This window comes from Hypomesus transpacificus, unplaced genomic scaffold, assembly GCF_021917145.1.
Source record: "Hypomesus transpacificus isolate Combined female unplaced genomic scaffold, fHypTra1 scaffold_105, whole genome shotgun sequence".
Lineage (NCBI taxonomy): Eukaryota > Metazoa > Chordata > Actinopteri > Osmeriformes > Osmeridae > Hypomesus > Hypomesus transpacificus.
The window spans coordinates 1-72,089 of record NW_025813697.1 but is presented as its reverse complement, the minus strand read 5'-3'; the positions used below and the strand labels follow the sequence as shown (position 1 = coordinate 72,089).

The 72,089-nt window shown below is 39.2% G+C and overlaps 2 protein-coding genes across 2 annotated transcripts; one reads left to right on the top strand and one right to left on the bottom strand.

Annotated features, from left to right (window-relative positions):
- The first annotated feature begins 49,751 nt into the window (after positions 1-49,751).
- LOC124487874 lies at positions 49,752-63,071 on the top strand. The gene is made up of 12 exons (XM_047050242.1): positions 49,752-49,892; positions 50,819-50,896; positions 51,630-60,321; positions 60,414-60,507; positions 60,614-60,737; positions 60,899-60,992; positions 61,095-61,218; positions 61,380-61,473; positions 61,576-61,696; positions 61,790-61,884; positions 61,999-62,129; positions 62,449-63,071. The coding sequence occupies exons 2-3, from the start codon at positions 50,819-50,821 to the stop codon at positions 59,691-59,693; spliced, it is 8,142 nt and encodes a 2,713-aa protein (XP_046906198.1). The 5' UTR covers positions 49,752-49,892; the 3' UTR covers positions 59,694-60,321; positions 60,414-60,507; positions 60,614-60,737; positions 60,899-60,992; positions 61,095-61,218; positions 61,380-61,473; positions 61,576-61,696; positions 61,790-61,884; positions 61,999-62,129; positions 62,449-63,071.
- A 4,350-nt stretch (positions 63,072-67,421) lies between these two features.
- Positions 67,422-70,346, bottom strand: LOC124487872. The gene is made up of 4 exons (XM_047050240.1): positions 70,268-70,346; positions 69,191-69,380; positions 68,854-69,049; positions 67,422-68,593 (listed from the first exon to the last, which is right to left on the bottom strand). Exons 2-4 carry the CDS (start codon positions 69,370-69,372, stop codon positions 67,829-67,831), a joined length of 1,143 nt encoding a protein of 380 aa, XP_046906196.1. The 5' UTR covers positions 69,373-69,380; positions 70,268-70,346; the 3' UTR covers positions 67,422-67,828.
- Between the last annotated feature and the right edge of the window lie 1,743 nt (positions 70,347-72,089).

The following is a 72,089-nucleotide window of genomic DNA, read 5'->3' as shown; positions in this document are numbered from 1 at the left end:
TTTTGAACCGTATGACCCATTTTCAAAAATGAGGTACTATTGGATTCCCTGGTTCAAGCCGAGTTCAACGCACCCCATGGCGTCAATTTCCGGTTATATAGATTTTCCGCTACTTCCGGTTTTATCAAAAACCTTTGAAAGCCTACTCCTCCTACAATTTTTGTCATATCTTCTTCAAAGTTACCAGAGATGATCTTCAGACCAAGCGTCACAAAAGTTATCGAAAAGAATTTTGATCCTCACAACCCTTTGTCCGGTACAGCCAATCAAATTCATCAGAAAAGCCGCCAAACAGGATGTGAAGTCATGTCTCAGCAAATCTTTGAGATATCAACACGAAACTTGGTATATCGATGGAAGACACTACAACATGTTACCGTGTGCAAAGGCAACTTCATATCTCCAAAAATGATTGATATAAAGCAAATTGAACTTATCGCTAACGCTAAAATAATGCTTTACACATCAGCCAGTCAAAAACTGATACTCTGATTCAATCACAAGTTCATATGAAGACTCTTGAGAATGTTTATAACACAAATCTGTGAAAAAGTTGACTGTAAGATCAAAGGTCGATTTTTGGTGAATATTTGAAACATGCTTGCTTGGCTAATTTCTAGCCAAATTTCCAATGAATGTCTCCCCTCCTCCTGCCCGCGCGTGCTCCACATCCTCACACACTCAGCCTTAACTTACACACGCGCGGGCTTGGCAAGACGCACACGCAACATTTCAGGAGAGTGTGGGCTGACCAAGCCCCCACTCATTCCTTGGTTTCTAGCCAAGGCCTTGTGGATCTTGTAATCTTGGATCTCTTAACAAAAGCTGATCTTTTTAGTATTGCATTTCCGATTTTGTATGCAATGGTAAAAAGTTATACAAATCCTGAAACATTGATATATATATATGTATTTATATATATATAAATCTTTATTTCAGACGCCAAGTTCCACATAAAATAACAGACATAGAGCTATAAAAAAGAGAGTAAAACGAAAACATAAAACATAGATAATACAGTGCATAAAAAGTATGAAGACTTTTGTGCCAATGTAGTCTTAAGTTCCAAGTAATCGATAGCAGCTCTTTAGAGGGTTGACCAGGGCCTCTACTATTCAGTTCTCAGACTTGTCCAGTCGACACATGAAACCATACATCAGTTGTCTCAGGAGTGCCTTACAGGTTGGTACGTGCTTAGACAGAAACAACTGACCAGCACTATGCCACCTAGGCACATTAAGTAGCAATCTAAAAGCATCATTGAAACCATACATCAGTTGTCTCAGGATTGCCTTACAGGTTGGTACGTGCTTAGACACAAACAACTGACTAGCACTATGCCACCTTGGCACATTAAGTAGCAATCTAAAAGCATCATTGTAGGCTACTTTCAGTATCTGTATACTCCTTTACCTGTACATAGACCACAAATGAGCAGTGTACAATGGTGTTATGTAGGTTCTAAACAGGGAACATTTAACTGAATCTGAGCACATAGAAAACGTCCTTAATAACATACTGGCCTGAGAATATATTTGACAGCGCTGTTGATACATATCGTTGTCATCTGTCCAATCATCAGAAATGACATGGCAGATATTTTATTTCCTCACAAACACCAAGGGGACTGCCAGATAAATAAAAGGTAGGGAAGGTTAATTTCCTGTCCTGATTACTTCTGACTATCATTATGTGGCTTTTCTTTGCATTATATTTTATATCATGATCTAAGCCATACTGAGAGCACACCCATAGCATCTGTTGCAACAGGCTGAGTGGAACCAGATAATCTGCGTACATCAGATGATTGACAATAGATTCACCAACAAGACAGCCTGTATTTGTCTTATTCAGCTGGCTTGATAAGTCGTCCATATCCATATTAAACAAAAAGGGAAATCAAATTCCTCCTTGTCGAACTCCGTTACCAACATGGAAAGCAGCTGATACAACATTGTCCCATTTAACATGAAAAGTTTGATTGGCATACCAGAACACCAAAATCCTCACAAGAGGTTTAGGGAAACCTCTCGCTATTAGCTTCATAAACAGTTTTTCATGACAAATTCGATCGAAAGCTTTGTAAGCATCAATAAAGCATAAAAATACAGATGAATTAAGACTTGTGTACCTGAGACAATCTCCTTCAGAGCATAGATACAGAGATCAGTACCATGTTTTCTTTTAAAACCAAACTGATTTTCTGCAGTCAGAATATACATTTCCAATTTCAATCAAATAATTCTCTCAAACACTTTAGACAAGATACTGGCCAATGCAATGGGTCGATAGTTGTGTAGCCCGGGTGGTAAACATTTCTGTTGAAACAATCCTATTACATAAATATAAAAGTTTGAATACATAATACTTAAGTTCATAGTTTAATAAATAGACTTTAAGGTTTGAGAGTATGATTTTGATTTGATGAGAAATGCATATTGTTCATGTTTTACTGAATACAGCATTTGGAAATGTATATCTGTTGTTTAAAAAACGCATGTTAAAATGTACCGGTTACAAATATGAAGAGAGTAAGATGAATGTTTTGTGAATCTATGTTGTTGCTTTAATTTTGATTATGATGTTAAGCCAATCCGGTTTGAGGTCAAAGGGCAGGGTAACACGGGAAGTTGGGGTAGATGAGGTTGGAGTAGAAAAAGACAGAGCGAGCGGAGGAGTTGGAGGGAGAAGAAAATTGTAGCGTACGGTAAAATACCAAGAGTGAAGATTTTATATTATCATTAGTGGTGTTATGTTTATATTGTTGGGTGAATATCTCAACCAACAACAATAACCCAGAAAGAGGAGTTTGGCTGTTGGCGGTTTTGGATTAAGCACGGGCTTTGCCGCCAGACTAGCGACAGCGAGTGCCAGGTTGGAGCCGGTGGAGGTCGGGATTGTCGTCGTCCTCAGTCTTCTTCCTGAGTTGGTTCGTCTCGTAAATCCACGAGAGTATTTGGTCGGTCTCTCCTTCACCTGCTGCCGCCCTTCTGCCGCAGTGCGTGTGCTACCGCACTGCTGATCCGAGGTACCAGCTCCTTGTTATTTTGTGCCATCCTGGCGAAACAGCCATTTTGTTTACGGCTACAACGCACACGAGCTACACTCAGGCCTGCACCGTAGAACTGTACTGAATTAAGGTATTCGTGTAGTTAGCATTGCCGGCTAGTTTGTATTGTGTGTCCATGTGCATTACGATGTCATGTAAATGTTGAACCAATAACTGAAGAACTGATTTTTTGTCTGAAGTAAATCTTTCCTGTTTTTGTTTAACAGTTGGTTGTATTGTTTTTTTCATATGTTAAATTGGTTTAAGTTAGTAACAATTACTAACGAACTCAGGTTAGCCACCTCTCATTACAAATCCACCAAACTAGAGAGGCGCTACAGTTGTCTATGCTGTTCAGTTTACCAGCCTTATCTTTAACAACAGGCACTAACAGTACTGACATAATAGAGTTCGGTAGAACACCATGAACCATAATTCCAGTGAGACACATGGCTAGAAATGGACTGAGTCTATAACTGGCATTTTTTAGATGCTCTGCAGAAATGGAATCCATACCACAAGCTTTGTTGTTGTCTAGCATGTGGATGGCATCATAAATATCTACTGATCTAACTATCAAGTCTGCAGAGATACCTTTATATTGATTATCAATTCTCACTGTGTTACTTTGAACACAATTAAATAGTTTACTGTAGTGCTCATGCCATAGATCAGCAATCTTCTCTGGACAACTAACCCCTTTGATATCAGAAGGGAGGGGAGTTCTGTTATTATTTATGATCTTGACCTCCTTCCAGAAGTCAGTAAGATTGTTATTCTGCATCTTTCTGGCCAGCGAGTCTGCTCTCATTGTGTTTTCATTTCTCTTAATGAAACGAGTGCATATTTAAATCTAGCATTTGTGAGGTTTTTGTTATCAAGCAGCACTCTCTGTCTGGGTCTGCCTGCCTCTGACCAGACTCTAAAGGCTTCTCTAGCAGCAGCATGTTGCTCAGACACAAACTCATTCCAGACAGGCCGTGCGTTAGGGACCTTACTCTTGTGATTAATAAAAGGTTCACTGGAAGCATAAAGACATTTGACAATATCATCATACATGGCACAGAGCTTTTCAGCATTATGTTTATCCTTGCAGTTCATATCCGAGAATTAGTTAATAGAGAATATCTGTGCCGAACCTCTTTGGTCAATTTTGACCAGTCCAGTTTTCTTGGGGGGCCAGCAACAAGGGTACACTCTCAACATTTAGCAGCATAGCAACTGGTATGTGATCAGTGGTGGCCAGCCCATAACACATCTCTATACTTTCCAGTGAGTCATGAGAATCGGCTGTGGTTACAATATGGTCTAGCCAGGAAGTTGTGTGCCACGTTTCACTTATATAGGTAAAACTTGTATCAGGCAATAACGCTTGATATAATTAATTTAGTTTCATTACAGAACTGCTGCAGATGTTGTGCGAATAAACACTTATCTGACATGTCAGCATTAAAATCACCCATGACATAGACACAACATGAACTATTGTCCTCTATGAAGGACTGAATAAAAGCTAACCTGTTCTGAAATTCATCCTCATGGTCATAGGATTCATATGGTGTGTACACATTTACAATAGTACATTTATTTTCATTGTGATTAAACTCCAACCCAATAGCCCAGTCAACGTTAAGCCACACCACCTTTACCGTTGGGTCATATTTTATGTTCCACAGTATAGCTACACCACCAGCTATCCTCCCACAAACCATTCTCATGCTGAGATCGGTAGTGGACTCTCCAGCACCATGAAAGTTCTTGTGTAGGGAGTTCAATTTGTCCAGATCTTGCTTGGTCATCCAGGTTTCTTGAAGGCAGACAATGTCACTCTCGTCCAGCAATGTGTCCACCACCAAACGTCTTGATCTATCAGCAGCAGTATGTCCTACTCGGAGGCCACGAGCGTTGTAGGATACAACCCGCATTAATGATCTACCACGGACCCATCAGGGCAGCTGGCCGGTGTGTCTGTCTCCCTGGTCTCTACATATAGGCCTACATTCATCCCAGCATCATGACTGAGCTGAAGCTCGGTACCCTGAGAGCGGGGGGTATTCTCTGGTCGAGCTTTTTTGAAAGTATAGACCAAGGGTAATTACCAAACCACAACTGTCCCACCATTACCCATATGTGGCGCTACATTCCACGCCCTAAAGCACAAAGGCTTTCTGGAATGGATAGGCTAACCAAGCCCCCTCCCTTCACTCCTTGAGTTGAAATAAAGGCCCTTGTGGATCCTGGTGGTATTATATTTCAGATTTGGTATCCCATTGGTAATTCTGCAGCATAGATTTTTCTATACAGTTCCAATTTGTCAAGAATATACATTTTTCAATGGTTCGCAATGTTTGGAGGAATCCGCCATTACTGCTTGCAGTTATATTTATTATTATTCTTGTTCCATGGAAGTCAATGGCAGCCCCTAGAACACTTCGACAACTTTTTGTGAAATTTGGCACACTCATTAAGGACAGTTGATTCTATACCTACACCAAGTTTCATGTCTCCCATTAGACCACTCCAGCGCCACCAACGGGTCAAAGTTGGACTTGTGTTTACACACGCAACTTTTGAACCGTATGACCCATTTTCAAAAATGAGGTACCATTGGATTCCCTGGTTCAAGCCGAGTTCAACGCACCCCATGGCGTCAATTTCCGGTTATATAGATTTTCCGCTACTTCCGGTTTTATCAAAAACCTTTGAAAGCCTACTCCTCCTACAATTTTTGTCATATCTTCTTCAAAGTTACCAGAGATGATCTTCAGACCAAGCGTCACAAAAGTTATCGAAAAGAATTTTGATCCTCACAACCGTTTGTCCGGTACAGCCAATCAAATTCATCAGAAAAGCCGCCAAACAGGATGTGAAGTCATGTCTCAGCAAATCTTTGAGATATCAACACGAAACTTGGTGTATCGATGGAAGACACTACAACATGTTACCGTGTGCAAAGGCAACTTCATATCTCCAAAAATGATTGATATAAAGCAAATTGAACTTATCGCTAACGCTAAAATAATGCTTTACACATCAGCCAGTCAAAAACTGATACTCTGATTCAATCACAAGTTCATATGAAGACTCTTGAGAATGTTTATAACACAAATCTGTGAAAAAGTTGACTGTAAGATCAAAGGTCGATTTTTGGTGAATATTTGAAACATGCTTGCTTGGCTAATTTCTAGCCAAATTTCCAATGAATGTCTCCCCTCCTCCTGCCCGCGCATGCTCCACATCCTCACACACTCAGCCTTAACTTACACATGCGCGGGCTTGGCAAGACGCACACGCAACATTTCAGGAGAGTGTGGGCTGACCAAGCCCCCACTCATTCCTTGGTTTCTAGCCAAGGCCTTGTGGATCTTGTAATCTTGGATCTCTTAACAAAAGCTGATCTTTTTAGTATTGCATTTCCGATTTTGTATGCAATGGTAAAAAGTTATACAAATCCTGAAACATTGATATATATATATATGTATTTATATATATATAAATCTTTATTTCAGACGCCAAGTTCCACATAAAATAACAGACATAGAGCTATAAAAAAGAGAGTAAAACGAAAACATAAAACATAGATAATACAGTGCATAAAAAGTATGAAGACTTTTGTGCCAATGTAGTCTTAAGTTCCAAGTAATCGATAGCAGCTCTTTAGAGGGTTGACCAGGGCCTCTACTATTCAGTTCTCAGACTTGTCCAGTCGACACATGAAACCATACATCAGTTGTCTCAGGAGTGCCTTACAGGTTGGTACGTGCTTAGACAGAAACAACTGACCAGCACTATGCCACCTAGGCACATTAAGTAGCAATCTAAAAGCATCATTGAAACCATACATCAGTTGTCTCAGGATTGCCTTACAGGTTGGTACGTGCTTAGACACAAACAACTGACTAGCACTATGCCACCTTGGCACATTAAGTAGCAATCTAAAAGCATCATTGTAGGCTACTTTCAGTATCTGTATACTCCTTTACCTGTACATAGACCACAAATGAGCAGTGTACAATGGTGTTATGTAGGTTCTAAACAGGGAACATTTAACTGAATCTGAGCACATAGAAAACGTCCTTAATAACATACTGGCCTGAGAATATATTTGACAGCGCTGTTGATACATATCGTTGTCATCTGTCCAATCATCAGAAATGACATGGCAGATATTTTATTTCCTCACAAACACCAAGGGGACTGCCAGATAAATAAAAGGTAGGGAAGGTTAATTTCCTGTCCTGATTACTTCTGACTATCATTATGTGGCTTTTCTTTGCATTATATTTTATATCATGATCTAAGCCATACTGAGAGCACACCCATAGCATCTGTTGCAACAGGCTGAGTGGAACCAGATAATCTGCGTACATCAGATGATTGACAATAGATTCACCAACAAGACAGCCTGTATTTGTCTTATTCAGCTGGCTTGATAAGTCGTCCATATCCATATTAAACAAAAAGGGAAATCAAATTCCTCCTTGTCGAACTCCGTTACCAACATGGAAAGCAGCTGATACAACATTGTCCCATTTAACATGAAAAGTTTGATTGGCATACCAGAACACCAAAATCCTCACAAGAGGTTTAGGGAAACCTCTCGCTATTAGCTTCATAAACAGTTTTTCATGACAAATTCGATCGAAAGCTTTGTAAGCATCAATAAAGCATAAAAATACAGATGAATTAAGACTTGTGTACCTGAGACAATCTCCTTCAGAGCATAGATACAGAGATCAGTACCATGTTTTCTTTTAAAACCAAACTGATTTTCTGCAGTCAGAATATACATTTCCAATTTCAATCAAATAATTCTCTCAAACACTTTAGACAAGATACTGGCCAATGCAATGGGTCGATAGTTGTGTAGCCCGGGTGGTAAACATTTCTGTTGAAACAATCCTATTACATAAATATAAAAGTTTGAATACATAATACTTAAGTTCATAGTTTAATAAATAGACTTTAAGGTTTGAGAGTATGATTTTGATTTGATGAGAAATGCATATTGTTCATGTTTTACTGAATACAGCATTTGGAAATGTATATCTGTTGTTTAAGAAAACGCATGTTAAAATGTACCGGTTACAAATATGAAGAGAGTAAGATGAATGTTTTGTGAATCTATGTTGTTGCTTTAATTTTGATTATGATGTTAAGCCAATCCGGTTTGAGGTCAAAGGGCAGGGTAACACGGGAAGTTGGGGTAGATGAGGTTGGAGTAGAAAAAGACAGAGCGAGCGGAGGAGTTGGAGGGAGAAGAAAATTGTAGCGTACGGTAAAATACCAAGAGTGAAGATTTTATATTATCATTAGTGGTGTTATGTTTATATTGTTGGGTGAATATCTCAACCAACAACAATAACCCAGAAAGAGGAGTTTGGCTGTTGGCGGTTTTGGATTAAGCACGGGCTTTGCCGCCAGACTAGCGACAGCGAGTGCCAGGTTGGAGCCGGTGGAGGTCGGGATTGTCGTCGTCCTCAGTCTTCTTCCTGAGTTGGTTCGTCTCGTAAATCCACGAGAGTATTTGGTCGGTCTCTCCTTCACCTGCTGCCGCCCTTCTGCCGCAGTGCGTGTGCTACCGCACTGCTGATCCGAGGTACCAGCTCCTTGTTATTTTGTGCCATCCTGGCGAAACAGCCATTTTGTTTACGGCTACAACGCACACGAGCTACACTCAGGCCTGCACCGTAGAACTGTACTGAATTAAGGTATTCGTGTAGTTAGCATTGCCGGCTAGTTTGTATTGTGTGTCCATGTGCATTACGATGTCATGTAAATGTTGAACCAATAACTGAAGAACTGATTTTTTGTCTGAAGTAAATCTTTCCTGTTTTTGTTTAACAGTTGGTTGTATTGTTTTTTTCATATGTTAAATTGGTTTAAGTTAGTAACAATTACTAACGAACTCAGGTTAGCCACCTCTCATTACAAATCCACCAAACTAGAGAGGCGCTACAGTTGTCTATGCTGTTCAGTTTACCAGCCTTATCTTTAACAACAGGCACTAACAGTACTGACATAATAGAGTTCGGTAGAACACCATGAACCATAATTCCAGTGAGACACATGGCTAGAAATGGACTGAGTCTATAACTGGCATTTTTTAGATGCTCTGCAGAAATGGAATCCATACCACAAGCTTTGTTGTTGTCTAGCATGTGGATGGCATCATAAATATCTACTGATCTAACTATCAAGTCTGCAGAGATACCTTTATATTGATTATCAATTCTCACTGTGTTACTTTGAACACAATTAAATAGTTTACTGTAGTGCTCATGCCATAGATCAGCAATCTTCTCTGGACAACTAACCCCTTTGATATCAGAAGGGAGGGGAGTTCTGTTATTATTTATGATCTTGACCTCCTTCCAGAAGTCAGTAAGATTGTTATTCTGCATCTTTCTGGCCAGCGAGTCTGCTCTCATTGTGTTTTCATTTCTCTTAATGAAACGAGTGCATATTTAAATCTAGCATTTGTGAGGTTTTTGTTATCAAGCAGCACTCTCTGTCTGGGTCTGCCTGCCTCTGACCAGACTCTAAAGGCTTCTCTAGCAGCAGCATGTTGCTCAGACACAAACTCATTCCAGACAGGCCGTGCGTTAGGGACCTTACTCTTGTGATTAATAAAAGGTTCACTGGAAGCATAAAGACATTTGACAATATCATCATACATGGCACAGAGCTTTTCAGCATTATGTTTATCCTTGCAGTTCATATCCGAGAATTAGTTAATAGAGAATATCTGTGCCGAACCTCTTTGGTCAATTTTGACCAGTCCAGTTTTCTTGGGGGGCCAGCAACAAGGGTACACTCTCAACATTTAGCAGCATAGCAACTGGTATGTGATCAGTGGTGGCCAGCCCATAACACATCTCTATACTTTCCAGTGAGTCATGAGAATCGGCTGTGGTTACAATATGGTCTAGCCAGGAAGTTGTGTGCCACGTTTCACTTATATAGGTAAAACTTGTATCAGGCAATAACGCTTGATATAATTAATTTAGTTTCATTACAGAACTGCTGCAGATGTTGTGCGAATAAACACTTATCTGACATGTCAGCATTAAAATCACCCATGACATAGACACAACATGAACTATTGTCCTCTATGAAGGACTGAATAAAAGCTAACCTGTTCTGAAATTCATCCTCATGGTCATAGGATTCATATGGTGTGTACACATTTACAATAGTACATTTATTTTCATTGTGATTAAACTCCAACCCAATAGCCCAGTCAACGTTAAGCCACACCACCTTTACCGTTGGGTCATATTTTATGTTCCACAGTATAGCTACACCACCAGCTATCCTCCCACAAACCATTCTCATGCTGAGATCGGTAGTGGACTCTCCAGCACCATGAAAGTTCTTGTGTAGGGAGTTCAATTTGTCCAGATCTTGCTTGGTCATCCAGGTTTCTTGAAGGCAGACAATGTCACTCTCGTCCAGCAATGTGTCCACCACCAAACGTCTTGATCTATCAGCAGCAGTATGTCCTACTCGGAGGCCACGAGCGTTGTAGGATACAACCCGCATTAATGATCTACCACGGACCCATCAGGGCAGCTGGCCGGTGTGTCTGTCTCCCTGGTCTCTACATATAGGCCTACATTCATCCCAGCATCATGACTGAGCTGAAGCTCGGTACCCTGAGAGCGGGGGGTATTCTCTGGTCGAGCTTTTTTGAAAGTATAGACCAAGGGTAATTACCAAACCACAACTGTCCCACCATTACCCATATGTGGCGCTACATTCCACGCCCTAAAGCACAAAGGCTTTCTGGAATGGATAGGCTAACCAAGCCCCCTCCCTTCACTCCTTGAGTTGAAAAAAAGGCCCTTGTGGATCCTGGTGGTATTATATTTCAGATTTGGTATCCCATTGGTAATTCTGCAGCATAGATTTTTCTATACAGTTCCAATTTGTCAAGAATATACATTTTTCAATGGTTCGCAATGTTTGGAGGAATCCGCCATTACTGCTTGCAGTTATATTTATTATTATTATTCTTGTTCCATGGAAGTCAATGGCAGCCCCTAGAACCCTTCGACAACTTTTTGTGAAATTTGGCACACTCATTAAGGACAGTTGATTCTATACCTACACCAAGTTTCATGTCTCCCATTAGACCACTCCAGCGCCACCAACGGGTCAAAGTTGGACTTGTGTTTACACACGCAACTTTTGAACCGTATGACCCATTTTCAAAAATGAGGTACCATTGGATTCCCTGGTTCAAGCCGAGTTCAACGCACCCCATGGCGTCAATTTCCGGTTATATGGATTTTCCGCTACTTCCGGTTTTATCAAAAACCTTTGAAAGCCTACTCCTCCTACAATTTTTGTCATATCTTCTTCAAAGTTACCAGAGATGATCTTCAGACCAAGCCTCACAAAAGTTATCGAAAAGAATTTTGATCCTCACAACCGTTTGTCCGGTACAGCCAATCAAATTCATCAGAAAAGCCGCCAAACAGGATGTGAAGTCATGTCTCAGCAAATCTTTGAGATATCAACACGAAACTTGGTATATCGATGGAAGACACTACAACATGTTACCGTGTGCAAAGGCAACTTCATATCTCCAAAAATGATTGATATAAAGCAAATTGAACTTATCGCTAACGCTAAAATAATGCTTTACACATCAGCCAGTCAAAAACTGATACTCTGATTCAATCACAAGTTCATATGAAGACTCTTGAGAATGTTTATAACACAAATCTGTGAAAAAGTTGACTGTAAGATCAAAGGTCGATTTTTGGTGAATATTTGAAACATGCTTGCTTGGCTAATTTCTAGCCAAATTTCCAATGAATGTCTCCCCTCCTCCTGCCCGCGCGTGCTCCACATCCTCACACACTCAGCCTTAACTTACACACGCGCGGGCTTGGCAAGACGCACACGCAACATTTCAGGAGAGTGTGGGCTGACCAAGCCCCCACTCATTCCTTGGTTTCTAGCCAAGGCCTTGTGGATCTTGTAATCTTGGATCTCTTAACAAAAGCTGATCTTTTTAGTATTGCATTTCCGATTTTGTATGCAATGGTAAAAAGTTATACAAATCCTGAAACATTGATATATATATATGTATTTATATATATATAAATCTTTATTTCAGACGCCAAGTTCCACATAAAATAACAGACATAGAGCTATAAAAAAGAGAGTAAAACGAAAACATAAAACATAGATAATACAGTGCATAAAAAGTATGAAGACTTTTGTGCCAATGTAGTCTTAAGTTCCAAGTAATCGATAGCAGCTCTTTAGAGGGTTGACCAGGGCCTCTACTATTCAGTTCTCAGACTTGTCCAGTCGACACATGAAACCATACATCAGTTGTCTCAGGAGTGCCTTACAGGTTGGTACGTGCTTAGACAGAAACAACTGACCAGCATTATGCCACCTAGGCACATTAAGTAGCAATCTAAAAGCATCATTGAAACCATACATCAGTTGTCTCAGGATTGCCTTACAGGTTGGTACGTGCTTAGACACAAACAACTGACTAGCACTATGCCACCTTGGCACATTAAGTAGCAATCTAAAAGCATCATTGTAGGCTACTTTCAGTATCTGTATACTCCTTTACCTGTACATAGACCACAAATGAGCAGTGTACAATGGTGTTATGTAGGTTCTAAACAGGGAACATTTAACTGAATCTGAGCACATAGAAAACGTCCTTAATAACATACTGGCCTGAGAATATATTTGACAGCGCTGTTGATACATATCGTTGTCATCTGTCCAATCATCAGAAATGACATGGCAGATATTTTATTTCCTCACAAACACCAAGGGGACTGCCAGATAAATAAAAGGTAGGGAAGGTTAATTTCCTGTCCTGATTACTTCTGACTATCATTATGTGGCTTTTCTTTGCATTATATTTTATATCATGATCTAAGCCATACTGAGAGCACACCCATAGCATCTGTTGCAACAGGCTGAGTGGAACCAGATAATCTGCGTACATCAGATGATTGACAATAGATTCACCAACAAGACAGCCTGTATTTGTCTTATTCAGCTGGCTTGATAAGGCGTCCATATCCATATTAAACAAAAAGGGAAATCAAATTCCTCCTTGTCGAACTCCGTTACCAACATGGAAAGCAGCTGATACAACATTGTCCCATTTAACATGAAAAGTTTGATTGGCATACCAGAACACCAAAATCCTCACAAGAGGTTTAGGGACACCTCTCGCTATTAGCTTCATAAACAGTTTTTCATGACAAATTCGATCGAAAGCTTTGTAAGCATCAATAAAGCATAAAAATACAGATGAATTAAGACTTGTGTACCTGAGACAATCTCCTTCAGAGCATAGATACAGAGATCAGTACCATGTTTTCTTTTAAAACCAAACTGATTTTCTGCAGTCAGAATATACATTTCCAATTTCAATCAAATAATTCTCTCAAACACTTTAGACAAGATACTGGCCAATGCAATGGGTCGATAGTTGTCTATGCTGTTCAGTTTACCAGCATTATCTTTAACAACAGGCACTAACAGTACTGACATAATAGAGTTCGGTAGAACACCATGAACCATAATTCCAGTGAGACACATGGCTAGAAATGGACTGAGTCTATAACTGGCATTTTTTAGATGCTCTGCAGAAATGGAATCCATACCACAAGCTTTGTTGTTGTCTAGCATGTGGATGGCATCATAAATATCTACTGATCTAACTATCAAGTCTGCAGAGATACCTTTACATTGATTATCAATTCTCACTGTGTTACTTTGAACACAATTAAATAGTTTACTGTAGTGCTCATGCCATAGATCAGCAATCTTCTCTGGACAACTAACCCCTTTGATATCAGAAGGGAGGGGAGTTCTGTTATTATTTATGATCTTGACCTCCTTCCAGAAGTCAGTAAGATTGTTATTCTGCATCTTTCTGGCCAGCGAGTCTGCTCTCATTGTGTTTTCATTTCTCTTAATGAAACGAGTGCATATTTAAATCTAGCATTTGTGAGGTTTTTGTTATCAAGCAGCACTCTCTGTCTGGGTCTGCCTGCCTCTGACCAGACTCTAAAGGCTTCTCTAGCAGCAGCATGTTGCTCAGACACAAACTCATTCCAGACAGGCCGTGCGTTAGGGACCTTACTCTTGTGATTAATAAAACCTTCACTGAAAGCATAAAGACATTTGACAATATCATCATACATGGCACAGAGCTTTTCAGCATGATGTTTATCCTTGCAGTTCATATCCGTGCACATTAGGGCATCCCTAGAAAATGCAACATCACTATGTAAGCTGTCAGTTAATAGAGAATATCTGTGCATAACCTCTTTGGTCAATTTTGACCAGTCCAGTTTTCTTGGGGGGCCAGCAACAAGGGTACACTCTCAACATTTAGCAGCATAGCAACTGGTATGTGATCAGTGGTGGCCAGCCCATAACACATCTCTATACTTTCCAGTGAGTCATGAGCATCGGCTGTGGTTACAATATGGTCTAGCCAGGAAGTTGTGTGCCACGTTTCACTTATATAGGTAAAACTTGTATCAGGCAATAACGCTTGATATAATTAATTTAGTTTCATTACAGAACTGCTGCAGATGTTGTGCGAATAAACACTTATCTGACATGTCAGCATTAAAATCACCCATGACATAGACACAACATGAACTATTGTCCTCTATGAAGGACTGAATAAAAGCTAACCTGTTCTGAAATTCATCCTCATGGTCATAGGATTCATATGGTGTGTACACATTTACAATAGTACATTTATTTTCATTGTGATTAAACTCCAACCCAATAGCCCAGTCAACGTTAAGCCACACCACCTTTACCGTTGGGTCATATTTTATGTTCCACAGTATAGCTACACCACCAGCTATCCTCCCACAAACCATTCTCATGCTGAGATCGGTAGTGGACTCTCCAGCACCATGAAAGTTCTTGTGTAGGGAGTTCAATTTGTCCAGATCTTGCTTGGTCATCCAGGTTTCTTGAAGGCAGACAATGTCACTCTCGTCCAGCAATGTGTCCACCACCAAACGTCTTGATCTATCAGCAGCAGTATGTCCTACTCGGAGGCCACGAGCGTTGTAGGATACAACCCGCATTAATGATCTACCACGGACCCATCAGGGCAGCTGGCCAGTGTGTCTGTCTCCCTGGTCTCTACATATAGGCCTACATTCATCCCAGCATCATGACTGAGCTGAAGCTCGGTACCCTGAGAGCGGGGGGTATTCTCTGGTCGAGCTTTTTTGAAAGTATAGACCAAGGGTAATTACCAAACCACAACTGTCCCACCATTACACATATGTGGCGCTACATTCCACGCCCTAAAGCACAAAGGCTTTCTGGAATGGATAGGCTAACCAAGCCCCCTCCCTTCACTCCTTGAGTTGAAATAAAGGCCCTTGTGGATCCTGGTGGTATTATATTTCAGATTTGGTATCCCATTGGTAATTCTGCAGCATAGATTTTTCTATACAGTTCCAATTTGTCAAGAATATACATTTTTCAATGGTTCGCAATGTTTGGAGGAATCCGCCATTACTGCTTGCAGTTATATTTAGGATTCCTCCGTCAGGAGGAAACCTATTGTTATTGTTAGTTTTATTATTATTAGGATTCCTCCGTCAGGAGGAAACCTATTGTTATTGTTAGTTTTATTAGGATTCCTCCGTCAGGAGGAAACCTATTGTTATTGTTAGTTTTATTATTATTATTATTCTTGTTCCATGGAAGTCAATGGCAGCCCCTAGAACCCTTCGACAACTTTTTGTGAAATTTGGCACACTCATTAAGGACAGTTTATTCTATACCTACACCAAGTTTCATGTCTCCCATTAGACCACTCCAGCGCCACCAACGGGTCAAAGTTGGACTTGTGTTTACACACGCAACTTTTGAACCGTATGACCGATTTTCAAAAATGAGGTACCTTTGGATTCCCTGGATCAAGCCGAGTTCAATGCACACCATGGCGTCAATTTCCGGTTATATAGATTTTCCGCTATTTCCGGTTTTATCAAAAACCTTTGAAAGCCTACTCCTCCTACAATTTTTGTCATATCTTTTTCAAAGTTACCAGAGATGATCTTCAGACCAAGCCTCACAAAAGTTATCGAAAAGAATTTTGATCCTCACAACCGTTTGTCCGTTACAGCCAATCAAATTCATCAGAAAAGCCGCCAAACAGGATGTGAAGTAATGTCTCAGCAAATCTTTGAGATATCAACACGAAACTTGGTATATCGATGGAAGACACTACAACATGTTACCGTGTGCAAAGGCAACTTCATATCTCCAAAAATGATTGATATAAAGCAAATTGAACTTATCGCTAACGCTAAAATAATGCTTTACACATCAGCCAGTCAAAAACTGATACTCTGATTCAATCACAAGTTCATATGAAGACTCTTGAGAATGTTTATAACACAAATCTGTGAAAAAGTTGACTGTAAGATCAAAGGTCGATTTTTGGTGAACATTTGAAACATGCTTGCTTGGCTAATTTCTAGCCAAATTTCCAATGAATGTCTCCCCTCCTCCTGCCCGCGCGTGCTCCACATCCTCACACACTCAGCCTTAACTTACACACGCACGGGCTTGGCAAGACGCACACGCAACATTTCAGGAGAGTGTGGGCTGACCAAGCCCCCACTCATTCCTTAGTCTCTAGCAAAGGCCTTGTGGATCTTGTAATCTTGGATTTCTTAACAAAAGCTGATCTTTTTGGTATTGCATTTCCGATTTTGTATGCAATGGTAAAAAGTTATACAAATCCTTAAACATTGATATATATATATATATATATATTTGTATTTATATATATATATAAATCTTTATTTCAGACGCCAAGTTCCACATAAAATAACAGACATAGAGCTATAAAAAAGAGAGTAAAACAAAAACATAAAACATAGATAATACAGTGCATAAAAAGTATGAAGACTTTTGTGCCAATGTAGTCTTAAGTTCCAAGTAATCGATAGCAGCTCTTTAGAGGGTTGACCAGGGCCTCTACTATTCAGTTCTCAGACTTGTCCAGTCGACACATGAAACCATACATCAGTTGTCTCAGGAGTGCCTTACAGGTTGGTACGTGCTTAGACAGAAACAACTGACCAGCACTATGCCACCTAGGCACATTAAGTAGCAATCTAAAAGCATCATTGAAACCATACATCAGTTGTCTCAGGATTGCCTTACAGGTTAGTACGTGCTTAGACACAAACAACTGACTAGCACTATGCCACCTTGGCACATTAAGTAGCAATCTAAAAGCATCATTGTAGGCTACTTTCAGTATCTGTATACTCCTTTACCTGTACATAGACCACAAATGAGCAGTGTACAATGGTGTTATGTAGGTTCTAAACAGGGAACATTTAACTGAATCTGAGCACATAGAAAACGTCCTTAATAACATACTGGCCTGAGAATATATTTGACAGCGCTGTTGATACATATCGTTGTCATCTGTCCAATCATCAGAAATGACATGGCAGATATTTTATTTCCTCACAAACACCAAGGGGACTGCCAGATAAATAAAAGGTAGGGAAGGTTAATTTCCTGTCCTGATTACTTCTGACTATCATTATGTGGCTTTTCTTTGCATTATATTTTATATCATGATCTAAGCCATACTGAGAGCACACCCATAGCATCTGTTGCAACAGGCTGAGTGGAACCAGATAATCTGCGTACATCAGATGATTGACAATAGATTCACCAACAAGACAGCCTGTATTTGTCTTATTCAGCTGGCTTGATAAGTCGTCCATATCCATATTAAACAAAAAGGGAAATCAAATTCCTCCTTGTCGAACTCCGTTACCAACATGGAAAGCAGCTGATACAACATTGTCCCATTTAACATGAAAAGTTTGATTGGCATACCAGAACACCAAAATCCTCACAAGAGGTTTAGGGACACCTCTCGCTATTAGCTTCATAAACAGTTTTTCATGACAAATTCGATCGAAAGCTTTGTAAGCATCAATAAAGCATAAAAATACAGATGAATTAAGACTTGTGTACCTGAGACAATCTCCTTCAGAGCATAGATACAGAGATCAGTACCATGTTTTCTTTTAAAACCAAACTGATTTTCTGCAGTCAGAATATACATTTCCAATTTCAATCAAATAATTCTCTCAAACACTTTAGACAAGATACTGGCCAATGCAAGGGGTCGATAGTTGTCTATGCTGTTCAGTTTACCAGCCTTATCTTTAACAACAGGCACTAACAGTACTGACATAATAGAGTTCGGTAGAACACCATGAACCATAAGTCCAGTGAGACACATGGCTAGAAATGGACTGAGTCTATAACTGGCATTTTTTAGATGCTCTGCAGAAATGCAATCCATACCACAAGCTTTGTTGTTGTCTAGCATGTGGATGGCATTATAAATATCTACTGATCTAACTATCAAGTCTGCAGAGATACCTTTATATTCATTATCAATTCTCACTGTGTTACTTTGAACACAATTAAATAGTTTACTGTAGTGCTCATTCCATAGATCAGCAATCTTCTCTGGACAACTAACCCCTTTGATATCAGAAGGGAGGGGAGTTCTGTTATTATTGATGATCTTGACCTCCTTCCAGAAGTCAGTAAGATTGTTATTCTGCATCTTTCTGGCCAGCGAGTCTGCTCTCATTGTGTTTTCATTTCTCTTAATGAAACGAGTGCATATTTAAATCTAGCATTTGTGAGGTTTTTGTTATCAAGCAGCACTCCCTGTCTGGGTCTGCCTGCCTCTGACCAGACTCTAAAGGCTTCTCTAGCAGCAGCATGTTGCTCAGACACAAACTCATTCCAGACAGGCCGTGCGTTAGGGACCTTACTCTTGTGATTAATAAAAGGTTCACTGGAAGCATAAAGACATTTGACAATATCATCATACATGGCACAGAGCTTTTCAGCATGATGTTTATCCTTGCAGTTCATATCCGTGCACATTAGGGCATCCCTAGAAAATGCAACATCACTATGTAAGCTGTCAGTTAATAGAGAATATCTGTGCCGAACCTCTTTGGTCAATTTTGACCAGTCCAGTTTTCTTGGGGGGCCAGCAACAAGGGTACACTCTCAACATTTAGCAGCATAGCAACTGGTATGTGATCAGTGGTGGCCAGCCCATAACACATCTCTATACTTTCCAGTGAGTCATGAGCATCGGCTGTGGTTACAATATGGTCTAGCCAGGAAGTTGTGTGCCACGTTTCACTTATATAGGTAAAACTTGTATCAGGCAATAACGCTTGATATAATTAATTTAGTTTCATTACAGAACTGCTGCAGATGTTGTGCGAATAAACGCTTATCTGACATGTCAGCATTAAAATCACCCATGACATAGACACAACATGAACTATTGTCCTCTATGAAGGACTGAATAAAAGCTAACCTGTTCTGAAATTCATCCTCATGGTCATAGGATTCATATGGTGTGTACACATTTACAATAGTAAATTTATTTTCATTGTGATTAAACTCCAACCCAATAGCCCAGTCAACGTTAAGCCACACCACCTTTACCGTTGGGTCATATTTTATGTTCCACAGTATAGCTACACCACCAGCTATCCTCCCACAAACCATTCCCATGCTGAGATCGGTAGTGGACTCTCCAGCACCATGAAAGTTCTTGTGTAGGGAGTTCAATTTGTCCAGATCTTGCTTGGCCATCCAGGTTTCTTGAAGGCAGACAATGTCACTCTCGTCCAGCAATGTGTCCACCACCAAACGTCTTGATCTATCAGCAGCAGTATGTCCTACTCGGAGGCCACGAGCGTTGTAGGATACAACCCGCATTAATGATCTACCACGGACCCATCAGGGCAGCTGGCCGGTGTGTCTGTCTCCCTGGTCTCTACATATAGGCCTACATTCATCCTAGCATCATGACTGAGCTGAAGCTCGGTACCCTGAGAGCGGGGGGGTATGCTCTGGTCGAGCTTTTTTGAAAGTATAGACCAAGGGTAATTACCACACCACAACTGTCCCACCACTACCCATAGGTGGCGCTACATTCCACGCCCTAAAGCACAAAGGCTTTCTGGAATGGATAGGCTAACCAAGCCCCCTCCCTTCACTCCTTGGGTTGAAATAAAGGCCCTTGTGGATCTTGATGGTATTATTTCAGATTTGGTATCCCATTGGTAATTCTGCAGCTTAGATTTTTCTATACAGTTCCAATTTGTCAAGAATATACATTTTTCAATGGTTCGCAATGTTTGGAGGAATCCGCCATTACTGCTTGCAGTTATATTTATTATTATTATTATTATTCTTGTTCCATGGAAGTCAATGGCAGCCCCTAGAACACTTCGACAACTTTTTGTGAAATTTGGCACACTCATTAAGGACAGTTGATTCTATACCTACACCAAGTTTCATGTCTCCCATTAGACCACTCCAGCGCCACCAATGGGTCAAAGTTGGACTTGTGTTTACACACGCAACTTTTGAACCGTATGACCCATTTTCAAAAATGAGGTACCATTGGATTCCCTGGTTCAAGCCGAGTTCAACGCACCCCATGGCGTCAATTTCCGGTTATATAGATTTTCCGCTACTTCCGGTTTTATCAAAAACCTTTGAAAGCCTACTCCTCCTACAATTTTTGTCATATCTTCTTCAAAGTTACCAGAGATGATCTTCAGACCAAGCGTCACAAAAGTTATCGAAAAGAATTTTGATCCTCACAACCGTTTGTCCGGTACAGCCAATCAAATTCATCAGAAAAGCCGCCAAACAGGATGTGAAGTCCTGTCTCAGCAAATCTTTGAGATATCAACACGAAACTTGGTATATCGATGGAAGACACTACAACATGTTACCGTGTGCAAAGGCAACTTCATATCTCCAAAAATGATTGATATAAAGCAAATTGAACTTATCGCTAACGCTAAAATAATGCTTTACACATCAGCCAGTCAAAAACTGATACTCTGATTCAATCACAAGTTCATATGAAGACTCTTGAGAATGTTTATAACACAAATCTGTGAAAAAGTTGACTGTAAGATCAAAGGTCGATTTTTGGTGAATATTTGAAACATGCTTGCTTGGCTAATTTCTAGCCAAATTTCCAATGAATGTCTCCCCTCCTCCTGCCCGCGCGTGCTCCACATCCTCACACACTCAGCCTTAACTTACACACGCGCGGGCTTGGCAAGACGCACACGCAACATTTCAGGAGAGTGTGGGCTGACCAAGCCCCCACTCATTCCTTGGTTTCTAGCCAAGGCCTTGTGGATCTTGTAATCTTGGATCTCTTAACAAAAGCTGATCTTTTTAGTATTGCATTTCCGATTTTGTATGCAATGGTAAAAAGTTATACAAATCCTGAAACATTGATATATATATATATGTATTTATATATATATAAATCTTTATTTCAGACGCCAAGTTCCACATAAAATAACAGACATAGAGCTATAAAAAAGAGAGTAAAACGAAAACATAAAACATAGATAATACAGTGCATAAAAAGTATGAAGACTTTTGTGCCAATGTAGTCTTAAGTTCCAAGTAATCGATAGCAGCTCTTTAGAGGGTTGACCAGGGCCTCTACTATTCAGTTCTCAGACTCGTCCAGTCGACACATGAAACCATACATCAGTTGTCTCAGGAGTGCCTTACAGGTTGGTACGTGCTTAGACAGAAACAACTGACCAGCACTATGCCACCTAGGCACATTAAGTAGCAATCTAAAAGCATCATTGAAACCATACATCAGTTGTCTCAGGATTGCCTTACAGGTTGGTACGTGCTTAGACACAAACAACTGACTAGCACTATGCCACCTTGGCACATTAAGTAGCAATCTAAAAGCATCATTGTAGGCTACTTTCAGTAAAACCAAACTGATTTTCTGCAGTCAGAATATACATTTCCAATTTCAATCAAATAATTCTCTCAAACACTTTAGACAAGATACTGGCCAATGCAATGGGTCGATAGCTGTCTATGCTGTTTAGTTTACCAGCCTTATCTTTAACAACAGGCACTAACAGTATTGACATAATAGAGTTCGGTAGAACACCATGAACCATAATTCCAGTGAGACACATGGCTAGAAATGGACTGAGTCTATAACTGGCATTTTTTAGATGCTCTGCAGAAATGCAATCCATACCACAAGCTTTGTTGTTGTCTAGCATGTGGATGGCATCATAAATATCTACTGATCTAACTATCAAGTCTGCAGAGATACCTTTATATTCATTATCAATTCTCACTGTGTTACTTTGAACACATTTAAATAGTTTACTGTAGTGCTCATGCCATAGATCAGCAATCTTCTCTGGACAACTAACCCCTTTGATATCAGAAGGGAGGGGAGTTCTGTTATTATTTATGATCTTGACCTCCTTCCAGAAGTCAGTAAGATTGTTATTCTGCATCTTTCTGGCCAGCGAGTCTGCTCTCATTGTGTTTTCATTTCTCTTAAAGGGGCAATTGACTGCAAAACCGATTTTACCTTGTCATTGTTGAAAAACGACAGTTCGGAGGGTAAACTGAACATACCGTGAATATCAAAGTCCATTGACACCTCTTTCCTATTCAAATCTCAAAAAGAAAAAAATTGGCTGTAAAACGCTAGCTTTTCAAAAAAGCCACCGGTCCTACGTAGGACCGGTGATCGCCCTCTTATTGGCTCTGGTCTGTATCTTTGTCACGCCCCAGAATTTACATACAGACCAGTCTGAGGTAGCGTCTATCTCTGATACTAGTTTAGCTGCGCGCTGCTCTGTGTGGGCTACTTATAAGGAATTACAAAGAAGAACGTTTTGAATTATAACAAGGATATTGAAAATGGACCACGGTCGTAAATGCTGTGTTCCAGGCTGTACAGGGAAGGCTAACACTCAGTCTTCCCAAGGAGCCAAACATTCAACAGGCATGGCTGCTGTTGTCTATGAGAAGATCCCGGCGAAGTCGACACTCAATCATTCATTTGCTCTGAACATTTCACCCAAGACAGTTTTGACAACCTTGGACAATTTCAAGCAGGATATGCTAGGAAGCTGAACCTGGAAAGAGGTGCTGTTCCAACCGTATGCTCATTGCAACCGCAAGCTATAAGGACAGTATGATGTTGTGCTAACAGTTATTAGCAATGCTAACGTTTCCTGTATATAGCATACCAGGTAGAATGCTAAATACGTTTCTACACACATCAAATGACTCTAGCTAGACTAGCTGTAGTCGGTATTAGAAGGGAAGCTTCCGAAAAATAGCCAGAAAACGAACTGCAGTCTGGCTTATTGCTAACGCCTGTCCAGATAATCTATTTGAAAGAACTGGAGAAAGGCAGGTTATAGATACAGGATACGTTAGCATTGCTAGTAACTGTTACTAGTAACACCTAGACTGTAGGCATGTAAAAAAGTTTAGCTTGCTAGTTAATGCAAGAGCATAGGTAGAATGTGTGATCATTTAGCCTAGTTTATTGGCAATGGGGCTAACGTTGATTCATGTTCCTGACTGTGTTTCATTCAAATAAATAACCTGTGTAATGAAAATCTACAATTCACGATGCATGTTTGTCCAGATCTTTGTCATGTTATTTTACAGCAAGATATCTAGAGCTAGCCTAGCTAGCTAACTGAAGCCGAGTAGAATCACGATATGGTTTGGTTGCTAAGCTGTAGCCTAACGTTCTACCCACCTAAGTCAATCCAGTTTGCTTTAACAACAGCAGTGGAAACAAGTAATGTTATCATTTCAAATGATATATAGTCAATCTGTTGAAAACAGTGTTGTGTAGACACAATAGATTTATTTGCGCGTTTTTATTTCAAGTCTCCAACTTTGGTGTTTCAGCGAGTGCTGCTGTTGGCCGTGTTGCGTTTTTGCTCCCAGCTTCACTCGTTGATAACCAACCAATCAGCGCGCAGCTTATCTAAATATTAATGAGCATACCATAAAAGGAGAAAAGCTAGTGTTTTTTCCCGGGAACATTTCAGAGGATCTGTCAGAGGGCATAGAACAGCACCCGGGCCATTTTCAACCCAACCTATGTTACATACCCTATTCGGAGACCTTAAGGAACAGTGTGAAATACCCAAAAAACCCAGTCAATTGCCCCTTTAATGAAACGAGTGCATATTTAAATCTAGCATTTGTGAGGTTTTTGTTATCAAGCAGCAATCCCTGTCTGGGTCTGCCTGCCTCTGACCAGACTCTAAAGGCTTCTCTAGCAGCATCATGTTGCTCAGACACAAACTCATTCCAGACAGGCCGTGCGTTAGGGACCTTACTCTTGTGATTAATAAAAGGTTCACGGGAAGCATAAAGACATTTGACAATATCATCATACATGGCACAGAGCTTTTCAGCATGATGTTTATCCTTGCAGTTCATATCCGTGCACATTAGGGCATCCCTAGAAAATGCAACATCACTATGTAAGCTGTCAGTTAATAGAGAATATCTGTGCATAACCTCTTTGGTCAATTTTGACCAGTCCAGTTTTCTTGGGGGGCCAGCAACAAGGGTACACTCTCAACATTTAGCAGCATAGCAACTGGTATGTGATCAGTGGTGGCCAGCCCATAACACATCTCTATACTTTCCAGTGAGTCATGAGCATCGGCTGTGGTTACAATATGGTCTAGCCAGGAAGTTGTGTGCCACGTTTCACTTATATAGGTAAAATTTGTATCAGGCAATAACGCTTGATATAATTAATTTAGTTTCATTACAGAACTGCTGCAGATGTTGTAAGAATAAACGCTTATCTGACATGTCAGCATTAAAATCACCCATGACATAGACACTACATGAACTATTGTCCTCTATGAAGGACTGAATAAAAGCTAACCTGTTCTGAAATTCATCCTCATGGTCATAGGATTCATATTGTGTGTACACATTTACAATAGTACATTTATTTTCATTGTGATTAAACTCCAACCCAATAGCCCAGTCAACGTTAAGCCAAACCACCTTTACCGTTGGGTCATATTTTATGTTCCACAGTATAGCTACACCACCAGCTATCCTCCCACAAACCATTCTCATGCTGAGATCGGTAGTGGACTCTCCAGCACCATGAAACATCTTGTGTAGGGAGTTCAATTTGTCCAGATCTTGCTTGGCCATCCAGGTTTCTTGAAAGCAGACAATGTCACTCTCGTCCAGCAATGTGTCCACCACCAAACGTCTTGATCTATCAGCAGCAGTATGTCCTACTCGGAGGCCACGAGCGTTGTAGGATACAACCCGCATTAATGATCTACCACGGACCCATCAGGGCAGCTGGCCAGTGTGTCTGTCTCCCTGGTCTCTACATATAGGCCTACATTCATCCCAGCATCATGACTGAGCTGAAGCTCGGTACCCTGAGAGCGGGGGGTGTGCTCTAGTCGAGCTTTTTTGAAAGTATAGACCAAGGGTAATTACCACACCACAACTGTCCCACCATTATCCATAGGTGGCGCTACATTCCACGCCCTAAAGCACAAAGGCTTTCTGGAATGGATAGGCTAACCAAGCCCCCTCCCTTCACTCCTTGGGTTGAAATAAAGGCCCTTGTGGATCTTGATGGTATTATATTTCAGATTTGGTATCCCATTGGTAATTCTGCAGCATAGATTTTTCTATACAATTCCAATTTGTCAAGAATATACATTTTTCAATGGTTCGCAATGTTTGGAGGAATCCGCCATTACTGCTTGCAGTTATATTTAGGATTCCTCCGTCAGGAGGAAACCTATTGTTATTGTTAGTTTTATTAGGATTCCTCCGTCAGGAGGAAACCTATTGTTATTGTTAGTTTTATTAGGATTCCTCCGTCAGGAGGAAACCTATTGTTATTGTTAGTTTTATTATTATTATTATTCTTGTTCCATGGAAGTCAATGGCAGCCCCTAGAACCCTTCGACAACTTTTTGTGAAATTTGGCACACTCATTAAAGACAGTTGATTCTATACCTACACCAAGTTTCATGTCTCCCATTAGACCACTCCAGCGCCACCAACGGGTCAAAGTTGGACTTGTGTTTACACACGCAACTTTTGAACCGTATGACCCATTTTCAAAAATGAGGTACCATTGGATTCCCTGGATCAAGCCGAGTTCAACGCACCCCATGGCGTCAATTTCCGGTTATATAGATTTTCCGCTATTTCCGGTTTTATCAAAAACCTTTGAAAGCCTACTCCTCCTACAATTTTTGTCATATCTTCTTCAAAGTTACCAGAGATGATCTTCAGACCAAGCGTCACAAAAGTTATCGAAAAGAATTTTGATCCTCACAACCGTTTGTCCGGTACAGCCAATCAAATTCATCAGGAAAGCCGCCAAACAGGATGTGAAGTCATGTCTCAGCAAATCTTTGAGATATCAACACGAAACTTGGTATATCGATGGAAGACACTACAACATGTTACCGTGTGCAAAGGCAACTTCATATCTCCAAAAATGATTGATATAAAGCAAATTGAACTTATCGCTAACGCTAAAATAATGCTTTACACATCAGCCAGTCAAAAACTGATACTCTGATTCAATCACAAGTTCATATGAAGACTCTTGAGAATGTTTATAACACAAATCTGTGAAAAAGTTGACTGTAAGATCAAAGGTCGATTTTTGGTGAATATTTGAAACATGCTTGCTTGGCTAATTTCTAGCCAAATTTCCAATGAATGTCTCCCCTCCTCCTGCCCGCGCGTGCTCCACATCCTCACACACTCAGCCTTAACTTACACACGCGCGGGCTTGGCAAGACGCACACGCAACATTTCAGGAGAGTGTGGGCTGACCAAGCCCCCACTCATTCCTTGGTTTCTAGCCAAGGCCTTGTGGATCTTGTAATCTTGGATCTCTTAACAAAAGCTGATCTTTTTAGTATTGCATTTCCGATTTTGTATGCAATGGTAAAAAGTTATACAAATCCTGAAACATTGATATATATATATATGTATTTATATATATATAAATCTTTATTTCAGACGCCAAGTTCCACATAAAATGACAGACATAGAGCTATAAAAAAGAGAGTAAAACGAAAACATAAAACATAGATAATACAGTGCATAAAAAGTATGAAGACTTTTGTGGCAATGTAGTCTTAAGTTCCAAGTAATCGATAGCAGCTCTTTAGAGGGTTGACCAGGGCCTCTACTATTCAGTTCTCAGACTTGTCCAGTCGACACATGAAACCATACATCAGTTGTCTCAGGAGTGCCTTACAGGTTGGTACGTGCTTAGACAGAAACAACTGACCAGCACTATGCCACCTAGGCACATTAAGTAGCAATCTAAAAGCATCATTGAAACCATACATCAGTTGTCTCAGGATTGCCTTACAGGTTGGTACGTGCTTAGACACAAACAACTGACTAGCACTATGCCACCTTGGCACATTAAGTAGCAATCTAAAAGCATCATTGTAGGCTACTTTCAGTATCTGTATACTCCTTTTCCTGTACATAGACCACAAATGAGCAGTGTGCAATGGTGTTATGTAGGTTCTAAACAGGGAACATTTAACTGAATCTGAGCACATAGAAAATGTCCTTAATAACATACTGGCCTGAGAATATATTTGACAGCGCTGTTGATACATATCGTTGTCATCTGTCCAATCATCAGAAATGACATGGCCCAGATATTTTATTTCCTCACAAACACCAAGGGGACTGCCAGATAAATAAAAGGTAGGGAAGGTTAATTTCCTGTCCTGATTACTTCTGACTATCATTATGTGGCTTTTCTTTGCATTATATTTTATATCATGATCTAAGCCATACTGAGAGCACACCCATAGCATCTGTTGCAACAGGCTGAGTGGAACCAGATCATTTGCGTACATCAGATGATTGACAATAGATTCACCAACAAGACAGCCTGTATTTGTCTTATTCAGCTGGCTTGATAAGTCGTCCATATCCATATTAAACAAAAAGGGAAGTCAAATTCCTCCTTGTCGAACTCCGTTACCAACATGGAAAGGAGCTGATACAACATTGTCCCATTTAACATGAAAAGTTTGATTGGCATACCAGAACACCAAAATACTCACAAGACGTTTAGGGACACCTCTCACTATTAGCTTCATAAACAGTTTTTCATGACAAATTCGATCGAAAGCTTTGTAAGCATCAATAAAGCATAAAAATACAGATGAATTAAGACTTGTGTACCTGAGACAATCTCCTTCAGAGCATAGATACAGAGATCAGTACCATGTTTTCTTTTAAAACCAAACTGATTTTCTGCAGTCAGAATATACATTTCCAATTTCAATCAAATAATTCTCTCAAACACTTTAGACAAGATACTGGCCAATGCAATGGGTCGATAGTTGTCTATGCTGTTCAGTTTACCAGCCTTATCTTTAACAACAGGCACTAACAGTACTGACATAATAGAGTTCGGTAGAACACCATGAACCATAATTCCAGTGAGACACATGGCTAGAAATGGACTGAGTCTATAACTGGCATTTTTTAGATGCTCTGCAGAAATGCAATCCATACCACAAGCTTTCTTGTTGTCTAGCATGTGGATGGCATCATAAATATCTACTGATCTAACTATCAAGTCTGCAGAGATACCTTTATATTCATTATCAATTCTCACTGTGTTACCTTTAACACAATTAAATAGTTTACTGTAGTGCTCATGCCATAGATCAGCAATCTTCTCTGGACAACTAACCCCTTTGATATCAGAAGGGAGGGGAGTTCTGTTATTATTGATGATCTTGACCTCCTTCCAGAAGTCAGTAAGATTGTTATTCTGCATCTTTCTGGCCAGCGAGTCTGCTCTCATTGTGTTTTCATTTCTCTTAATGAAACGAGTGCATATTTAAATCTAGCATTTGTGAGGTTTTTGTTATCAAGCAGCACTCTCTGTCTGGGTCTGCCTGCCTCTGACCAGACTCTAAAGGCTTCTCTAGCAGCAGCATGTTGCTCAGACACAAACTCATTCCAGACAGGCCGTGCGTTAGGGACCTTACTCTTGTGATTAATAAAACCTTCACTGAAAGCATAAAGACATTTGACAATATCATCATACATGGCACAGAGCTTTTCAGCATGATGTTTATCCTTGCAGTTCATATCCGTGCACATTAGGGCATCCCTAGAAAATGCAACATCACTATGTAAGCTGTCAGTTAATAGAGAATATCTGTGCATAACCTCTTTGGTCAATTTTGACCAGTCCAGTTTTCTTGGGGGGCCAGCAACAAGGGTACACTCTCAACATTTAGCAGCATAGCAACTGGTATGTGATCAGTGGTGGCCAGCCCATAACACATCTCTATACTTTCCAGTGAGTCATGAGCATCGGCTGTGGTTACAATATGGTCTAGCCAGGAAGTTGTGTGCCACGTTTCACTTATATAGGTAAAACTTGTATCAGGCAATAACGCTCGATATAATTAATTTAGTTTCATTACAGAACTGCTGCAGATGTTGTGCGAATAAACGCTTATCTGACATGTCAGCATTAAAATCACCCATGACATAGACACAACATGAACTATTGTCCTCTATGAAGGACTGAATAAAAGCTAACCTGTTCTGAAATTCATCCTCATGGTCATAGGATTCATATGGTGTGTACACATTTACAATAGTACATTTATTTTCATTGTGATTAAACTCCAACCCAATAGCCCAGTCAACGTTAAGCCACACCACCTTTACCGTTGGGTCATATTTTATGTTCCACAGTATAGCTACACCACCAGCTATCCTCCCACAAACCATTCTCATGCTGAGATCGGTAGTGGACTCTCCAGCACCATGAAAGTTCTTGTGTAGGGAGTTCAATTTGTCCAGATCTTGCTTGGTCATCCAGGTTTCTTGAAGGCAGACAATGTCACTCTCGTCCAGCAATGTGTCCACCACCAAACGTCTTGATCTATCAGCAGCAGTATGTCCTACTCGGAGGCCACGAGCGTTGTAGGATACAACCCGCATTAATGATCTACCACGGACCCATCAGGGCAGCTGGCCGGTGTGTCTGTCTCCCTGGTCTCTACATATAGGCCTACATTCATCCCAGCATCATGACTGAGCTGAAGCTCGGTACCCTGAGAGCGGGGGGTATTCTCTGGTCGAGCTTTTTTGAAAGTATAGACCAAGGGTAATTACCAAACCACAACTGTCCCACCATTACCCATATGTGGCGCTACATTCCACGCCCTAAAGCACAAAGCCTTTCTGGAATGGATAGGCTAACCAAGCCCCCTCCCTTCACTCCTTGAGTTGAAATAAAGGCCCTTGTGGATCCTGGTGGTATTATATTTCAGATTTGGTATCCCATTGGTAATTCTGCAGCATAGATTTTTCTATACAGTTCCAATTTGTCAAGAATATACATTTTTCAATGGTTCGCAATGTTTGGAGGAATCCGCCATTACTGCTTGCAGTTATATTTATTAGGATTCCTCCGTCAGGAGGAAACCTATTGTTATTGTTAGTTTTATTATTATTATTATTCTTGTTCCATGGAAGTCAATGGCAGCCCCTAGAACACTTCGACAACTTTTTGTGAAATTTGGCACACTCATTAAGGACAGTTGATTCTATACCTACACCAAGTTTCATGTCTCCCATTAGACCACTCCAGCGCCACCAATGGGTCAAAGTTGGACTTGTGTTTACACACGCAACTTTTGAACCGTATGACCCATTTTCAAAAATGAGGTACCATTGGATTCCCTGGTTCAAGCCGAGTTCAACGCACCCCATGGCGTCAATTTCCGGTTATATAGATTTTCCGCTACTTCCGGTTTTATCAAAAACCTTTGAAAGCCTACTCCTCCTACAATTTTTGTCATATCTTCTTCAAAGTTACCAGAGATGATCTTCAGACCAAGCGTCACAAAAGTTATCGAAAAGAATTTTGATCCTCACAACCGTTTGTCCGGTACAGCCAATCAAATTCATCAGAAAAGCCGCCAAACAGGATGTGAAGTCCTGTCTCAGCAAATCTTTGAGATATCAACACGAAACTTGGTATATCGATGGAAGACACTACAACATGTTACCGTGTGCAAAGGCAACTTCATATCTCCAAAAATGATTGATATAAAGCAAATTGAACTTATCGCTAACGCTAAAATAATGCTTTACACATCAGCCAGTCAAAAACTGATACTCTGATTCAATCACAAGTTCATATGAAGACTCTTGAGAATGTTTATAACACAAATCTGTGAAAAAGTTGACTGTAAGATCAAAGGTCGATTTTTGGTGAATATTTGAAACATGCTTGCTTGGCTAATTTCTAGCCAAATTTCCAATGAATGTCTCCCCTCCTCCTGCCCGCGCGTGCTCCACATCCTCACACACTCAGCCTTAACTTACACACGCGCGGGCTTGGCAAGACGCACACGCAACATTTCAGGAGAGTGTGGGCTGACCAAGCCCCCACTCATTCCTTGGTTTCTAGCCAAGGCCTTGTGGATCTTGTAATCTTGGATCTCTTAACAAAAGCTGATCTTTTTAGTATTGCATTTCCGATTTTGTATGCAATGGTAAAAAGTTATACAAATCCTGAAACATTGATATATATATATATATTTATATATATATAAATCTTTATTTCAGACGCCAAGTTCCACATAAAATAACAGACATAGAGCTATAAAAAAGAGAGTAAAACGAAAACATAAAACATAGATAATACAGTGCATAAAAAGTATGAAGACTTTTGTGCCAATGTAGTCTTAAGTTCCAAGTAATCGATAGCAGCTCTTTAGAGGGTTGACCAGGGCCTCTACTATTCAGTTCTCAGACTTGTCCAGTCGACACATGAAACCATACATCAGTTGTCTCAGGAGTGCCTTACAGGTTGGTACGTGCTTAGACAGAAACAACTGACCAGCACTATGCCACCTAGGCACATTAAGTAGCAATCTAAAAGCATCATTGAAACCATACATCAGTTGTCTCAGGATTGCCTTACAGGTTGGTACGTGCTTAGACACAAACAACTGACTAGCACTATGCCACCTTGGCACATTAAGTAGCAATCTAAAAGCATCATTGTAGGCTACTTTCAGTATCTGTATACTCCTTTACCTGTACATAGACCACAAATGAGCAGTGTACAATGGTGTTATGTAGGTTCTAAACAGGGAACATTTAACTGAATCTGAGCACATAGAAAACGTCCTTAATAACATACTGGCCTGAGAATATATTTGACAGCGCTGTTGATACATATCGTTGTCATCTGTCCAATCATCAGAAATGACATGGCAGATATTTTATTTCCTCACAAACACCAAGGGGACTGCCAGATAAATAAAAGGTAGGGAAGGTTAATTTCCTGTCCTGATTACTTCTGACTATCATTATGTGGCTTTTCTTTGCATTATATTTTATATCATGATCTAAGCCATACTGAGAGCACACCCATAGCATCTGTTGCAACAGGCTGAGTGGAACCAGATAATCTGCGTACATCAGATGATTGACAATAGATTCACCAACAAGACAGCCTGTATTTGTCTTATTCAGCTGGCTTGATAAGTCGTCCATATCCATATTAAACAAAAAGGGAAATCAAATTCCTCCTTGTCGAACTCCGTTACCAACATGGAAAGCAGCTGATACAACATTGTCCCATTTAACATGAAAAGTTTGATTTGCATACCAGAACACCAAAATCCTCACAAGAGGTTTAGGGAAACCTCTCGCTATTAGCTTCATAAACAGTTTTTCATGACAAATTCGATCGAAAGCTTTGTAAGCATCAATAAAGCATAAAAATACAGATGAATTAAGACTTGTGTACCTGAGACAATCTCCTTCAGAGCATAGATACAGAGATCAGTACCATGTTTTCTTTTAAAAAACCAAACTGATTTTCTGCAGTCAGAATATACATTTCCAATTTCAATCAAATAATTCTCTCAAACACTTTAGACAAGATACTGGCCAATGCAATGGGTCGATAGTTGTCTATGCTGTTCAGTTTACCAGCCTTATCTTTAACAACAGGCACTAACAGTACTGACATGATTGAGTTCGGTAGAACACCATGAACCATAATTCCAGTGAGACACATGGCTAGTAATGGACTGAGTCTATAACTGGCATTTTTTAGATGCTCTGCAGAAATGCAATCCATACCACAAGCTTTGTTGTTGTCTAGCATGTGGATGGCATCATAAATATCTACTGATCTAACTATTAAGTCTGCAGAGATACCTTTATATTCATTATCAATTCTCACTGTGTTACTTTGAACACAATTAAATAGTTTACTGTAGTGCTCATGCCATAGATCAGCAATCTTCTCTGGACAACTAACCCCTTTGATATCAGAAGGGAGGGGAGTTCTGTTATTATTTATTATCTTGACCTCCTTTCAGAAGTCAGTAAGATTGTTATTCTGCATCTTTCTGGCCAGCGAGTCTGCTCTCATTGTGTTTTCATTTCTCTTAATGAAACGAGTGCATATTTAAATCTAGCATTTGTGAGGTTTTTGTTATCAAGCAGCACTCCCTGTCTGGGTCTGCCTGCCTCTGACCAGACTCTAAAGGCTTCTCTAGCAGCAGCATGTTGCTCAGACACAAACTCATTCCAGACAGGCCGTGCGTTAGGGACCTTACTCTTGTGATTAATAAAAGGTTCACTGGAAGCATAAAGACATTTGACAATATCATCATACATGGCACAGAGCTTTTCAGCATGATGTTTATCCTTGCAGTTCATATCCGTGCACATTAGGGCATCCCTAGAAAATGCAACATCACTATGTAAGCTGTCAGTTAATAGAGAATATCTGTGCATAACCTCTTTGGTCAATTTTGACCAGTCCAGTTTTCTTGGGGGGCCAGCAACAAGGGTACACTCAACATTTAGCAGCATAGCAACTGGTATGTGATCAGTGGTGGCCAGCCCATAACACATCTCTATACTTTCCAGTGAGTCATGAGCATCGGCTGTGGTTACAATATGGTCTAGCCAGGAAGTTGAGTGCCACGTTTCACTTACATAGGTAAAACTTGTATCAGGCAATAACGCTTGATATCATTAATTTAGTTTCATTACAGAACTGCTGCAGATGTTGTGCGAAAAAAAACACTTATCTGACATGTCAGCATTAAAATCACCCATGACATAGACACAACATGAACTATTGTCCTCTATGAAGGACTGAATAAAAGCTAACCTGTTCTGAAATTCATCCTCATGGTCATAGGATTCATATGGTGTGTACACATTTACAATAGTAAATGTATTTTCATTGTGATTAAACTCCAACCCAATAGCCCAGTCAACATTAAGCCACACCACCTTTACCGTTGGGTCATATTTTATGTTCCACAGTATAGCTACACCACCAGCTATCCTCCCACAAACCATTCTCATGCTGAGATCGGTAGTGGACTCTCCAGCACCATGAAAGTTCTTGTGTAGGGAGTTCAATTTGTCCAGATCTTGCTTGGCCATCCAGGTTTCTTGAAGGCAAACAATGTCACTCTCGTCCAGCAATGTGTCCACCACCAAACGTCTTGATCTATCAGCAGCAGTATGTCCTACTCGGAGGCCACGAGCGTTGTAGGATACAACCCGCATTAATGATCTACCACGGACCCATCAGGGCAGCTGGCCGGTGTGTTTGTCTCCCTGGTCTCTACATATAGGCCTACATTCATCCCAGCATCATGACTGAGCTGAAGCTCGGTACCCTGAGAGCGGGGGGTATGCTCTGGTCAAGCTTTTTTGAAAGTATAGACCAAGGGTACTTACCACACCACAACTGTCCCACCATTACCCATAGGTGGCGCTACATTCCATGCCCTAAAGCACAAAGGCTTTCTGGAATGGATAGGCTAATCAAGCCCCCTCCCTTCACTCCTTGGGTTGAAATAAAGGCCCTTGTGGATCTTGATGGTATTATATTTCAGATTTGGTATCCCATTGGTAATTCTGCAGCATAGATTTTTCTATACAGTTCCAATTTGTCAAGAATATACATTTTTCAATGGTTCGCAATGTTTGGAGGAATCCGCCATTACTGCTTGCAGTTATATTTATTATTATTCTTGTTCCATGGAAGTCAATGGCAGCCCCTAGAACACTTCGACAACTTTTTGTGAAATTTGGCACACTCATTAAGGACAGTTGATTCTATACCTACACCAAGTTTCATGTCTCCCATTAGACCACTCCAGCGCCACCAATGGGTCAAAGTTGGACTTGTGTTTACACACGCAACTTTTGAACCGTATGACCCATTTTCAAAAATGAGGTACCATTGGATTCCCTGGTTCAAGCCGAGTTCAACGCACCCCATGGCGTCAATTTCCGGTTATGTAGATTTTCCGCTATTTCCGGTTTTATCAAAAACCTTTGAAAGCCTACTCCTCCTACAATTTTTGTCATATCTTCTTCAAAGTTACCAGAGATGATCTTCAGACCAAGCCTCACAAAAGTTATCGAAAAGAATTTTGATCCTCGCAACCGTTTGTCCGGTACAGCCAATCAAATTCATCAGAAAAGCCGCCAAACAGGATGTGAAGTCATGTCTCAGCAAATCTTTGAGATATCAACACGAAACTTGGTATATCGATGGAAGACACTACAACATGTTACCGTGTGCAAAGGCAACTTCATATCTCCAAAAATGATTGATATAAAGCAAATTGAACTTATCGCTAACGCTAAAATAATGCTTTACACATCAGCCAGTCAAAAACTGATACTCTGATTCAATCACAAGTTCATATGAAGACTCTTGAGAATGTTTATAACACAAATCTGTGAAAAAGTTGACTGTAAGATCAAAGGTCGATTTTTGGTGAATATTTGAAACATGCTTGCTTGGCTAATTTCTAGCCAAATTTCCAATGAATGTCTCCCCTCCTCCTGCCCGCGCGTGCTCCACATCCTCACACACTCAGCCTTAACTTACACACGCGCGGGCTTGGCAAGACGCACACGCAACATTTCAGGAGAGTGTGGGCTGACCAAGCCCCCACTCATTCCTTGGTTTCTAGCCAAGGCCTTGTGGATCTTGTAATCTTGGATCTCTTAACAAAAGCTGATCTTTTTAGTATTGCATTTCCGATTTTGTATGCAATGGTAAAAAGTTATACAAATCCTGAAACATTGATATATATATATATGTATTTATATATATATAAATCTTTATTTCAGACGCCAAGTTCCACGTAAAATAACAGACATAGAGCTATAAAAAAGAGAGTAAAACGAAAACATAAAACATAGATAATACAGTGCATAAAAAGTATGAAGACTTTTGTGCCAATGTAGTCTTAAGTTCCAAGTAATCGATAGCAGCTCTTTAGAGGGTTGACCAGGGCCTCTACTATTCAGTTCTCAGACTTGTCCAGTCGACACATGAAACCATACATCAGTTGTCTCAGGAGTGCCTTACAGGTTGGTACGTGCTTAGACAGAAACAACTGACCAGCACTATGCCACCTAGGCACATTAAGTAGCAATCTAAAAGCATCATTGAAACCATACATCAGTTGTCTCAGGATTGCCTTACAGGTTGGTACGTGCTTAGACACAAACAACTGACTAGCACTATGCCACCTTGGCACATTAAGTAGCAATCTAAAAGCATCATTGTAGGCTACTTTCAGTATCTGTATACTCCTTTACCTGTACATAGACCACAAATGAGCAGTGTACAATGGTGTTATGTAGGTTCTAAACAGGGAACATTTAACTGAATCTGAGCACATAGAAAACGTCCTTAATAACATACTGGCCTGAGAATATATTTGACAGCGCTGTTGATACATATCGTTGTCATCTGTCCAATCATCAGAAATGACATGGCAGATATTTTATTTCCTCACAAACACCAAGGGGACTGCCAGATAAATAAAAGGTAGGGAAGGTTAATTTCCTGTCCTGATTACTTCTGACTATCATTATGTGGCTTTTCTTTGCATTATATTTTATATCATGATCTAAGCCATACTGAGAGCACACCCATAGCATCTGTTGCAACAGGCTGAGTGGAACCAGATAATCTGCGTACATCAGATGATTGACAATAGATTCACCAACAAGACAGCCTGTATTTGTCTTATTCAGCTGGCTTGATAAGTCGTCCATATCCATATTAAACAAAAAGGGAAATCAAATTCCTCCTTGTCGAACTCCGTTACCAACATGGAAAGCAGCTGATACAACATTGTCCCATTTAACATGAAAAGTTTGATTGGCATACCAGAACACCAAAATCCTCACAAGAGGTTTAGGGAAACCTCTCGCTATTAGCTTCATAAACAGTTTTTCATGACAAATTCGATCGAAAGCTTTGTAAGCATCAATAAAGCATAAAAATACAGATGAATTAAGACTTGTGTACCTGAGACAATCTCCTTCAGAGCATAGATACAGAGATCAGTACCATGTTTTCTTTTAAAACCAAACTGATTTTCTGCAGTCAGAATATACATTTCCAATTTCAATCAAATAATTCTCTCAAACACTTTAGACAAGATACTGGCCAATGCAATGGGTCGATAGTTGTGTAGCCCGGGTGGTAAACATTTCTGTTGAAACAATCCTATTACATAAATATAAAAGTTTGAATACATAATACTTAAGTTCATAGTTTAATAAATAGACTTTAAGGTTTGAGAGTATGATTTTGATTTGATGAGAAATGCATATTGTTCATGTTTTACTGAATACAGCATTTGGAAATGTATATCTGTTGTTTAAAAAACGCATGTTAAAATGTACCGGTTACAAATATGAAGAGAGTAAGATGAATGTTTTGTGAATCTATGTTGTTGCTTTAATTTTGATTATGATGTTAAGCCAATCCGGTTTGAGGTCAAAGGGCAGGGTAACACGGGAAGTTGGGGTAGATGAGGTTGGAGTAGAAAAAGACAGAGCGAGCGGAGGAGTTGGAGGGAGAAGAAAATTGTAGCGTACGGTAAAATACCAAGAGTGAAGATTTTATATTATCATTAGTGGTGTTATGTTTATATTGTTGGGTGAATATCTCAACCAACAACAATAACCCAGAAAGAGGAGTTTGGCTGTTGGCGGTTTTGGATTAAGCACGGGCTTTGCCGCCAGACTAGCGACAGCGAGTGCCAGGTTGGAGCCGGTGGAGGTCGGGATTGTCGTCGTCCTCAGTCTTCTTCCTGAGTTGGTTCGTCTCGTAAATCCACGAGAGTATTTGGTCGGTCTCTCCTTCACCTGCTGCCGCCCTTCTGCCGCAGTGCGTGTGCTACCGCACTGCTGATCCGAGGTACCAGCTCCTTGTTATTTTGTGCCATCCTGGCGAAACAGCCATTTTGTTTACGGCTACAACGCACACGAGCTACACTCAGGCCTGCACCGTAGAACTGTACTGAATTAAGGTATTCGTGTAGTTAGCATTGCCGGCTAGTTTGTATTGTGTGTCCATGTGCATTACGATGTCATGTAAATGTTGAACCAATAACTGAAGAACTGATTTTTTGTCTGAAGTAAATCTTTCCTGTTTTTGTTTAACAGTTGGTTGTATTGTTTTTTTCATATGTTAAATTGGTTTAAGTTAGTAACAATTACTAACGAACTCAGGTTAGCCACCTCTCATTACAAATCCACCAAACTAGAGAGGCGCTACAGTTGTCTATGCTGTTCAGTTTACCAGCCTTATCTTTAACAACAGGCACTAACAGTACTGACATAATAGAGTTTGGTAGAACACCATGAACCATAATTCCAGTGAGACACATGGCTAGAAATGGACTGAGTCTATAACTGGCATTTTTTAGATGCTCTGCAGAAATGGAATCCATACCACAAGCTTTGTTGTTGTCTAGCATGTGGATGGCATCATAAATATCTACTGATCTAACTATCAAGTCTGCAGAGATACCTTTATATTGATTATCAATTCTCACTGTGTTACTTTGAACACAATTAAATAGTTTACTGTAGTGCTCATGCCATAGATCAGCAATCTTCTCTGGACAACTAACCCCTTTGATATCAGAAGGGAGGGGAGTTCTGTTATTATTTATGATCTTGACCTCCTTCCAGAAGTCAGTAAGATTGTTATTCTGCATCTTTCTGGCCAGCGAGTCTGCTCTCATTGTGTTTTCATTTCTCTTAATGAAACGAGTGCATATTTAAATCTAGCATTTGTGAGGTTTTTGTTATCAAGCAGCACTCTCTGTCTGGGTCTGCCTGCCTCTGACCAGACTCTAAAGGCTTCTCTAGCAGCAGCATGTTGCTCAGACACAAACTCATTCCAGACAGGCCGTGCGTTAGGGACCTTACTCTTGTGATTAATAAAAGGTTCACTGGAAGCATAAAGACATTTGACAATATCATCATACATGGCACAGAGCTTTTCAGCATTATGTTTATCCTTGCAGTTCATATCCGAGAATTAGTTAATAGAGAATATCTGTGCCGAACCTCTTTGGTCAATTTTGACCAGTCCAGTTTTCTTGGGGGGCCAGCAACAAGGGTACACTCTCAACATTTAGCAGCATAGCAACTGGTATGTGATCAGTGGTGGCCAGCCCATAACACATCTCTATACTTTCCAGTGAGTCATGAGAATCGGCTGTGGTTACAATATGGTCTAGCCAGGAAGTTGTGTGCCACGTTTCACTTATATAGGTAAAACTTGTATCAGGCAATAACGCTTGATATAATTAATTTAGTTTCATTACAGAACTGCTGCAGATGTTGTGCGAATAAACACTTATCTGACATGTCAGCATTAAAATCACCCATGACATAGACACAACATGAACTATTGTCCTCTATGAAGGACTGAATAAAAGCTAACCTGTTCTGAAATTCATCCTCATGGTCATAGGATTCATATGGTGTGTACACATTTACAATAGTACATTTATTTTCATTGTGATTAAACTCCAACCCAATAGCCCAGTCAACGTTAAGCCACACCACCTTTACCGTTGGGTCATATTTTATGTTCCACAGTATAGCTACACCACCAGCTATCCTCCCACAAACCATTCTCATGCTGAGATCGGTAGTGGACTCTCCAGCACCATGAAAGTTCTTGTGTAGGGAGTTCAATTTGTCCAGATCTTGCTTGGTCATCCAGGTTTCTTGAAGGCAGACAATGTCACTCTCGTCCAGCAATGTGTCCACCACCAAACGTCTTGATCTATCAGCAGCAGTATGTCCTACTCGGAGGCCACGAGCGTTGTAGGATACAACCCGCATTAATGATCTACCACGGACCCATCAGGGCAGCTGGCCGGTGTGTCTGTCTCCCTGGTCTCTACATATAGGCCTACATTCATCCCAGCATCATGACTGAGCTGAAGCTCGGTACCCTGAGAGCGGGGGGTATTCTCTGGTCGAGCTTTTTTGAAAGTATAGACCAAGGGTAATTACCAAACCACAACTGTCCCACCATTACCCATATGTGGCGCTACATTCCACGCCCTAAAGCACAAAGGCTTTCTGGAATGGATAGGCTAACCAAGCCCCCTCCCTTCACTCCTTGAGTTGAAATAAAGGCCCTTGTGGATCCTGGTGGTATTATATTTCAGATTTGGTATCCCATTGGTAATTCTGCAGCATAGATTTTTCTATACAGTTCCAATTTGTCAAGAATATACATTTTTCAATGGTTCGCAATGTTTGGAGGAATCCGCCATTACTGCTTGCAGTTATATTTATTAGGATTCCTCCGTCAGGAGGAAACCTATTGTTATTGTTAGTTTTATTATTATTATTATTCTTGTTCCATGGAAGTCAATGGCAGCCCCTAGAACACTTTGACAACTTTTTGTGAAATTTGGCACACTCATTAAGGACAGTTGATTCTATACCTACACCAAGTTTCATGTCTCCCATAAGACCACTCCAGCGCCACCAACGGGTCAAAGTTGGACTTGTGTTTACACACGCAACTTTTGAACCGTATGACCCATTTTCAAAAATGAGGTACCATTGGATTCCCTGGTTCAAGCCGAGTTCAACGCACCCCATGGCGTCAATTTCCGGTTATATAGATTTTCCGCTACTTCCGGTTTTATCAAAAACCTTTGAAAGCCTACTCCTCCTACAATTTTTGTCATATCTTCTTCAAAGTTACCAGAGATGATCTTCAGACCAAGCGTCACAAAAGTTATCGAAAAGAATTTTGATCCTCACAACCCTTTGTCCGGTACAGCCAATCAAATTCATCAGAAAAGCCGCCAAACAGGATGTGAAGTCATGTCTCAGCAAATCTTTGAGATATCAACACGAAACTTGGTATATCGATGGAAGACACTACAACATGTTACCGTGTGCAAAGGCAACTTCATATCTCCAAAAATGATTGATATAAAGCAAATTGAACTTATCGCTAACGCTAAAATAATGCTTTACACATCAGCCAGTCAAAAACTGATACTCTGATTCAATCACAAGTTCATATGAAGACTCTTGAGAATGTTTATAACACAAATCTGTGAAAAAGTTGACTGTAAGATCAAAGGTCGATTTTTGGTGAATATTTGAAACATGCTTGCTTGGCTAATTTCTAGCCAAATTTCCAATGAATGTCTCCCCTCCTCCTGCCCGCGCGTGCTCCACATCCTCACACACTCAGCCTTAACTTACACACGCGCGGGCTTGGCAAGACGCACACGCAACATTTCAGGAGAGTGTGGGCTGACCAAGCCCCCACTCATTCCTTGGTTTCTAGCCAAGGCCTTGTGGATCTTGTAATCTTGGATCTCTTAACAAAAGCTGATCTTTTTAGTATTGCATTTCCGATTTTGTATGCAATGGTAAAAAGTTATACAAATCCTGAAACATTGATATATAAATGTATTTATATATATATAAATCTTTATTTCAGACGCCAAGTTCCACATAAAATAACAGACATAGAGCTATAAAAAAGAGAGTAAAACGAAAACATAAAACATAGATAATACAGTGCATAAAAAGTATGAAGACTTTTGTGCCAATGTAGTCTTAAGTTCCAAGTAATCGATAGCAGCTCTTTAGAGGGTTGACCAGGGCCTCTACTATTCAGTTCTCAGACTTGTCCAGTCGACACATGAAACCATACATCAGTTGTCTCAGGAGTGCCTTACAGGTTGGTACGTGCTTAGACAGAAACAACTGACCAGCACTATGCCACCTAGGCACATTAAGTAGCAATCTAAAAGCATCATTGAAACCATACATCAGTTGTCTCAGGATTGCCTTACAGGTTGGTACGTGCTTAGACACAAACAACTGACTAGCACTATGCCACCTTGGCACATTAAGTAGCAATCTAAAAGCATCATTGTAGGCTACTTTCAGTATCTGTATACTCCTTTACCTGTACATAGACCACAAATGAGCAGTGTACAATGGTGTTATGTAGGTTCTAAACAGGGAACATTTAACTGAATCTGAGCACATAGAAAACGTCCTTAATAACATACTGGCCTGAGAATATATTTGACAGCGCTGTTGATACATATCGTTGTCATCTGTCCAATCATCAGAAATGACATGGCAGATATTTTATTTCCTCACAAACACCAAGGGGACTGCCAGATAAATAAAAGGTAGGGAAGGTTAATTTCCTGTCCTGCTCACTTCTGACTATCATTATGTGGCTTTTCTTTGCATTATATTTTATATCATGATCTAAGCCATACTGAGAGCACACCCATAGCATCTGTTGCAACAGGCTGAGTGGAACCAGATAATCTGCGTACATCAGATGATTGACAATAGATTCACCAACAAGACAGCCTGTATTTGTCTTATTCAGTTGGCTTGATAAGTCGTCCATATCCATATTAAACAAAAAGGGAAATCAAATTCCTCCTTGTCGAACTCCGTTACCAACATGGAAAGCAGCTGATACAACATTGTCCCATTTAACATGAAAAGTTTGATTGGCATACCAGAACACCAAAATCCTCACAAGAGGTTTAGGGACACCTCTCGCTATTAGCTTCATAAACAGTTTTTCATGACAAATTCGATCGAAGGCTTTGTAAGCATCAATAAAGCATAAAAATACAGATGAATTAAGACTTGTGTACCTGAGACAATCTCCTTCAGAGCATAGATACAGAGATCAGTACCATGTTTTCTTTTAAAACCAAACTGATTTTCTGCAGTCAGAATATACATTTCCAATTTCAATCAAATAATTCTCTCAAACACTTTAGACAAGATACTGGCCAATGCAATGGGTCGATAGTTGTGTAGCCCGGGTGGTAAACATTTCTGTTGAAACAATTTGATGAGAACTGCATATTGTTCATGTTTTACTGAATACAGCATTTGGAAATGTATATCTGTTGTTTAAAAAACGCATGTTAAAATGTACCGGTTACAAATATGAAGAGAGTAAGATGAATGTTTTGTGAATCTATGTTGTTGCTTTAATTTTGATTATGATGTTAAGCCAATCCGGTTTGAGGTCAAAGGGCAGGGTAACACGGGAAGTTGGGGTAGATGAGGTTGGAGTAGAAAAAGACAGAGCGAGCGGAGGAGTTGGAGGGAGAAGAAAATTGTAGCGTACGGTAAAATACCAAGAGTGAAGATTTTATATTATCATTAGTGGTGTTATGTTTATATTGTTGGGTGAATATCTCAACCAACAACAATAACCCAGAAAGAGGAGTTTGGCTGTTGGCGGTTTTGGATTAAGCACGGGCTTTGCCGCCAGACTAGCGACAGCGAGTGCCAGGTTGGAGCCGGTGGAGGTCGGGATTGTCGTCGTCCTCAGTCTTCTTCCTGAGTTGGTTCGTCTCGTAAATCCACGAGAGTATTTGGTCGGTCTCTCCTTCACCTGCTGCCGCCCTTCTGCCGCAGTGCGTGTGCTACCGCACTGCTGATCCGAGGTACCAGCTCCTTGTTATTTTGTGCCATCCTGGCGAAACAGCCATTTTGTTTACGGCTACAACGCACACGAGCTACACTCAGGCCTGCACCGTAGAACTGTACTGAATTAAGGTATTCGTGTAGTTAGCATTGCCGGCTAGTTTGTATTGTGTGTCCATGTGCATTACGATGTCATGTAAATGTTGAACCAATAACTGAAGAACTGATTTTTTGTCTGAAGTAAATCTTTCCTGTTTTTGTTTAACAGTTGGTTGTATTGTTTTTTTCATATGTTAAATTGGTTTAAGTTAGTAACAATTACTAACGAACTCAGGTTAGCCACCTCTCATTACAAATCCACCAAACTAGAGAGGCGCTACAGTTGTCTATGCTGTTCAGTTTACCAGCCTTATCTTTAACAACAGGCACTAACAGTACTGACATAATAGAGTTCGGTAGAACACCATGAACCATAATTCCAGTGAGACACATGGCTAGAAATGGACTGAGTCTATAACTGGCATTTTTTAGATGCTCTGCAGAAATGGAATCCATACCACAAGCTTTGTTGTTGTCTAGCATGTGGATGGCATCATAAATATCTACTGATCTAACTATCAAGTCTGCAGAGATACCTTTATATTGATTATCAATTCTCACTGTGTTACTTTGAACACAATTAAATAGTTTACTGTAGTGCTCATGCCATAGATCAGCAATCTTCTCTGGACAACTAACCCCTTTGATATCAGAAGGGAGGGGAGTTCTGTTATTATTTATGATCTTGACCTCCTTCCAGAAGTCAGTAAGATTGTTATTCTGCATCTTTCTGGCCAGCGAGTCTGCTCTCATTGTGTTTTCATTTCTCTTAATGAAACGAGTGCATATTTAAATCTAGCATTTGTGAGGTTTTTGTTATCAAGCAGCACTCTCTGTCTGGGTCTGCCTGCCTCTGACCAGACTCTAAAGGCTTCTCTAGCAGCAGCATGTTGCTCAGACACAAACTCATTCCAGACAGGCCGTGCGTTAGGGACCTTACTCTTGTGATTAATAAAAGGTTCACTGGAAGCATAAAGACATTTGACAATATCATCATACATGGCACAGAGCTTTTCAGCATTATGTTTATCCTTGCAGTTCATATCCGAGAATTAGTTAATAGAGAATATCTGTGCCGAACCTCTTTGGTCAATTTTGACCAGTCCAGTTTTTTTGGGGGGCCAGCAACAAGGGTACACTCTCAACATTTAGCAGCATAGCAACTGGTATGTGATCAGTGGTGGCCAGCCCATAACACATCTCTATACTTTCCAGTGAGTCATGAGCATCGGCTGTGGTTACAATATGGTCTAGCCAGGAAGTTGTGTGCCACGTTTCACTTATATAGGTAAAACTTGTATCAGGCAATAACGCTTTATATAATTAATTTAGTTTCATTACAGAACTGCTGCAGATGTTGTGCGAATAAACACTTATCTGACATGTCAGCATTAAAATCACCCATGACATAGACACAACATGAACTATTGTCCTCTATGAAGGACTGAATAAAAGCTAACCTGTTCTGAAATTCATCCTCATGGTCATAGGATTCATATGGTGTGTACACATTTACAATAGTAAATTTATTTTCATTGTGATTAAACTCCAACCCAATAGCCCAGTCAACGTTAAGCCACACCACCTTTACCGTTGGGTCATATTTTATGTTCCACAGTATAGCTACACCACCAGCTATCCTCCCACAAACCATTCTCATGCTGAGATCGGTAGTGGACTCTCCAGCACCATGAAAGTTCTTGTGTAGGGAGTTCAATTTGTCCAGATCTTGCTTGGTCATCCAGGTTTCTTGAAGGCAGACAATGTCACTCTCGTCCAGCAATGTGTCCACCACCAAACGTCTTGATCTATCAGCAGCAGTATGTCCTACTCGGAGGCCACGAGCGTTGTAGGATACAACCCGCATTAATGATCTACCACGGACCCATCAGGGCAGCTGGCCGGTGTGTCTGTCTCCCTGGTCTCTACATATAGGCCTACATTCATCCCAGCATCATGACTGAGCTGAAGCTCGGTACCCTGAGAGCGGGGGGTATTCTCTGGTCGAGCTTTTTTGAAAGTATAGACCAAGGGTAATTACCAAACCACAACTGTCCCACCATTACCCATATGTGGCGCTACATTCCACGCCCTAAAGCACAAAGGCTTTCTGGAATGGATAGGCTAACCAAGCCCCCTCCCTTCACTCCTTGAGTTGAAATAAAGGCCCTTGTGGATCCTGGTGGTATTATATTTCAGATTTGGTATCCCATTGGTAATTCTGCAGCATAGATTTTTCTATACAGTTCCAATTTGTCAAGAATATACATTTTTCAATGGTTCGCAATGTTTGGAGGAATCCGCCATTACTGCTTGCAGTTATATTTAGGATTCCTCCGTCAGGAGGAAACCTATTGTTATTGTTAGTTTTATTATTATTATTATTCTTGTTCCATGGAAGTCAATGGCAGCCCCTAGAACCCTTCGACAACTTTTTGTGAAATTTGGCACACTCATTAAAGACAGTTGATTCTATACCTACACCAAGTTTCATGTCTCCCATTAGACCACTCCAGCGCCACCAACGGGTCAAAGTTGGACTTGTGTTTACACACGCAACTTTTGAACCGTATGACCCATTTTCAAAAATGAGGTACCATTGGATTCCCTGGATCAAGCCGAGTTCAACGCACCCCATGGCGTCAATTTCCGGTTATATAGATTTTCCGCTATTTCCGGTTTTATCAAAAACCTTTGAAAGCCTACTCCTCCTACAATTTTTGTCATATCTTCTTCAAAGTTACCAGAGATGATCTTCAGACCAAGCCTCACAAAAGTTATCGAAAAGAATTTTGATCCTCGCAACCGTTTGTCCGGTACAGCCAATCAAATTCATCAGAAAAGCCGCCAAACAGGATGTGAAGTCATGTCTCAGCAAATCTTTGAGATATCAACACGAAACTTGGTATATCGATGGAAGACACTACAACATGTTACCGTGTGCAAAGGCAACTTCATATCTCCAAAAATGATTGATATAAAGCAAATTGAACTTATCGCTAACGCTAAAATAATGCTTTACACATCAGCCAGTCAAAAACTGATACTCTGATTCAATCACAAGTTCATATGAAGACTCTTGAGAATGTTTATAACACAAATCTGTGAAAAAGTTGACTGTAAGATCAAAGGTCGATTTTTGGTGAATATTTGAAACATGCTTGCTTGGCTAATTTCAAGCCAAATTTCCAATGAATGTCTCCCCTCCTCCTGCCCGCGCGTGCTCCACATCCTCACACACTCAGCCTTAACTTACACACGCGCGGGCTTGGCAAGACGCACACGCAACATTTCAGGAGAGTGTGGGCTGACCAAGCCCCCACTCATTCCTTACTGTCTAGCAAAGGCCTTGTGGATCTTGTAATCTTGGATCTCTTAACAAAAGCTGATCTTTTTAGTATTGCATTTCCGATTTTGTATGCAATGGTAAAAAGTTATACAAATCCTGAAACATTGATATATATATATATGTATTTATATATATATATATAAATCTTTATTTCAGACGCCAAGTTCCACATAAAATAACAGACATAGAGCTATAAAAAAGAGAGTAAAACAAAAACATAAAACATAGATAATACAGTGCATAAAAAGTATGAAGACTTTTGTGTCAATGTAGTCTTAAGTTCCAAGTAATCGATAGCAGCTCTTTAGAGGGTTGACCAGAGCCTCTACTATTTAGTTTTCAGACTTGTCCAGTCGACACATGAAACCATACATCAGTTGTCTGAAGAGTGCCTTACAGGTTTGTACGTGCTTAGACACAAACAACTGACTAGCACTATGCCACCTAGGCACATTAAATAGCAATCTAAAAGCATCATTGTAGGCTACTTTCAGTATCTGTATACTCCTTTTCCTGTACATAGACCACAAATGAGCGGTGTACAATGGTGTTATGTAGGTTCCAAACAGAGAACATTTAACTGAATCTGAGCTCATAGAAAACTTCCTTAATAACAGGATTGTGTACCTAGAGACAATCTCCTTCAGAGCATAGATACAGAGATCCGTACCATGTTTTCTTTTAAAACCAAACTGACTGACTGCAGTCAGAATATGCATTTCCAATTTAGCTACCTAAACTGTCCAAGCAACCAGAACTGGTGTATCATCTTGTTAGCAAATCAAATTGTTCATAACAGGATCATTTGTCAAGAAGCTAGACTACTAGCTTCCAGCTCCAAAATAACAGTAATACAAGGCTGTTGAGCTTTAAATAAATATTGTCAAACCCTGTCAAAAGTAACATATAAAATTTGAGTGAGAGGTTGTTTTTAACATCTGATTGTATAATGTGTTGCAGTTGGAGAGTGTAAGCTGTGTTGTTTCTAATACTTGTTGAGTGTACTGTAGACTGAACTGGCTGGTGAAGAGACCATAAGCTGGCTGATGATGGGAGACTGAGCTGGCTGGAGATGGTAGCCTGATCTGACTGGAGATGGTAGACTGATTTGGGATGGGAGATTTAGCTGACTAGTCCCTGAAGCTATTGAAATGGTACTTTGCTTCTGAAGCAACCTAATCCCTACCACGGATATACAGTCAGAGGTTTTCATCCATTTGCCTGTCAGCAGTAACTAGCAACTTGCCAGTTATGTGTGTATCACACACTATACATTTGAGACACGGACTGTCTCTCCACCTTCAAGAGAAGGCTCAAGACGAACTTGTTCCGGGAGTACAATGGTACTTAAGAATGGTTTGCTGAACCCAACGCAAGTTTCCTCAAGGATTACAATGACTCTTGCTTAGACTGTTGCTCTCTGGTTAGTGGTAGCTGATTTAAACTGTTGTATTATATTTTAGTTATTCCTATTTGTATTGCTTTCCTACAGGTACACTTGCACTTAGAGATTAATGTTATGTAATTTTAACTTGTTTAACTACATGCTCTTATGGTTTCTTCCCTTTAGCACTATTTTTTGGTTGTTCACAATATGTACTTCTTGTTTTTGACTACTTGCAATGCTGTGGGGCTATCTTGTTGTTATTATCAGTGACCTATGCACTTTGTAAAGCTCTCTCTTGGAAGTCGCTTTGGATAAAAGCGTCTGCTAAATGAATAAATGTAATGCAAATGTACATTTTTACTTAGTCTCTTTCTGCTAAATGTTCGTTTGGTGTATTTTTTCCTTTTGCATATAATGTTGAATGGGATGGCTAGTTCACTGTGATACACCAACTCTGGTAAGGCTTGAGCATAGGGCTTGAATTGTAGTTGCTTCCTCAGGTAAAGGTTCCCTTTAGGGCTTGTATCTTTGTGTATTACAAGACAAAAGTGAAGGAAAGAAAGTAGTTATTTTAAATCAGATCATTTCTTGAACTATATATTTAGTTATTATAAATAATATTCACATAAAATGCACTTCAAATGCAATTAATAATATAGCCTAACAAATATGCTGGTTCAAGTGTAATGTTGCTATGCTTCTTTACGGAATACCTGAATTATACAATTGTTTGACTTGTTTTTATGCATTTGAAGGTCTGTTACCCACTGACAGTATTACCGGCTAACCAAAATGCATATGTGAATGTTGACGGCCTACGTTGAATATTGGGGTACACGATTGGTGGATGTTATGAAGGTGTCATGTATATGAGCTCTGATTGGATGCGGACTATAGGTGTCCTGAAAACTTGCCTGTGTCGATAAAGAAACAAAATGTTTGTTCCGTGAAAAATGTGCCGTAACTGGACATGCAAACACATTGTAAAAGGGTTGAAGAAAAGTTTTAAAGCGATACAGAAAAATCCTGCTCCTCTATCGCGAGGGATCGTTCTAATGCACGATTTTGAGCTTCAGCCCTCCACCTTCAGGACCCAAACAAGAAGACTTATTTCATCTTTGAAGACCTGAAGACAACTAACGTTACTACTGCAGCCCTTTTCATTTTCCTTGTTGCACTATTTGACCGTGAGTAATCATTACATATAACGACAGTAGCCTACAAAACATGTATCTTAGCGTTTTTATATGTATGATAATTGGAAGACTATTTGATACAGTTTTAAGGCGTGTTATTAGCTAACAAGATATTAGCTAATTGGAGCTAGGCTAGGGGAGCTAAGGATTTCTTTGTTTACAGTATGTATTGCAGGCTTGCAAGCTATAACACTTTTAACATTATTGTCATGTTACGCTGTGGGACCCACATTCGAACGATCACATATTGTGACGCTGCTCATTAACGGGTTACGTTCTACAGTACGTTTGGAACTTGTTTGATAAGATAGCTGTAGTGCTAGCCGTAGCCTAGTGCTAATTGCTTTGAGAAACAGCCATTGTAGAAGGTGTCCGGATAATTTAACTCAAACATTGTGACCAAAGATAGTGCTAACAAAGTGTTAAATAACTCTCGATTTTGTGGAAAATAGAAAACATTTAAGCGAACGTTTGAAGTCGGTCTGAAAGTGGTTAAAAAGTATCAGCGGAAATTCCAGGAATTATTTCATTGTTTGTTCTCGAAACTATATAGCGAAATTTTAAACAAATATGTAGACACACACCCCTTAATGCTATTAAAAGGTCAAGGACTCGTACTAATGTAACATTTTATCTATATATACACAAATTTGGTTTTATCGTCTTCAATCTGCTTCTTAATATCTACAGACTTAAATTTGAATGTACACAGTAGAAATAGAATACAGGGAAATATTGGATGTGTAAAGTAAAAAGAGGTTGGTGTCTTGAGAATCCAAACCATCTTAGCATGTTCTCAAAGGTCTGTATACTAGAACTGTTGAGCATGAAGTTACAATTATTTAAGATTATGAAATAGTTGTTCAGTAGTGTGGTATGTGGCTTTTAATAGTTGTGATTTTTTCTGTATTTTTTAGATGCCACGTTCCAGCAAACGTTCTACAGCGGCCAAGAAGAACTGGGCTGGTTCAGATGACCACGGGTCCACTTTCGAGGTTAGAAAAATGAATGTGAATGGTTGAATGAGGATTCTTAACATCACTGTTACAGGCCCATGTTTGTAATTTCTCTCATTCAGGGTCCATATAGTTGTGGTTGTGTGTTTTCTTTTGTATTCTTCCCTCTTCCTTCCTATTTGCTGCATGCAGGTATGGTCTTGCCTGTGTTTGTTGGCAGTTGGCTAACCGTCTCTCTACCTCCAGACCGGCAATCAATTATCAATTAATGTTTCACACATTGCCATTCCCTCTGTGTTAAGCCAAGAGGGTCATAACAGTTATTGACTAATGTTTGCATTAAGGCTTGGGGTTAAAGATGTATTGTCTGTAGTGAACTGTAGGTTCAATAAAAGTATACAAACTAAAGTTTATCATTTAACAGTAAGCAGAGACCTTGCTTGATTTCCTCAACGCTTGTTTTTGTGAATGTTAACATTCTAATTGATGGTGAAACTATTTAATGTTGATGGCTACTGTCACTGTCTGAATCATGTATTAATAAATATGTTCATATGTCATGTTTATTTATGAAATTGTTGTTTAATGACATATTTAGAGGATTGTGTTCCTGTATTGAGAAAATGCATATTAAATGTCTATTTTTGATAATCAAACAAATGTTTGATGTTACTGCTTATAGCAGTTATGTACATTTGAGAAACATACCAATGTAGCTTTATGAAGACTAGTCATGTTGATTGATTCTTGATATTGTTTTCATGTTTTTCAGATGCCGAGGAAGAACAGGCGGAAAGGGCGCAATAAGGCTGCTGATGCTGCTGCATGCAGCGCCTTGTCTGATGTTTCTCTATCCACTGATCCCCACTCTAACCCTTGTGATATCCCATCTTCCTCTTCATCCCCCATCCCGCGCTTCACCTACTCTAATTTTCCTCCTCTTCCGACGTCTCAGTCATCTGTCTTTAGGCCCTGTGATTCTCTTTCACAGTCTGTGCCTCTGTCGAGATGTGAGACAGAGACCTCACATTCTCATTCACAGGCCAGTGATACCCAAACTGTTCCTCTTAAATCTCCAAGGTGTGCTCCACTACCATGCCGTTCTGATGGTGACTCTTGCCATGTAATAAACTTTGAACAAATACCTAAACAAATACCTGAGCAAATGCCTGAACAAATCTCTGAACACAACTCTGAACACAACTCTGAACTGAACCTTAAAAATCTTGAACTAATAACCTCTGACAACATTGAGTCTGAAATAACCTCTGACAACAAAAAGTCTGATCTGAAGCCTGAACAAAACTCTGAACTTAACTTTGAGAATCATGAACTGATACATTCTGCTGTGTTACAGAGCACCATGTATCCAAGCTGTAATAACAGGTTTCTACAAGGATCTTTCCATCAAGGACATGTGATGTTTGGAGCAAATGCAGGTGTACAATGTCTGACAAACAGTTTAACAGCAATTTTGATGAATGAATTAAAAGATGTGTGCACATGGCAATGTATTGATGTTGATAATATTCTTGTGAATGGAAACAAGCTTTACACATCAGTGCAAAACTGCAATCAGGTAAATGATACTCATCTTTTGGTAAGTGATTTGCCAACGTCTCTTGTGCTTCATCATGTTGATTTTACAATTAATCTTGGACAAGCATTTAGTGGCATAGTAGGAGTACATGACTATGATCCAGAGTTGGCAGATATGTCAATAAGCCTTTATGAAGCACTCCAGAGAGTATTACTAGGAGATCACAGCTGTTTTTTGACAATGAATAAAAGTACTTGTGCCATTATTAAACACACCAATGGTTACGCAGTGTTTGATTCCCACGCACGCAGCTATGACGGCCTTGTTCATTCAACAGGAAAAAGTGTTGTGTGTTTCTTTCAAACATTTGAGGATATGTACAGTCAGCACATTAACAGGCTTGCAAGTTCAATGAATGCCTTTGGAAAACCTTTTGAAGTTTCTGGAATCACCGTTACAATGAGATGTAAAGACGGACCCAATGTAAAAACTAAACCAGTACACAGGTGTAGTAGACAGAAATGTAAAGTCAATGCCTTGAAACCACATGTAACAACAGAGGCTTTTGTTGATGTAAATATTCATGTTCCCGAGAGCACTTGTGAAACAAAAACAGAGTGTGGTCATGCATTGCCATCACAAAATGAGAATGTATTGTGTGAAAACCAAAGGCCAGAAACAGAAAATATGCGAGCAGACACAAAAAAAAAAAGTGACTTGCATGAAACAACTGGGGACAATGTTGATAAACTGAGTAAAAATACTGAGGATGTTGTTGTTGGTGATGTGACACTGTCAGAATGGACGTTTTCTCCATTAACATTTATCAATCAAACTGCATTATGTTCACAGTTAGATTTGCAGAATGTTAATGATAACCATGATTCAACCATAATTCAACAACCTACAGTATTAAGTTGTCCATGTGAATCAAAGGCTATCAGAAAAGATGGAAACTGCTTGTTCCGGTCACTGGCTATGGCAATTTGCGGCAATCAAAGCCCACACATGAAAATACGAAAACAAGTGGTAAGACACTTAATGAAAAATGAGAAAACATTTCAAAGGTTTCTGAGAACTCAATACACCTCTGTAGAACACTACATAAAGTATTCACGAATGATGTATGCAAACACTTGGGGCACTGAATTGGAAATTATAAGTGCAGCAGATCTGTTCCATACGGACATTTACACATTTAATTCTGATCGCTGGAACATCTACAAAAGTCTTTCAAGAAGAAGTGACGATGCCATATATTTGAACAATGTCAATGGAAATCATTACGAATTGGTAACATGTGTAAGAGATACACATTGTGAAGGTGGATGTGCATCATTGTGCCAAGCAAAAAAAGTTATGCCAAAATGTAATGTAAATTTGAGGAAAAGGTTATCAACAACTGGTAAAATGCAACAATGCCAAGATAAACTTGCCATTAAGAAGCAAAAATATCAGAATGATTTTCAATTTCGCCAAAATTGCATTATGTTGCAACAGAAATTATATGTGACAGATGATCAATACAGAAAAACAAAATTGCTGTCCAGCCGAGATAAGTACAGAACAGATGCACACTATCAAACTATAGTAAAAGAATATAGTAAAATAAAATACCGAAGTGATGATCTTTTTCAAAGTAAGGTGAAAGAATACAGTAACATAAAATACCGTACCGATGATTACTTTCAAACCAGGGTGAAAAACTACAATAAAATAAAATATCGAATTGATATTGACTTTCAAACTAAAGTCAAAGCATTTAGCAAAAATAAATACAAGTCTGAGATTGACTTTCAAAGTAGTGTTAAAAAACAAAGCATGCAAACATATTTTGATAAGAAAAATCTGACATATTCCATGGATTTTGTCATTGAATCTTTTAGAAAAAATGTCCAAGAAGGCCCTGGATGTGTTTGCTCAGTTTGTCATCGCCAGCTTTTTCGAAAGCAAGTCATTGAATGTAAACATGATAAGTACACAACCAGTCCAACTGTAGTTGCTTTGGCTAAAAAGTGCATTACAGAAACATATTTACAGACATGTAATAAAGAATGCGATGATAACTGCACTGCACATATTCAATCATCTAAGTTGTGGATATGTCACACATGTCACCGTAAAATATGTGCTGGTAGAATGCCTGAACAAAGTGTAGCCAATAATTTGCATTTGAAAGCCATTCCTTCTCAGCTACAGTGCTTAAATTCCCTTGAGCAACACTTAATAGCGAAACATATTCCTTTTATGAAATTGTTGGCATTACCAAAGGGTGGACAAAATGGTTGTCATGGACCTGTCGTGTGTGTTCCATCTAATGTCAATCAAGTAACAAACATGCTTCCAAGAAATGATGGAAATGATTTAATGTTACGAATTAAACTGAAACGCAAATTAACATACAAGGGGCATTATGAATATAAACATGTACATACAAACCATGTCTACAATGCCTTAGAGTACTTAAAGTTAAATAACAAATGGTATCATGACATTAGCATCAATAAAGAATGGGTTAACCCTCTGGACAAAATTGACGATGTGCAAGTCAGTGATCAACAAAATGTCACACTCCAAAGTGCAGAAAATCCTGATCATACACATATGGAAATTTGCAATAATAATAACACAACATCTCAAGTTGACGCAACTCTTGGAGATGTAAATAAAAACAGTGAAATATGTATTACTGCTGTGCCAATAGAAATGGTTAGTGAACCAATGCAAACAACAAGCGTTGCTAATAAAAGAAAAAAGAAAACAACAATGGAAAATGACTCAGAAAGTGACGATCCTGAAGAAGAGTTGACATACACTGAACAAACACATGGAATGTTTCTAGACACATGTTTACAACCAGTAGATATTGCTCAAGAAGTTTTGGATCAACATTTTGACTCTGTGTTATCGGTTGCGCCTGCTGAGAATAATCATCCCATTAAACTGTTGGAAGATGCTACTAATGAAGGTAAATGTTTTCCTATGTTATATCCAACTGGAGCTCCTACTTTTCATGACCCTCGCAAAGAAAAACTAACCCTGGCAAAATATTTAAACACGCGTCTACTAAATGCTGATGGCCGATTTGCTAAAAACACAGACTTTATATTCTATGCGCAGTACATATCAGAGGTGCAACAAGTTTTGTCAAATGTTTCAATTGCCATGCGCAAAGGTTCAGGCACTGAATTGCCAGACAAAGAGCAACCCAATTTTCTAACTGATGCAGAATCTTTAAAACGAGTGTTAAAAAATGACGAAGGTTACAAGTTTTTACGACCTATACGGGGAACACCCCCCTTTTGGCAATCTGCACAAAAAGATCTGTTTGCTATGATACGACAACTAGGAATTCCCACATGGTTCTGTTCATTTTCCTCAGCTGACATGCGCTGGCCTGAAATGATAACAACACTGAGTCATGAACAAAATAAAACTGTGCCTATAGATGAACTGACTTGGTCAGAGAAATGTGCCTTGTTGAAACAAAACCCAGTTACAGCTGCAAGAATGTTTGACCACAGATGGCACAGTTTCTTGAAAGATGTTATTATGTCTCCAGCTGCTCCTATTGGCAAAATATCAGACTACTTTTACCGTGTAGAATTTCAAAACAGAGGCTCCCCTCATTGTCATTGCTTGTTCTGGGTGGAATCAGCCCCTCAAATTGACAAAGACCCTGATGATAAGGTTGTAGACTTTATTGACAAATACGTATCTTGTGAACTGCCATCATCTGACGATGAAGAAATGTGTGAGATTGTCAACACAGTGCAAAAGCATAGCACTAAGCACTCAAAAACCTGTAGGAAAAAGAAAACTGAATGTCGGTTTAACTTCCCACGACCCCCATCTTGTCGAACATTTATTGATCGTATAGTCAAACCTGCACAAAATCCATGCAATACAGAACAATCACATCAACCAATGACTGAGGAACATGAATTGAGAAAACTGATGACACCAGACATGGCTGAAAAGATTTTGAAAATGGTCAGAACAACTTTACTAATTAGTGACCAAACATTTGAATCGACAGAGGAACTCTTTGAAAGCATCGGAATTTCACAATTGCTTTTTGAAATAGCAAATTCACAACTAACCAATAAAACCAACGTTGTTTTAAAAAGAAATCCCAGTGACATTTGGATTAACCAATTTAACAAAGACTTGTTACGAGCTTGGAATGCCAATATGGATATTCAGTACATTGTCGATGCATATTCTTGTGTAGTGTACATTATTTCATATATATCCAAAGCAGAGAGAGAAATGGGATTGTTACTAGATTGTGCACAGAAAGAAGGAACTAAAGGCAATCTGGATGCCAAAGCTGCATTCAAATCACTTGGCAGTGTTTACCTTCATAATAGAGAAGTGTCTGCACAAGAAGCAGTATATAGACTGACTGGAATGCATTTAAAGGAATGCTCACGTAAAGTAACTTTCATACCAACAGGGGATTACCCTATGCGCATGAGTTTACCTTTGAGTGTATTGCGAGACAGAAAACTAAATGACAACAATGAACAAAACACTATATGGATGACAAGTGTAATAGACAGGTATCAACATAGACCACAATCACCACCGTTCCAAAATATGTGCCTTGCCACGTTTTGCTCAGAATATCGAGCCTTGAGTCAAAGTGAAGTCCCAGCTAATCCAAGCGAATCTGTTGTTCAACTTCAGGACAAATATGGTGACATTAAAAAAAGGTCGCGCACAGAACCAGCTGTTATTAGATATGCAAGACTGTCACCCACAAAAGACCCAGAAAAATACCATCATAGCCAGCTCCAATTGTTTTTGCCCCACTATGAAGACTATCAATTGAAACCACATCCTTTTGTTTCATTCGAAGAGTTTTACAATGTTGGAATTGTACGTGATTTCAGTGATAACATAGACACAGTTAAAGAAATTATTGAGAATAATAGGTCTTTGTATGAACAAAATTCTGACAAACTAGATGATGCTCAACTTGTCATGGAACAACAAGGTGATTTGGATGATGCATGGGCACAGATTTGTCCGCAATCAGAAATGGAACGGCTTCAGTGTTTACAATCACAGGACATAATTCATGATGAAAATGATTTACAGCCCATTTCTGAAAATATTCCAGACTTGACAGAAACTTTGCCTATGACGGGTAATATAGAAGTTAGAAAAACATTTATGACTAAAGAAGCAGCATGGGACATAATGAGATCTCTAAATGATGAGCAAGCGCGCATATTTTACAAACTACGTCAGTGGAGTTTAGAAACAGTATGGGGACAAAAACCACAACCAATACACCTTTTTGTCACTGGTGGAGCAGGTACTGGAAAAAGCCATTTGATAAAAGCCATACATTATGAGTTGTCACGAATTCTAGCACAAGTATGTCCAAACCCTGATGACACTACAGTCCTATTAACAGCTCCTACAGGCGTTGCCGCGTATAACATTAATGCTGCTACAATACACAATACTTTTTGTATTGGCACAGATGTGCGATTACCTTACCAACCGTTAGGTGAGGAAAAGATCAACTCTTTACGAGCAAAACTTTCCAATTTACAATTATTGATCATTGATGAAATATCAATGGTAGACACCAGACTGTTTGCATACATTCACGGAAGACTAAGACAAATCAAACAGTGCGGAGATCATTCTTTGTTTGGAAAAGTTAGCATTGTTGCTGTTGGAGATTTTTACCAGTTACCACCTGTGAAAGGAAAACCTCTGTACAGTGATCAGCCAGGACTAAACATTTGGAACAGTCACTTTGAAATTGCAAATTTGACTCAAGTTGTGAGACAAAAAGATTCTACTTTTGCTGAGCTGCTGAATCGCATTCGTGTCCATGAAAAATCAACTCCTATGTTGCCTGCAGACGTTGAGATATTGAAACAATGCGAAACAGGAGAAGTCTTGAATGTATTGCACATTTTTGCAACAAATAAACAAGTTTGCTGTTATAACTCTGAAATGCTCAATTCAATTTGCCCAAATGCCATAATTATTGAAGCACAAGACTTTGACCGGAATCCAAAAACAGGACGTATGGAAAGAAAGAATGGCCACCACAGGAAAGTTTTTAATTCCTGTCTTAAGCCAAGTGTCAATATGGGAATACAAGCTCGCATCATGCTGACAAAAAACATTGATGTTTTAGATGGACTTGTTAATGGTGCTTTCGGGACAGTTTTCCAAATCGTGTTTGATACAGACAAATACTTTCCCTCTGTAATACATGTTGAATTTGATGATGGCAAAATTGGACAACTGCAAAGAGCTAAAATAACTACACCAAATAATACTCATCGAAACATCACAATCATTAAACCCGTTGAAGACAGAGTCTCAAACAATGGTGGAATACGGCGGCAGTACCCATTACAATTAGCCTGGGCTTGTACCGTACACAAAGTTCAAGGTTTAACAGTTAACAGTGCAGTGGTAAACTTGAAAAAAGTATTTTCACCAGGACAAGCTTACGTTGCTTTAAGTCGTGTCTCTTCTCTGTCAGGCTTAGTAATTGAAGACTTGAAAGAGTCAAAGATTTATTGCAACAGTAATATCAAAGATGTTCTTGCAACAATGCCAACATTCATCTCCAAAAACTCACCTTCAACCACTCCATTATTCACAATTGCTTTTCATAACATTCAAAGTCTCAATGCACATTTTAAAAACATGCAAGCAAACAACAGTATTTTGAAATCACAATGCATTTGTGTTGCCGAAACATGGCTTCGACCAAACTTCCCAACTGATCATGTACTTTTACCTAACTTCACGTTCTACAACAACACACGTTTCAATTGTTACAGTCCAATAAATAGTATCACCAATACTTTAAAACTTCAGGCCAATGGTGGTGTTGGAATATATTGTCAAACAGATCAGAACATCGAAGTCAACACACCATGTAATACAAATCTAGAATCATTAGTCTTCCACGTTCCACAATTTCAATTAATTGCTGCAGTTGTATACAGGCCCCAAACATACCAAGTTGATTTATTCAAAGAACATTTATTACATCTTATTGCCGAAATAGACACTTTCCCAGGAGCGAAAATTATTTTGGGGGACTTTAATGAAAATCTTCTTACTTCTAAAACAATACAAACCGTTTTCGAACAACATCATTACATTCAATTAGTTGACTTTTCGACCACTGATGCTAACACAATAATAGACCATGTATACACAAAAGATGTCCAATTTCAATTATCGCTTGAATTGTTATCAACATATTACAGTCATCATAATGCTATACTAATTCACATAAAGTAACATTATCTGCTAAACAATGCATCTTAAAACAAAAGTCATAGCTTAAGCAAACCATCGTAGACACATTAACTAATATATTTTAAAACACACTATTTGTACAGCAGATGAAATATAAATTATATTATATTTACACACTTATGAATAATACATTTACATATCTTCTTCGTTAATTTATGAAAAAACACAACAAGGACTTATTACGTAACATTAAAATGTGAACTTCACAATTGAAATGGTCAAAATATTCTGTTAACATGTAACAGGTAACTTATGCTTTGCAAATTTGTATTTTATGACATTATGTATTGTACAATGCTATGATACTTTTTTGGGATAGAATTACTAGATGTTAAAGTGCTTTAACAACATGCTTTGTACTCGTGTTGATATTGCAATATCATTCTGCAATTTTTTCTCCCAGCCCTCTGGCAGCACCCACACACACACACACCCACACGCACACACACACACACACACACACCCACACACACATACACACACACGCACAGACGCACATACACACACAGTGTTGTGCAATACTTTTCTCATCAGCACACTAATCCTTGTGCTTTAAAATGTTGGACTACATTCAACCACCCAACATCTGAAAACTCAAGTACCACATCAGGTAATGTAAAGGACACATTTCATGTGTTTTACTGTAGTAAAGCTTACATTGTACTAACCACACTCATACAATTTTCATGTTTTGCTTTTCAGCAAGCACCTCAAACCTTCAACCATGTGGACCTATCACTGCTTCCATCATTCATCAACCTGGGTTTGGCTAGACTAAAGCAACTTCAATTGCAAGGTAAACTCTTATACTTACTTACAATTGTATTCTTCTTGGGGCAAACATTTATTTTCTTTCTACATTGTTTAACTGCATTAAAATATTTACTTACGTATCACTAAAGGAGTCTTGTCCAGATACCAAAAACAGCATTGAAATCTTCTTGCTGAATCCTTATGCTTTGAAATGGTGGATTTCATTAAACCAGCCAACAAATGAAAACTCTCCCACCACCAATACTACATCAAGTAAAGTATATTATACATTTCCTATGTTTTTATTGTAATACAGGTCGTATTGTAAACATGATTCTCTTCAAATCTTAATGTTATGCTTTTCAGATACCCACTTCAAGCATTTAAACCTTGTACACATCACACTCATCCAATTTTCATTTCTTGTTTTTCAGCAAGCACCTCATCCTTTAAACCATGTGAACCTATCACTGCCTCCATCATTCATCAATCTTGGTTTGGCAAGACTAAAACAACTTCAATTACAAAGTAGGTATTTACAATTACACAATTAATCTCTCTGGGGCAGAAATGTATTTTCTTTCTACATTGTTTCACTGCATTAAAACATATATTTACCTATCACTAAAGGAGCCTTGTCCAGATACCAAAAACAGCATTGAAATCTTCTTGCTGAATCCTTATGCTTTGAAATGGTGGATTTCATTAAACCAGCCAACAAATGAAAACTCTCCCACCACCAATACTACATCAAGTAAAGTATATTATACATTTCCTATGTTTTTATTGTAATACAGGTCGTATTGTAAACATGATTCTCTTCAAATCTTAATGTTATGCTTTTCAGATACCCACTTCAAGCATTTAAACCTTGTACACATCACACTCATCCAATTTTCATTTCTTGTTTTTCAGCAAGCACCTCATCCTTTAAACCATGTGAACCTATCACTGCCTCCATCATTCATCAATCTTGGTTTGGCAAGACTAAAACAACTTCAATTACAAAGTAGGTATTTACAATTACACAATTAATCTCTCTGGGGCAGAAATGTATTTTCTTTCTACATTGTTTCACTGCATTAAAACATATATTTACCTATCACTAAAGGAGCCTTGTCCAGATATCAAACCCAGCATTAGGATCTTGCTGAATCCTTCTGCTTTGAAATGTTGGATTTCATTCAACCAGCCAACAACTGAAAACTTTCCCACCATCACTACTACATCAGGTAACGTATATTACAAATGTCCTATGTTTTTATTGTAATAAAGGTCACACTGTAAACATGATTCTCATGAAATTTTTATGTTATGCTTTTCAGCAACCCACTCCAGGCCTTCACACCTTGTGGGAGTACCAATGGTTGCATCATTCAGCAATTTCAGTCTGGCAACACTAAAACAACTGCACCAAAAAGTATGCTTTTATACCTACCTACTTACAATGAACACTTAGTCTCTCTTGGGGCAAAATGTCTGTTCTACCTTCATTATTGTACTGCATCAACTTAATATTTATGTATAAATACAGGAACCGTGTCCAGATTTCAAACCAAGCATTGAGATCTTCTCGCTGAATACCCTGAGAAACTATTAGTACTATGTTGACTAAGATGCCTTCTGGACCCTGGTTGATATTACCCTACTCATTCCTACCTTGTGGTAAATATATCCATTGTTAATTTTGCTTTGTATTTCACAATCCATACACTGTAAACATACCAACATTAAGACAAAACATGGAGTTACAGCATTATAACACCTAGTAATCCTATACACAAAATATTGTACAATATGTACAACATATTTGTTTCAACAAACACATAATCACATATGTGCTTAAAATAATTCACCTCTACACTGTTTACTGTCAATAAAATACTTGCAAACACATGCAAATTCTGCATCTTTAAATGTTTAAAAAAAAAAATAATTATCTGTTCTTTATATACATATTTGTCTATTTTATGTGTCCACACAGGCTAACCACAATGCTCAAACATGTGAAGCATAACTCAATGACGACTCTGGACCACTGGATACAACATCAACAACTGGATGGAAAGATATCAAAGAAGTCTGTGGCTGCCTGGAATTTCACAAGGATGTTGATGGACCATGTGTTTTAATACCACCCTACAGAAACACCCTTCTAATCCATGGAAATCCAAAGGTCACTTTTACACCTGTCCACCCTCAATTGCTTTAGACTCAACTCATGAGAATTGTATTGCACTCAATATTGTAAATTACACCAATACAACATACATCACATTTGGTATTATATTGTGTCAGTAAACAATATGAACAGAAAACACATTTCACAAATCTAACACTGCTACCACTAACACCTTTCACAATCATTTCCATTTTTACCATTTTTTTTCTTTTTTACATTTCATTATAATACATGTATTAAATCTGCAGACATTGTACTATCATTTCACAGTTATTTCAGTTGAATTATTTGTATATTTCTTTATAATACATGTGTTACCTGCATTTGTATATACAAATAGTTACTTTATCTATATACACAAAAAGCTACTTAACAAAAAATGCCATATGTAATGTTTTTTATCTTTTAACATTGATACAAGTTTTCAACACCATATTGATTTGTTAATGTATCATATTTGTACTAAATAAAATGCCTTTATTCTTACACAACTGCCTATTGTACCCCACTTCAAAAGCAAATTCAATCACTGGACATGAAGGGGAAACAGTTCACTCTGCATCACAAAAATCTTTTTACCTTTATCTCCAACAGATTTTCATAGGATTTTCCCAAAAAACTTTTTCCTGAAGTTGTTTTGTTTTCTTGTTGCATTACCTAAAAACACAGTCTAAACAATTTATTAGTGTAGTTTTTCTCTTTTTACTTATCAGTGACATATAGATTTGCAAAGTTCATCTATGTACCCATAGTCAGTGGCGGATAAAGTAATTTTGGGGCCCCAGGCGAAGACAATCATGCCTCCTTAACTCCTATTCTCACTCTTTTCAATCCATATAATAATTATTAATATAATAATAATAATAATCTTAATAACTAGACAAAGTACAATTTCTGAGGAAATTGTAGGGTGTCCTTGCTAGTGTCAGTTGCAGATGGGTCTGTTTGTTAACTGTAATTTTAACAACTGATATTTCTGTACATTTTATATCAAAATGTGTTTTATTTATGAAGATTGCATAGATTTCAAAGCATACATTTGTTGCTGCTCATTTACAATTCAAAACACAAAAAGTGAAGAGAAAGTGGAGAGAAAGGGGACGTTTCTTTATGTAGTTTCAGTTTGGTAAGTACTTATTTACTCTGTTTGTCTTTTTCTTTTTGTGCTCCGCTCGGGGAGTTCCATTTAGCAAAATAATAAATCGACTGATATGACATGCTTTGCTATGCAGTTGCTGCAATCGATGGAATGGTCCACCGTAGTATGAAGTCTGAGGGGAAGCCTGCGTTGAAACACATAGAATAAACACTCTGTTTGTCTTTTTTTTATATACTTTAAGAAGACATTATGACTGTTAATCAATTTGTATAATTATTATTATAGTTTTTTATTGATCATATAGTATTTTTATGGAGTCTTTAAAATAATCCCTGGCAGCTGGGACCCCTAGGCGGTTGCCTACTTTGCCCAATGGTTAAGTCCGGTCCTGGACCGAGCAAGTGTCCAAAATAAAGCTTATGATGATGATGTTACTGTATATTGTGTTTTTTGTTTTAAAGTTCACATTTTACACATAAAAGGTAGCATTTACACTAAATCGCAGTGCATATTATTATACAAGTTAACAAAGGGAAAAAGGCAAAAGCACAGAAAAACGCGCACCAACTCCAATCCACTTCATACGCATCAGCCTAGCGAAAGCACAAAAGAATGCGACCAAACTCCCCGTATCAATTACGAGGTTTGTATAAAGTCTCTTCCGTTGCTCTGATCCTTTTGCTAGCATGCTGTTGTTGCCCTCCCTTTTCTCTGCTTCTCCCAGTCATCTATCCAGGCTCCCCAGGGGAATCGATCGAGCCGTTGCTCAGCCGTGACCCTTAAGGACTTTCCGCCACACCCAAGTCCATACCCGGTAACTATACACACACCATCCACATCACCTCCATCACCATTCCCTGAATCCCCTAATCACACTCTCATCCTCCCAGGAACCCAGACCCGGCTCTGCTACCGGCCTCCACCAGCACCAGACTCGGCTCTGCTACCAGCCTACACCAACGGCCCCAGGCTTGGCTCTGCTACCAGCCTTCACCAACCGCCCCAGGCTCGGCTCTGCTACCTGCCTACACCAACCGCCCCAGGCTCGGCTCTGCTACCAGCCTGTACCACAATGCATTAGGCTTGGCTTTGCTACCAGCCCTGCTTCAATAAAAGCTATCTACATATATATATTCAAATGTTCTTTATGAAAACATTTGCATTTCTATTCTAAGTGCAATTATAAATATTTTTTGTATCCTTCACTACAGGCAAATGAACACGCTCTGCACTTCGAGTATGAAGCAATTCTTCATCCATAGAGCAATACAAGGATCAATCACCCTTTATTATGCATTGTCTCCTCACACCTCAACATATGAACAATACAATTACTTTTGTCGCTGTGTCTGGTCACTGGATTGTCTTGCGTTAGTCTCACAAACCAAATGATGTCTCTAGACCAGTGGTTCCCAAACTTTTCTGGCTCACGTCACCTCTAAACATATCTCTCACCATCCACGGCACCCCTATTTTTTACTTTTTACTCTCAACCTCCTTTCTGTCATATTTGTACTTTATGCCATTTGATTTAACCTTGTGATATGTTAAATAGGCTATAACTGCTTTTATTATAGGCATTACATTGAGAAAGTGAGGTTTATCTATTTTTTGTTATACTCAAATGAACCACTCTCTTTAATTCAACTAATTTAATCGAACTTTTGAATAAATAGTGAACAAGAATATGAACAGACAACGTCCCTGTCCCTATCACAACTATAGGCCTATCACTGTCACCCTGAATATCTCATCTCCGGTAACTTGTTCAATGCAACATGCAACTTGTTCAACTACATACTCTTATGGTTCTTCCCTTTGGGACTTATTTAGTTTTCACAATGTATGCTTCATGTTTTGGCTACCCGCAATGTTGGGACTATCTCGTTGTTATGATCAGTGACCTACGCACTTTTGTCAAACTCTCTTTTTGAACTCGCTTTGGATAAACGCGTCTGAATACATACATGTAATGTAATGGAAGGTTGTTCAGTTCTTTGCAAACTAAAAAGTTATCTGTAAATTTGTCCATTGTCCTCATCCACGTATCTCACGTTAGCGATCAGCTGGCAAAGACGACTAGCATCAGTTGAGTCTATTTGAAGCGCAAATTTCCACCTTAGCCGTAGTTTCTCATTCACCAATGTCCTCTGACATATCATCAATGCGACGTTTGATCGTGTTATCAGAGAGGGGGATTTTTTCTTTTGCAGCATCTGGCCCTAGCCTTACATCATCCATTTTTTGCAGGCTGGTAATATGAGCGACTCTTCTAAAGTGTGTGGCTTTTTAGATTTAGCAAACAACATACGTTTGCTCTGTGTGGTATTCTGTGTTTTAAGTCTTTTAAAATATTCAATGTCTTTGTTCTGGTGTGGTGGGTGCTTGGTCTTCAGGTGCCTTTTCAATTTGCTAGGCACCATTACCGTTGGCTGCATTAGCCAACGTCTCCCTGCAGACAAGGCAGGTATGTGGGGCACGTTTACTACTAGAGAGTCGTTATGCCGCTTTTTTCTCTTTGCTGATTTCGATTCCGATGTCTGTTCATGTAGATGTGGATGCATTCTCTTTAAAAACGTAGCCTTTTTAATTGCCTGCACTCCTCCATCTGCTGTCAATGCGGAATAACTAACAAAGTCAGCGAAAGAACTGTTGTTGACGTTAAGCCCTGAATCAACTGTGAACTGTAGCCGATTGTTGTTTGTGACGTAAATAGCCTACATTTTTTATTTATATAATGTCAATAAAATGAATTTAAAAATGTTTTTTTTTTTTCCCATGAAATGACCAAGCCTTGAGCCATTCCGCGGCACCCCTGAGCATGCGTCACGGCACCCACTTTGAAAACCCCTGCTCTAGACAGCCTAAAATAAACACTACATCTAATTGTCAGGGAGTCAGATGGCTGAACGGTGAGGGAGTCAGGCTCGTAATCAGAAGGTTGCTGGATTGATTCCCCGCCGTGCCAAATGACGTTGTGTCCTTGGGCACTTCACCATACTTGCCTCGGGGTGAAAGTCCCTGTACTTATTGTAAGTCGCTGTGGATAATAGCGTCTGCTAAATGATAACATGTAAATTATTTATTTTTGCTATAGCATGCAGGCATCAAACTCTTCTGACGTTGACTCCGACAACTTACCTAAGATGGGTCCTCTGTGGATGTCTACATCCTCAAACAGAGTGACCTCACAAAAACATAAACTTATTATTGCTATTGAAAGCCATTATCTTTAGAAAACGTTTGTGCAATGCACCAATATGGCACTTTTGCCAATATATGATTTCATCATAACAATAATTATTTCTATAATATAAATCAGGCATTGCAGTACATTAGCTATATGGCAACATTAAAAATGTGTTTGAGGAAAGCAGAGGATGTTTAAAATCAGATTCCCTATATATAAATATGGATGTATAAGAAACAAAAGACAAGGATACCAGTAATACTATTGTCATCTTTAAAAAATATATGACATTGTAACAAGGCACAAACAAAACCTTTTCTCAACAAATTATTCTTTAGTAATGTTTCAGTTATCTCAGACAGTGAAAAACAATAGTACACAGCCAATGACCAATGATTACAGCTACATTCCAACATGAAACATAGGTCTGAAATCGAAAAACATTAAATACGATAATGTTTTTAATATAGAGCAGCATAACTAATGTTTTCAGCTACATTTCAACATGAAACATATGAATTAAACATGAAAATGTGAAACATGAAACAATGTTATAAAAGGTTATAAGGCACAAATTAAACAACATAATCATTAATTGGCATATTATTGTGTTGTCGTCTCTTAGTTAGCCCACCTTGAAAAATGTTACATTCTGCAGCATAACTATGATAGCAATTTTAGAAGCTCAACTTCACTCAACAAAGGTCAGCATTTGAAGTCTTGAAAATGTGACACAAACTCAATATTAAAAAGCAACAAAGTAAACAATCATTTACACATACTTATACATTATTTAAACAAGTTTCCTTGCAAGGCTTTTAGTTTTGTTCAAAGAAGACATTTTGGTGTATAATCACAGTTTTCAGAAACCCTTCTACTTTAACTTAAAGATCTTAAAGATCCCAACTGTCAGCACTATTTGGTGAGGGAATCATAGGAGAACCCATCGGCTGGTGTAGTTCACATACTTGTGTTGTCTCCTTATCTGCCTCAGTACTGGTACTTGGCTTTGGCTCATCATCACAAAACAATACAGCAATGGCACGTTTGCCTCGAGCTGTAATATCAATTCTGTCATGCTGCATGATGTTCTGCACAATGTGGTCACATTGATTTAAAACATGGTTGTCAATTTGTACTAAGGAGCGAATCAATTTGTCGTCTAAGATGAATTCAACATGGTTTTTTTCTTCGTCTTCCAAAACAATTGTCCCCCTCATCAAACTGGTCAATTTAGTGTTCTTGCAGTATTTGCTGCACTTCTCACACCTTGTCATTAAGGTGGCAGGGTTGACATCAAATACAGCATGGCGCTGTGGACACAAGTAAGTGGATGTCACATCCACCTGTACAATTTCTCCAACTGTATGTTTTGCGTCATTTTTTACCGCTGGTGATGCTGCCCCTCCGTCTTCAGCAATGTTGAAAGTGCTTTGTGGTGTGGTTGTCAGCAAGACATTGTTATTGAAAAAACGGACAGACACATCTGTAAAAGTGTACCATTTGTCTATCACCAGCACATCATTTCCCCACACAGTGAGCATGATGGAGGCAGTCTTGTCAGACACAGCATACACTGTTTTGTCCATCACTTTGTGGGTCCGAGTCGTTATTTCCTCCTTTTCTCTCTGCTCCAAGACTTTCACCACCACATTTACCTGCACACACAGGAAACATTTACACAACATGTTATTTAAATCAACACACTGTAAAACACCTATGTGAATCCAGATTACTGCAAGGTTTCGCAGGAAATCTGTATAGGACATTAGTAGTGCCATTTAGAAACAGTAAAATGGCAAATTCCTTGGAATGATGTGCTATCATATGACACTGAAACAGATGCATAATTAAGATCTATACTAAAAAGATAGCACTCTTATGTTTTTAACATGGTAAATCATTCAAATGTACTCACTATTTGATGCTCCCTGGGATCAGAAAGGATGTCACTTATTGATCTGGTCTGCTGATCCTTTGGAGCCAATTCATCGAAACAGAAGCCCAAGTTCCGCACACATGTCAGCTGGGCACGCTCATTTATCAAAATGTCATTCTCTCCTTGATTTTGCCGTGATGGAGTCAGCGTTATGTTTCCCACTTTGACTGGGCTCCTTCAAAGAAAAAGAGAAATAAGTTGACAAATAACAATAGGAATAATAAAACAAACATGTTCAGCAACACCATACTTAGTCCAAAAATTCGTGTAATTTTAGTTAATTTGGAATTGCATTTAGCAATACTAAAGTACTTGCCTGTCTTTTTCAGCGCACACAAACCAATTGTGTTTCTGCGGGGTGAAGATGACCATTTTTGTGTTTTTGGTCGCTTCCTGTAGTACAGCAGTGAAGTATTTCTTGTACTTTCCTTGTTTCACGTCAGAAACCAGGTGAATATACCCTTCTGCTTCGATTTTCATTTGCTTAGGTGACGTCATGATTGAATCTATACAAATTACACACAATTTGTTACAAAATTGGAAACTGATTAAGATATTGCAACAGGTAACATTTGTAGATGTGTAGGCTATGTGTAAAAACTCAAAAGGCCATCTCAGTCAGCAGTTGAAAGATCTATGCCGTTGAACCGAAAACACAAACATACATGTCCGCAGAACTTATAGTTTTCGACACATTTCAAAATTGAGATAGTTTAAAACAAACGAAACTGAAGACAACGTCTCAATAATATGCCAACCGATCATCGGAATTTAACTAAATAATAACTAGGCCTACATGTGTCCAACATATTATATCAGTCTATACGTTAGGCTTTAAAAACAGCATTTGCGGTACAATGGTTGCAAAAGAAATGGTCACCTTAGCTTAAGATCTTTGTCAATTCGATTTCAAACTTACATCTTTAAACTGTACAAACAATGAATAAATGCCTTTCCTAAGTGGAGCTCTGTATCTTCAAATGCTGCCTATGTATTTAACCATATTAGCTCTAGCTATAGATTAAAAAACAAGCTTGAGAAGTCCATTATTAGCCGTAAACGTAAACATTGACACAGTGCATGCTTCAGGGCAAAGTGTTACAGTTTTTTCCTCTGAGTTAAAAAAATGCATGGAGCGGCCAGTTTTACTACATTGGCAAATTAGTGGGGTCAAAAAAGAAAACGAGTAGGATAGTCCTCTTCAAAGCGTAATCTACGTTTTTTTCCAAGTTTATTGTAGCTAGCAAGCCTATGTAAACTGAAGCTACTCAAAAGTAGGCTATAACTAACTTGCACATTTTTACAGCGTTTATCTTAAATACCAGCAAATGTTTAACTTTTAGTATAAGCGCAGAAAATACACAAACACATTAAGATACACTTGAACATCTACCTTTGAAAGTTCTTCAATGACCAGTAGTTCCTCTTGCAATCCTGTCAATGAAATAACTATAGCCTACTGTACAAACGTGCGCAGGTAAGGGCCATTGTTGCCCTGGCAACGCCTTCTTTGTCCTGATTGGTTGATCTGCCCTTCTGGAGAAAGAGACCATGAAACCTTTTTGTTTGTTTTGTAGTTGCATCAATAAGATAATCCGATCCTTTGTAAAGTAAAATACAATTAAATTGCAATATCATCCAGTTCTGAAATAATTTATTTTGCAAGTATAACGTCAGCGTTGCCCTGTGAATAATAAACCTACCTACCTAAGCTACCTTGCCTTGTATTGATGTTGCCTTTTAAACAAAGGTAAGTAGCTAATACCCTATGTAGAAGCAGCAAACTAACTCTAGCTCTACGATATGTCCAGTCAATTCTTGTGCACTCATTGAGATTGAGAAAGAATTGATGGACTTACAACAGGGGCAAACTTACCCATTAGGCAAGGTAGGCAACCGCTTGGGGCCCCCAGCTACCAGGGGGCCCCCAGATGCCAGGGGTGTCTACATAAAATTACTATATGATCCATAATTACTATAATAATAATACAAACCGATCATAAGTCATAACCTTCCACAAAAGTATCAACAAAGATACCAACAGAGCGTTTATTCGATTTGTGTCAACGCAGGCTTCCCCTCCCACCCTATAGCCTACTACTGTGGACTATTCCATCGATTGCAGCAGCAAAGCACGTCATTTTAGTTGGTTAATGTGAGACAGTAGAAGAGTGAAGTGAATGCAAAAACCAATTTGCTAAATGTAACAAAACTCCCCGAGCAGAGCACAAAAGAGAGAGACAAAAGAGGAGAGTAAACAAGTAATTTCCTATCTGAAACTACAGAAGGAAACTTATTTTTTCTTCACTGGTATCCAATGATGCGGCAGCTAGCACAAGTGCTGCTCAGTGAAGTTTGGCTAGCAACAGCAGCTAGGCTAGCTTGCTCGTAGCACAATTTACCGGGGTCAGCTTCTCCACGCAGGGCTGTAGACTGAGACCAGATTTGGCATTGTTACTGACAATTATCGCCTCCAGCAAACTTTTTTTGAATTAGCCATTTCCCCCTGAATAAATGTCAAGCTTATTTACGTTCTGGAGGCATATTTTCAGTAAACAGATGGTACTGTACTGTTTGAATTGCGATTCCATCTGAAATACTGCTGGTGACAATGTTGTTACAATAGCTTGTTTCAAAAGGGCTTCTTAATGAATTAATGCAATATGAGTAGCTAATCTAAATGCTTGAAAATATCCCTAGAAGGGAAAAAGGTGACAACGTCATAGAGGTTAGGAACATTTTCACCGGATTGCCCAATATCTTTATGTGATCCAACTTTTCAACTGAGGCTGCTATAGATTATCAATATTATATATATTAATAATTATTATATTGATTGAAAAGAGTAAGAATAGGAGTTAAGGTGGCCCCATGCCTGTCTTCGCCTGGGGCCCCCAAATCACTGAATCCGCCACTGATTTACAATGTACTAATACAACTGGCCTGTACATTTACATTTAGTCATTTAGCAGACGCTCCTATCCAGAGCAACTGTACAAAAATAACGGTATAATGCCGTAAATAATAAACGAGTAAAACATTTGTGCTTTTTGGAGTTTGTATGAAAAAAAAGTGCCTGCCAGGGGGGAGGTGTTAGAGTTAGAGCCCCTCCAACTGTCTTGCACGTCCCTGATAATTGCCTACATGCAATGTGCCCTCACACCTCAACAAATACCATTTCAAAGAAACAAAGGAAAGGCGCCATGGAAACAAGT

Coding starts and splice junctions, on each gene's coding strand:
- LOC124487872 (XM_047050240.1), bottom strand. CDS start 69,372: ATGACGTCACCTAAGCAAATGAAAATCGAAGCAGAAGGGTATATTCAC. Junction 69,050..69,190: donor GTGTGCGCTGAAAAAGACAG/GCAAGTACTTTA, acceptor TTTTCTTTGAAG/GAGCCCAGTCAAAGTGGGAA. Junction 68,594..68,853: donor ATCCCAGGGAGCATCAAATA/GTGAGTACATTT, acceptor CTGTGTGTGCAG/GTAAATGTGGTGGTGAAAGT.
- LOC124487874 (XM_047050242.1), top strand. CDS start 50,819: ATGCCACGTTCCAGCAAACGTTCTACAGCGGCCAAGAAGAACTGGGCT. Junction 50,897..51,629: donor ACCACGGGTCCACTTTCGAG/GTTAGAAAAATG, acceptor CATGTTTTTCAG/ATGCCGAGGAAGAACAGGCG.